The sequence below is a fragment of the Onychostruthus taczanowskii genome, unplaced genomic scaffold (assembly GCF_017590055.1).
Source record: "Onychostruthus taczanowskii isolate IOZ18803 unplaced genomic scaffold, ASM1759005v1 scaffold15, whole genome shotgun sequence".
In the NCBI taxonomy this organism is placed as follows: Eukaryota; Metazoa; Chordata; class Aves; order Passeriformes; family Passeridae; genus Onychostruthus; species Onychostruthus taczanowskii.
In genome coordinates, this window is record NW_024498685.1 from 3,121,042 (window position 1) to 3,193,130 (window position 72,089).

Genomic DNA, 72,089 nt, shown 5'->3' on the forward strand with positions numbered 1-72,089 from the left:
ATCCAAATTTTTAATGAGACATTTTATGACATCGCAACATATTCTGCTTTCAGAAACTTGTTTTACATTTTCAGATTTATGGTTATTACAATAATTTAGTATATTTATAGTCTCATTACTATGCTTATTGTACCATGTAACTTGCCTATATTTCCAATCTTTTATTATTTTCTATTAAAAATACACTAACAATACAGAGACACAATTCAAAGTTCATTAAAGTTTGGAGCAGATTGATTCAACTCCAAGTCTAAATACTTTCTTGCTATTATTACTGAATTCATGAAGGCTCTATTCTCAGCATGAATAAATCTAACACCATTTCCTATCTCTTTTTATTATTCTTTCCTCATCATTTCCTACTTATTTCCTCTTGATGAAAACAGAAAATGTGGCTCTTTCCCCATCTCTGTGCTGGAAGCAGATTTCACCTTGCTCAAGGTAAGCCATAGTCTTTACCTCATCATCTTTGCTCCTGCCTGCAACACTTCCTGCAAAGTCTGCACTTAAAGAAACCAAAGAGTTCAGTGAGTCTCACAGAACTTAATTGCAATGTTTTCATGTGACTTTGAAGTCAAGTATTATATAAGCACATTTTCTTATAACTCCTTCAAAATGGTCATTAGCTATATTCCAAGTAACATTTTACTAAGTTTGAAAAAGTAAAATAAAAAACACTTTGAGCAATTGTAACTTTAAATGCAGATTTGAGGACTAAATCTTTGTGTTTTTTAAGTTATTTGTCAATAGGCTACAAGATTACATAATTTCTGAAAAGGAGTAACACTGTGTAGGGAAAAGTGGCTGACAAGTGCAGTCACAGTCTTCTTCTATGTACAGTAACCAAGAAACAATGTCAGTAATTAAAAATCAGCTTGTGAAGAACACAGAGAAGACTTTATGTTTGACAAATGTAGTTAAGTATAAGCAAAACAGCCCATGTTTGATACATAGACTCTTTATTTTTCTTAATCACTTTTATTTCACACTGAAGCCAATAATATATAGTTATGCTTTATAAGATGGAATACAAATATAAAATTTGTCTTTTTGAGTACTTCTCCTTCTGAAAGAGATAAAAATAAGGATAGAAGGCTCTTAACTACCTGAACAGCATTATTGCCATTTGATGATTAATACAAGAGAAATGGCTCAAAGGACCATTAAATTTATACTTAGAACAAACAAATTGCCAGCAGAAGGGTCAAAGTCCTGGACTGGATCTCAGGATTCAAGACCTGTATGACTTTAGGCAAAGTGAAGTAGGAGATCTCCTGGGGGATTCTACTGTCTCCATTTTCCAACCGGCAAGCTTGGATTTGTCATGCAGCCTTTTGCTGCCCTGTCTGTTAGCCTGACTTACTGAGGTTTCATTTTAAAAGATAGACTCAGAGTGCTCCTGAAGCAGACACAGGCTGTGCCATGGACAAATCCCAGCTCATACAAGGATGCAAGGATCACTCTTTTGTTTTGGTTTTTTTTTCATTCCCCCTTGTCACACCTTGGCTTTTAGAGGAAAGAAGTGTGGCTACATGAAGCCAAACATTATATATAGTGCAACCATGTTATTTTATTTATATAGCCAAATTCCATTATTCTTTTATTTTATAAGGCCAAATTCCCATTAATATGATCAGGACACAAGGCAGAAGCCCAAGACATTTTTGTCCCCCACTTCTATTGCAGACAGCATGAAAAGATACAATGAGTTCTGTACTGATATGGCTTGGGGAATGTGTTGATGGAAAAGGGTCAAACTTCTACTCTGGTTTGGATGAACCATGCATTCCTTGGTCCCACAAACAACCACTGAATGCACAGACCTCTGCTCTTCATGTTGTTAGTTATTTATTCTTGGATTTTTTGTCCATGTGGAATTGCAACTGATTAAAACTCGACATCCCTATGCAGTCCTATTTCATAGCTATGAGTGGACAAGAAATCCAGAGTTTCTTCCTCTCCAGTGAACTCCCCTGGATAGAAGAATGATAGCATTAGTCTGTGCTTGTCTGTGCATTCCTCTGTGTGCTCATACACAAAAAATGAAAAGCCACATCACCCATTACTAATAGACTGCCAAACCCCAGAGCAGAGCACAGCCCAGCACTGAATAGGGGTTCAAAAAGCTCACAGCAGCTTTCACAATGAGGAAGGAGAGGAAGCTGAGGAAAAAAAAAAAACCATCCTGGAAAGCTGATAGAACACAAAGAGACGCATATTTACAGTATTCAATTTTCTTGATTTGAGCTGTTGCCAGGATGTTTTTTCAGAGCTATGGAATGCAGCATAGAAGACAGAGACTTTCTTCAACCATGTCCCTATGATGGAGAAAAGAGGAGCTAAATTACTCAGTCCAGGAGGAAATAAACAAACTGATGGCTCCCAGTAGTGAGAGGAAAGCTAATGGAAAGAAGCTCATGCATGTTTTCCAACTGACTGCAATTCCTACAGACACAAATTTTCATCTTCTTTTCCATCTAAAATGCATAAAATTGGATGTATGCATTTTACATGTATGTTTGCCTATATATTTTTGATGAAACAACTTAATTTCCTTTCCATACTGTGGATTTTTTTTATTTGTGGCATCTTGCAAGAGAGTACAATCTCATCTGGGCCTCTGCACTCTAAGTTATACTGAACTCTTTAGAGAGAGGGAGAAAGGAGAAAAAGGCATAAAGCAGTGACAGGAGAGACCCCCAAGAGAAGTGAGGGGCAGCCTGCAAGAGAGAACAAACCTGTTCAACCTGAGCTGAGCTACTGCCAGAAGATTCGGTGCTGCTCCTTCACCTGCCAACCTCACAGAAAACCAACCCAATAAAACTGAAATTTCTAGTTTTGCAGCAGCTGCAGCTAAGCAAGCCTGGAATCTCACCCTGTGACAAAGCTGCTGCTACACCCACCACAAAGGAAAGAACAAAAGCATTTAATTAGAAGTGCAAAAAAAAAAAAAAAAAAAAAAGTGGAACTTATCATTTTGGCAGCAAACGCTGTGAAAGTTGGCATTGCACAGTACCCTGAGACAGACACCTCCTTAGCAAACCAGAAGTGGCTGTAGGAGCTTCTGCCATGTCCTCTTGATGGGCAAGGGGAAACAAACAGACCTGCAAGGATCAGAGTGGTCAAGAAGGAGATTTATTATAGTTCATCCATTTTAACTGTAAAAATGTCCTAAAACAACTGTGATGCCCTAATTGATTAATTTACATTCTAAATGAAAAAAAGATTTAACAACTGAAGGACTTTGGTGTTCTTTCCTTGTTAAAAAGCCAGTGTTTTGGGAAGAAATTCTGATCTTTCTCTGCACATGATTCCAGGTCTAGTGGGGAAAACTTTCAGCAGGGCTTTCAGAGAGGCTGGAAAGGAACCTGTCAGTAACAGAAGATATCCATAGTGATTTTCCAGTTGAATCACTGGTCACTGTGTATTGTGCAGTCCTTTCTTCCAAATAAGATCTAGACAAAAAAGAAATGTCCTTGTCTGCTTAGACTGCTTTTGAGTTGGATATTCCAGTTTAAATGACCTGTTGAGATAAGGGCTTTTTGCAGCTGTGGGAAATAAATTAGCATCAACAGCATGTCTAGGGATCAATTAATTTTCATCAATGTCAAAAAAAAAGTACAACTTGAACAAGATCAGCCAGACTGGATTCAGATTGTGGAGAGACTGACAGATTCATATTAAAAAAATCTCAAGTGTGTTGCCAAAACCAAATGAAACAGATTCAGTGGAGGCCAAGACAATATTCATCCATGCTGTATCTGCATTACTGACAGTGGCTTCACATTAGGGATGTATTTGGAAGATTTACTTGAGATTTTCAGGAAGCACTTTATCCCATTCTCCCATTTGGAATGATTGCCTGGAGTTGCCAAAGGGGAGTGAAATAGAGTGTCTGCTGGCACAGAGAAGGAAATTCCTAGTTACAGTCTTCATGAATCTAAAAATGAAACAGGATACTACAGAGAGCACAATGGGTCTGCACATATTTCTATAATTTATCTAAAAGATTCCACAAACTGGCAAAAAAAAAAAAAGCAGCAGCATCCAAATCTCCTGCTAATATGAAAATGATAGCTGACTTCAGGAGAAGTAACACATAGCAAGGAACGATTGACTGGCACAGAGAACTTCCACTGTCCAGATTTAACGTCTGGATCAACAGATGGCAGGTGCTGTGATACAGGTAAGTGTACACGAATTTATTATGCAACAGGGGAGCAAAGGGGAGGCATGAGAATGCTCGAGTATATTGATCAAGCCACAATTAGAGAATGTTTGTAAGAACCCCCACCAAGATTTCATCTCGTTTTGCAGATGGCTGGAAGGCCCTTAGTGCCAAATTGTCTGTTTGGCTGATGCTGTCAACTTTGGTTCACGAAAACACATGAAACATTTTGAAGTCTTTGGAACAAAGCAAGCAATTTAAATTTGGAATTCATCCATTGCTTACTCTCTACAGGTTAGAAATATGTTTCTAACAAATATTTTGGTTTGCTCCTTTAGACCTTCACAATTTTAAACTGTGTTTACACACTTGACCTTCATCATTAAAGCTGATGTGTATTTTAAAGCCCCATGGACAACTTGCAAGACCACCAAAACTACAGCAGTGGTTTGATGTCCAACTGCAAATCTCAAACCTCATACAGATGTGTCAGGCAAAATATTTAAAAGCAACTCTCAAAGCAAAGTCTACACATTAGCACTAATCCAGGTCAATATCAGGACAGTTAACCACAGTGACAAACTAAGAAAAAATCCCTTTCAGAGAGTCTGCCAGGACTGGAAATACCATAATAATAGTAGAATTTAATTACTCCTATGTACATTTAAATGTCGCTGTGGTATTTTTAGACACTCTACAGGAATGTTTCATGGATAAGATAGTCAGGCAACACAAGGGGGAGCATCTGGTTTTGTCTCTCTTCCCAGTGACATTTTTGGCTCGTGTCACGATGTTACTATCAAGGACTACCTCTGTAATAACCACTAAAATGTGTTTATATTCAACATTCTTCAAGGAATGTGAAGGTCAAAAAAAAAATCCTCTGCACTAGTGTTTGACTTCAAAATGTCAGTTTAGAAGCAGCCAAAAATGCTAACTGAACATAAAGGAATTACTAGGTGCAGAATAGAAAGAAAATAGGAAAAGAAAGGAAATAATGACTATATCACTGGGTAAGTCCAAGGTGTCTTGGCACCTTAAATACTGTGTGCAGTTCTGGCATCCCATCTTAAAAATTGTAGAGTTGAGCAAGAAAAATGAAGGCTGATAAAGGTGACCTACAATTTGAAACCATTTGCATAGAAAGGGAGATGAAAAAGTTAGAGGACTTTTCAGCCTGGAAAACCAATTTCAGAGGAACATAACAAGAACTGTATAATCAGTAGCACAGACAGGATGAATAAGAAACTCTTATTCCTTTTTTTTTCCTTTCAGAATACCAAAAATAGATTACATCAAATGAAATTATCATCCAGCATTTTGGAAGAACACAAAAGGGAATGTGTTTTCATACCCTGTAATTAAGCTGTATAACCTATTACAGAGGGGCAATAGTCATGCAAAAAGGCATCATTCAAACGAATGGGGGAAAATCATTAAATACAATTAAACACAAAGGTACTGCCTCTGGCTGGAGATATCCCTGAGCTGCACATTGCTGGAAGCTGCAGAAGGATACTCAGGGAGTACTGTTCCACCTTTGTGCTGGTTTTATACCAGACATCCACCGCTGGCCACCATGACAGCATGGCAGGCTTCCTTAGGGTAGACATGGTCCTTGTCCACTCTCTAAACCATGCTGGAAATGCCTAGGATATTAACTTTTTCCTTGTATTATACCCACCACTCATTGTGCTAACAGCAAAACCTAAAAAGAGTTATAAACCTTAAAAAGTTTAGGAAACCAGGCACCTTTTTACTGCAAACCTGTTTGCGTTTATTTTGAGCCAGGATCAGATTGGACTATACTTTTCCTAACCTGACTTACAAAAATGTGTCCATAAAACGTGGATCAACCTGATTGATCCAAAAAATCCACCCCCAAAAAAACCCTTCTTAAACTGTTGGGAAGTCATTGTGTCATGGAGCAGCTCTTGAGAGCAGTCCAGATGGATCTGCTGGGCTTACACACAGATTGCTCATAAACTCTTCTGGCAACTGGAGTCTAAGTGAGATTTTCCTTCCCCAAGAACAGAGGCCAGCCAGCTCTGTGACTGCTTTGTGCAGTCAGGAATTCCAAAATGAACAGGCATGTACACTTCAGTTTCCTCCCAGCTTCATCTCCTGTAAGTTTTAGTGCATTCTGTCATTCTTTCATGGTGACTGGGTAGGATGCATTACCTGGTATTTTGCAGATGAGTGTCTGTTATAACAGATCTTCCATGTGTGCATCCTCAGGCTGTGGATCAACAGAATGATACAGAAATAGTCTCCCATCATGCATCAAATATATTAAAAGCAGATTAGGAAGATATCTGCGCTATTTTAGATACAGTTAATCCTGTTTTACAGCAGAAAATGAGTAGATATACTCCTCAAGCCCCTTTAGCACTGATTTCTTTAACTTAGCTAAATATAATAAGAAAATAAATTAGGTTATTTTAATGAAAATACGAGTTTTCATTTTGCCTGAAGGACAGCTGTTGACAGTTCTTATTTTTAAAAAAATGTTGTTTTATCTCCAAATTTTATAATTTTTTGATGGGGGAAATATGACCAATGGAAACTCTTTTACTAACACTAGGAAACAAAAGTGTTAAATGGTACTCTAATACCTTCCTCAATAACCCCATCTCATACATTTCAAAATTAGGAGACAAAAAATAAGAGATGGTTTTCGGTCTCTGGGATACCACATTTCTTGGGGAAAAACATTTAATTTCTCTATCCCTGCCTTGTATATAAAGATGTCATTTGGATGGTGTTGTTTCCTTGTAGCACTAGGCGAAGCCAAAAAACTCTGATACATGCAGCACTCAATGAAAGAGGGCCTTGGTAAAATTCAGAGCCTCTAGGTGCTACTGCATGCAATAACAGCTCAAACAAACACAAATAAACCCATGCCCTCAGTCTCATAATATTTATACCTCCACCTACGTATACAGCACATTATTTTACTACAGTGACCAAAATGTTAATGCCTGGGAAAGCATCCACACCTGAGAAAACAGAATAAGTGTGTTACCCAAAGCAGTGATTGCAGCTTCCTGGAATTAGCCCCACTTCATTCCTTACATTCCAAGCCCTGCAGACAGTCACACTGCATTGCTGCTCTTTACAGCACAGTATCTGATACCACCATTTGAATGTGTCTTCCCAGATCATTCCTGGCTGTCTTCCCAGCTCCCAGATGACTCAAGAACTGACAGATGCAGGGCATAACCTTTGTTCCAAAAACTGCTTATGTGCATCTCCGAGGCTGAAAAAGGAGAAAGAAAAAGAAAACACACTCTTTTAAAATATTACACTTGATAGTTAAAGTGAGAGTCTAAAAATGATAGGATGAAACAGAGCGCAGGGATTTGGAATGGAAAGAAATGAGGACAAAAGAACAAGTCTTAGGCACAGGCAATTGCTTGAGTCAGCAGGACAACAGTCCAACACATGGACAGTTTTGCCCATATTTCCCTGTTGCTCAGTTTTGTTTGCTTTGCCAGCAAGCCTTGAGCCTGGTGTGATAAACTGGGCAAGAAGAGCACAGTCAGGGGAAAGTTATCCACAAGATGTCCAGTGGCTGGGACAGAAGGGACTTTGTCACCTTTCCCCAGAACTTGCTGACCACCCCACCTCCAGATCACAGCGTGCGGGTGGTCCTGCCAAACACAAAGGATCAGCTGGGAGACAGGAAATTTAGATTAATGCTGTCTCCTCCACTCTTAATCTCTGAAAAATATCTTCCCAATGGAGCTGTGCAGACAGACTGTCCCCTCCCCACAGTGCAGAGGAGCCTACTATCAAGTAAAACATTCCCCAGGATCTATATCTGGGGAAGTTTCACAGGGATTATTCACAGTCAGGCATATTAAAAACTTTGTCTCTGTTCCCTCTGTTCCTGCTGCCTCCTTCACTGTGACAAAACCCTTTTACAGCACCACAGAGGACAGATGTCACTGTACACAAGGGCAGCCACCCTTTCTCTTGGAGGTTGCTCTGCTGTAGCAGAGCACAATCTAACCCCACAACTTGTGCTGGGCACAGCCTTCAAAAACATCCCTTGGTTGAATGCAGCCCAGCAAAGGTCTCTAGCAGACCTCTGGCAGTACCACCCCCTCAGAACTGTCACTGTGTGGCAGTGACACCACACAAAGCTGCTCCTCAGACTGTGGCTCAGGCAGAGGTTTTACCTGAGGGCCTCAGCAGTGGCCAGCACCAGCTGCCCCCTGCTCTAGGTGGGACAGACACCAACACCTCCAGCTGCAGGGAGAAACAAATGAGGCCTGAGCGATCAAATGAATAGGGCTTTCTTAATGAGGGCAGGATGTCCTGCTGCACAATAACAAAGAGAAGCCTGAGGAGCCACTGTTATCTGCAGTCCTTGGCTCTCTTGAGACATAAAGCAAAGCTCAGGGCCATGCAGCAGGTTTGGTATGACATTGCTCAAGTCACAGCTCTGGGCTATGGCCTGGAATTTCAAAACCAGCAGTTCCACACCCACCTCATGGAATTGAGTGAAGGTTTGTGACGTCTCAATGAGAATAATTTTCATAATGTGTATGTGACTGTGGTTTTCCTTTCCTCAGGAAATTTGCTGCTCCCTTGAACTCTGTCTAGGTCAGGGAGAGAGTCTCAATCACAGCCCTTACTTCGTTTATTGCAATATCTCTTACAGTCACAGAACTGCTATCACACTCATTTTACCAATCTAAAAATAGCACTTTTCCTCTAGGTGTCTCAGGGAAAAAAAAATAATTTAAAGTAAATATATATATATATATATATATATATATATATATATATATATATATATATATATATATATTTACTTTAAATTATCCTACAGGACCAAATAGATCATCATCTGCTTCTCTGCTTCCAAAAATTATGCTAGAGTGAAAAAAAAAAAAAAATCTACTGGAAGAAGACACAAACAAAGTTGCAGGACAATAGGGCTGTCGGGTTTGAAAGCCCGCAGTGCGCTCTCCCGTGCGTCCCCAAGGCCCGGCCGTGCCGTTCCAGCGAGGGGACACGCGGTGGCACTGTGGCCTCTCGCTCCTCCGAGGGCTCCTCCTGGCCGGGAGGAGTTCGTTCCCTTTCCCTCGGCGGGATCACGCAAATCCAGCCAGAGAGAAGAGGACACGTGTAGAAAAAAAAAATTCCTGCTCTTCCTGACTAGCCGGCACTTAGACACAACACCTTCAGGCTCGGGATCCGAAACAAAAACGGGGGAAAACCAAACCTTGAGTGAATGGCAATCCGTTTTCTGTGCGGTCCTCGAGATTTACACACATTGTTTCTGGGCATATTGTTTCACATTTAAATGAACACATCAGTGTTCATACTTACACCCGTTTTTCCTGCAGCTGAAAATCATCTGTTTCCAGGGCACAAACCCGGCTGGATCCGTAAGTCCTAATAGAGAGAGAGGGGGACTGGGAAGGAAAGAAAGAGTGAAAAGAAAGAACGAATCACCACAACTTTCATATAAATATCACTTGTGGGAACCTCCTGATGGAGAAAGGTTTTGTGGTTTAGGCCAAGCACATCTATAAGAATAAGAAATATGTCTTATAAAAAAAAAGACGGTTTCCTGATCTGCTTGACTGCATCAGACACTGGGCTAAAAGCAAATGTTTTTGTATGGTGTTTCACATCCTTCAGTCAGCATTTGCATTGTAATTAACTCTCTTTTTCAAAAATCTAATGAGCAAACATGCATCACAATCTTTTAGGAATAATCCCAGCTATGTTGTTTTCCGCCTGCAAATGACACTGCTAAAGTATTTCACTATCAAAAGAATTGGGGCTTTTTTTTAAATTCAGTTGATATAGGAGATTAATCCAAAATAAATCAACTTCAAGGAATTGCTATTGATGGGGCAATCAGTTACATGATGTTTGTTTATCTTCTTCAGTGAAGAAAAAACTTTAATTCATTTCTACTTCAGATCTTGGCTAAGCATTTTCTGAATTGCTGTGCAGGCAAAATTCATTCTTTCTCCTCTCTCCCCCTGCCCCAAACTTTCCAGACAGCACTCCTAGTTACAAGGAGAGAAATCTATCTCAGAAATCTAATTAAAGGTTTTAAAGCCCAGAGCAAACTGCTATTTCTTTTGCCACTGATCTGACAAGCACAAATAAATGTGCATACTTGCTAAATAAAGTTAATAACAATTCAACAGAGGCGATGCCACTGTGCCAAGAGCTTGTAAACCTCTCTGTGGTTCAGTGGCATCTGAGGACACTCTCTGCAAGGGTATTTTCTAAATATTAAATCCATTTCAAGTGCATTAGTTTGTGTTAAACCAAATTGGTTTTGACTATAAAAACTATCTAGAATTCATGTTTGTGCTGGAGTTCAGGAATGGAGAAGAGGGCAGGGAAAAGGAGGAGGGGAGGAAATGTTTCACATTTTTTAGACTATTTCTAATCTCCTCACTCATACTGCCTGAGAATGAAGTATCTATTGTTTACTGGAAATGCTTTTGTGACTGTCTGCATGTCAGCAAAAGGGTCTAACATAGCTTCTGACATAGTTCACATTCCTTTCTAGCTGTGATGTGTCTTCCCCATTGTTTCTCCTACCCTATCCTGTCCATTCTTTCTTTTTTCTACCCTTGCACTTTTCTGTTACAATTATTTCTTGGCCGTCCCAATTCTGCCCATATTCATCAGGAGTGTACGACTGAATGATGACATGAACACAGCTTTATTAACAGGTCAGGGTGCAAGTTAGTCCTGTCCTACTGCACAAAAAAAAAAAGAGCTGTATGCACGAGGAACCACTGTTATCTGCTGTTCTGCCACATTTCCTCCTCTCCACAAATTCCTGCTCCTCTTTCCCAGCTGGTTCCCCCCTCCACCCCACCATCTCCAAACTTTCTGCTCCAATATATAATTTTCTCCCGTTTATAAGGAAAGGAGTGTGTCACCCATTTTCCCTCAACCAGTGAAACTATTCTCATGTATCACTGCCATGACCTCACCTGTGGGTGCCACATTAGAACAAAGGGGAGTGACTTTAATTCAGAAAAGGTCCAGAGCTCCCTCCCCCTTTTAGTGAAAAACCAGAAGAGAGACAAAGAGTAAAAATCAGGGGTAAAAGGATTCTGGACTCGGAAGTGCAGAGCCACTTCTTCCTCCCCATCCTGATTTTTGTGAGAAGGTGCCCAGTTTCTTATGTTGCAGTGTACCCTCAGTCAAAGATCACCCCAGCTCCTCCCCAGCCATGTGTACCCCCACTGCTGTCTGGAATTTGGTAAAAATCAAGCTTCAATAGCTCATTTTGAGTCCCAGCATGTCTCTGAAATAGCAATACATGAAGTTGAAAGCCACATTAGTTATCATTTGCTTTTAAGAATCAGCGGGTTTTATGCTGAAATACCTACATCTAGTTAGATGAAATTTTTGGTGTTTTTTTTTTTGTTTGTTTGTTTTTTGTTTTTTTTTTTTGTTTTGTTTTGTTTTTTTTTGTTTTTTTTTTAATTTTCCAACCCTGGATAGCCTAGTTCTTCTTCTAAAGCCTGCATTTTCCTTTCCCCAAAACTCTGTTGTTCCTCCTCCTTTGAACCCACCGTGAGTAGAGTACTTGAACACTAAATTCAAGCTGTGTTCTGAGATCATATGAGAATATCAGCCTTCCCCCAGCGGTACTTCCGGGGGCAAAACCCACTCATGACAGCAGGGGCAGAGCCAGTTGGGGTTTTTCCAAGCTTTAACTGAGCAATTCCCTCATCACCTCTTTACAACCAAACTGAGAGAAGGCGGCTGTAACTCATCTCTCTGCAATCCCTTGGGGCAGCCTGGAAAAAACCCAGACAGCGGGAAAACCTCCCAAACCAGCAGCCCTATAACCACTCCCGCCTGAAAGTTTGATCTTCGCAGCACGGACCACCGCGCTTACAACATCTTCTATTTCCAGGCTGAAACTTACACACAGAATGTGTAAACATAGAATTACCTTATATATACCGTGATGCCAAGTATCTATGAGGGACGGCACATGAGGACAGCGCATATTTATACGTTTAAAATGGGTTCGTGCGCCTGTTCACGGGGGGGTGTGTGTGCCACGGGAACCCGGTGTCCCGGCGGGTGCGACACAAACACAAACAGAAACACACGCACAAACACACACACACACACACACAGACACAGACACACACACACAGACACACACACACACACACACAGACACACACACAGACACACACACAGACACACACACAGACACAGACACACACAGACACACAAACGCACGATCGCGGCCCCGGGAGCTCATCCCCGGCCGCTCCGGGACTGCCCCTGCGGGAGGACGGGGACAGGCGGCTCTTCCCGGAGGCGGCGGTCGCTTCCCGCTGGCGAGAGCAGGGCTAGGCTGTGCCGGGCTGGGCAGGGCTAGGCCGTGCCGGGCCGTGCCGTGCCGGGCCGGGCCGGGCCGGGCCGTGCCGGGCAACCCCGCCGGACCCTTTCCCCGGGCGGGCAGGGCAGGGGAGCGGGATAGCGGCGAGGGGCCGAGCAGGGGAGGGGAGAACCGGTCCCGGCGGGGCGGGGCGGGGGCCGTGCCTGGCACCTGTGCGGCGGGCGGGGCGCGCTGGGCGCGGCTCGGCCCCGGCGCTGGGGAAGCGGCGGAGCTGCAACAGGTTCGCGGAGCCGAGCCCAGCCCGGCCGTGCCCATGGCCGGCCGCGGGCCCGAGCAGGGCTACATCCGCACCGTGCTGGGCCAGCAGATCTTGGGCGAGCTGGACAGCTCCAGCCTGGCGCTGCCCTCCGAGGACCGGCTGAAGCTGTCGGGAGATCGCGCCGGGGAGGAGAAGGCGCTGCGGATCCACCGGCAGGTCCAGCAGACGCTAGCCAGGAAGAGCCGGGGCTCGCTGTACAATGGTGAGTGCCCGCCCCGCGATGCTCTCCGGAGATGGGATGGGACCCCGGACACGGCTCCGGGAGGGGACCCGGGACACGGCTCTGGGAAGCGACCCCAGCTGGTCCCGTGTCCGCGGCTTCCCGGCCCTGGGGCGTGCGGACTGCTCGGGCAGGAAATCAAACTCGTGGCTCTGTCGCCTCTTCTTTTACTGTTTTCCCACCGCCGCGAGTCAGGAGTTTCTCCCTCCCAAGCCCCGCCGTGACTCGGTGTGTGCCGGGGCCGCTCCAGGCTCCCCGCTGCCCGAGACGGCAACCGAGCTGAAATTCTCCTAATCCAGCAGCCGCTCTGTGTGCTTATTTTAATGCCTTTAGCTTTACCCACTGCTCCTGTTTGCGAAGTAAAATGGGACGAATCGTAGCAAAAGGTTTGCCTTGTTTAACCGTGCAATTAAAAAAAAAAGTTTGGAAAAGTAACTCTAGGAAAGGCATGAATGGGAAGCACAGAAGGATAATGCTATCAGACATTATTTACCCAGTTCTTTGACATGCGTGCTGCAAATTGACGTTAATCATCCCTCGCTTCCCAGATCTTGTAGCCAGAAGGCCAAACCCTTCAGGAAATCTGCAGCCACACCTTGTGCCCCGAGCAGAGCGCGACCACAGCGCCAGGCACCCACAGGGTGACTGCCAGGTGCTGAGGGTTAAAGGCCAAATACTCGAGATGTTTAGTCTTAACCACTCATGAAAACTTTATGTACCGTGGAACTTTAATTTTGTTTTTAAATGGGAAGATATGACTGACCCGCAGGCTCCATGCCCTGTTGCTCCGTTGTCCTTTAAGAAGTTGTCACCTTTCATTTGCTAAAAGCTGTGTGACGAAAGTTTTTGTAACCATACTTCACTCATCTGTCTTAAGAGTCAGGCAGACGAATATTTTCTTGTTCATTGTCTGGCCTCTATTTTAAAAAACAGCCCATGGCAAAAATGGACATATTCTGCTCATAGAAATCAGTTGTACCAATCACATAAACAGGTGTGCAATGTGCAGATAAACATGCAAGTCCTTAGTTTGGTCATTTAAATACAGATTCTAAACACTTTTGGGTTGCTTAATTTCTTTTTCTCTCAGCAAAGAGCCTACAAAAAGCTTTTTAAGGATAGTTTATAAATGATACGGTGTCATGAACCTGAGCTCATGTCTCCAAACCATCCATAAAACACTATGAAAACAGAGTTCCCCTGCTCTCCAGGCATCCTGGCTTCTCTGGAGTACATTAACAGACCTGACATATTTGGGGATAGTTATCTTGGTTTGCTTTGCTTTGCTAAAGGTCAAGTATTTGAAGCCCTTGCATTTCTCAGACACCAAAACTTTTAAACTTCAAAATAAGGGGTGGAAAATGGCATGTCTGTAACATGTCGTGTTCATGCAAAAAATGAACTTTTTTTCTTTCAAACGTATTTTTATGGACAAGTTGCTGTACAATTTTTAGTCCCATTGTAAAACTCAGAAAAAAATAATGAAAACTGAAATGCATTCCATTAATTTATACATGTGTATAATACATGTATATCTGTCTAGATCTTATATATATATAATGTGAATCTTAGCCAGTCTTGCATTTAACATGTTGACTTTCCTGAAAAATATACATAAACTTGCATGTGTGTCCCAATGTGCTTTCTATGTAGACTTGCTCAAATATGGACCATGCTTTCAGAAACAATAGAATTCTGATGTGTAGCGAACTTTTAAAAAATATGCCCTTTTTTACATGCAAAAGCATCCATTTCTGTGAATTACAGCCCTTTTCTGGCTACATTCAAGGTTCTGACATTGTTTGCAGTTTCAAAGGAGGATTACAAAGATTTAGAGGAAGCAGGAGCAAGTCCCCTGTGACATTACTGTCCTGTCTGTAGGAGTATTTCAGACTCTGCTCAACAAGGTACTTAGTGCATACCGAGCCACAGTGTTCACATGCATGCCTAAAATTAGCCAAGCACATAACCACTGGGTGTGAAAAATCAGTGGTAGGAAAAGTTCTTGCCCAGTGTCATCAGTGCACACCCATTTTCTACTGAAACTATATTTTATTTTTTCTACTATACTCCGACTATACTGTACTCTACTGAAACTTTGAAGCCACAAGAACCAATTTGTCAGCCAACATAATTTCTCTCTAGAGTTTCAAATTAGAGGTGTCTGCTTAGCCTTCAGCACTACTTTTATATGGATTTTTTTTTCCTCCTACCCCCATACTGTTTGTTGTTTCATGCCCTTTTCCCCCTTTTGGAAGGCGTGTTTCTTTCTGATAATAGAAATTCAGTAACCTTCAGATTTGAGGATTCCACCTGCTGCCAAAGGAATGAAGTTACATACGTGCTCAACTCTTTTCAAGATGTTGTCAAGCATTGTTAATAGCTTTTCAAGCAGTTCAACAACAGCTGCAGCTTGTCCAGTTTACCCACTGCTGAGCCTTTATAAATTAAAGATTGCGCTGCCCTTAAATGTTTTGAACAACTAAAGCAGTCATATCAAATTTCTGGATGTTATTTAGGACTGGAAATACAATGGTAGGTAGTTTCACCTTATCAAAGTAAAAGTGGCATTTGGAATCAGAAATTTTAATGACTCGTGTTTTGTTGCACATGCTGTTTTTATTTCATGTACATTTTAGGAATCTTTTAAACTTCATTCTGTTTATGAGTCCACTTGCCTCTCCTCTTGTTCCTTTTGGATTTTGATTAGCCCTTTAAGGCATCCTTATCAGATCCTGACTTTAAAAAATGAGGGCAGAATTGAGTAATGTATCACACAAAACCAAATGGCCTGATGAACTGCTGTCTGTGTACTGATTCTTTTTCTAACAAGTTTTATAAACACAGTGTGTTTATTAAGAAAAACCAATCAAACAAAAAGTAAAAGCAGAATTCAATCTTACGTAATTTCCAAATAAACAGCATCAGATATAAGACAATAGAAATCAGAGTCTTATTTATTCCTCACATTTAATAACTTCTAAAATTCATAGTATTTTCTTGTTACAGTTGTTTTTAGGGACTCAGGGCACTTTTTTGTCTTTGGCTTTCTATTTGGCAGAATGTTGACTGTTCTATAGTAATTTTCTATGTTTCTGGGATAAGGAAGTAGAAAACATATCTGTGTTGACTTTCAATTTTTGTTGGTGTTGTTACATGCCTCTGCTTTCTGAGCCAGAAGAAATCTTTTTCTTAAATTTGAACCCTTGTGTAAATGTCCTAACCAACACAAAATGTTAGAAAAACTCCTCTGGGACCAGGCACATGCTGGCAGAGTGATGAAGGAGCACAATCAAAAGGAAGGCTCTTTGATCTGGAGATGAAGGGATTCAGTGATGGTTTTGATATGCCATTATTAAATGTCATCATCTGAGTCCATCCTGAGTGCTGAAGTATAACAGGGGATGGAAGGGTGCCAGCCCAGGAGTGCTGAGGAGTCCCCGAGGGGGAGGTGACCACCCAGGTGCCCTGAGCAGGAGTGGGCAATGAGCGCTGGCCAGGGGAGCACTCCGGGTGTGTGACAGTCCCTCAGGTCCTGTTACACTCATGTGTACAGGTACAGCCACATTGATGACTGCACTGAGAAGTTCAAAGCCAAAATTTGGCTTTCATGGTATCCATTCAAATATGAAAGTGCTGAAGAAGACACATCAGAGAGTTACCCCTGTCCGTGATTTAAGGGGGATTTGACACACCCAGCTCCTTAGTGGAGATAATTGGCTTTTTCATCTACCAGATATCTTAGCGATGCCTCTTGTCATTGTTGTTTCTGAAAGCAAAGCAAACATTAGGGTGGTCTGTCTGCAGCCATAGGCAGTGATTGCTGGGGAGAAATTTCCAAGGCCTTGGGAGGTGTTGGGCTTGTCACCTCCAGGGGAGCAAAGGGGCCTTGAGAAGAGTCTCTCTGGAGACAAATGGGATTTCTACTCAGTCATCTGTACAGCCTGCTGCCTCCTGACACTGGAATTATTTTTTCAGGTCTCAGAATTTTCTTGTAACTGTTGCAATATCAGGTGACTTCTGCACAGCTCTTATTTTAGGCGTGGAGAAGAGCAGAGGGGCTCGGTTTGCCTCCTCCACTGACCATATCCAAGGTGTTCCTCGGCTGTTTTAATTCATACTGACAGCAGAGAGGGAACTGATAAGCAGTTCCACTCAGTTGCCCACACATGGGTGTCTGATGCTGTCTGAGGTGCCTGAGTTGTCCAAAATACCCTTATGGGTTGACAGACATGATGCAGGGCCTGCAGCAAACCCATTTTTTCCTGACTGGCTGCTGGAAATCAAGTGTGGTGTCCTATGGCCTCTCAAATAGTGTTTTTCCCCTGTGGATGAGTAAGTGGATCGTGTGCTTATTTCCTGAGGAGAGAGTTTTTGTGAGACTTAAAACACTGAGAACCACAGTCAGACAGTATTAGTCCTAACAGTAAATAAGAACATAACATAGATTTTAAAAATAATATTTCTTGGCTTTTTAAAATCAAACAACAAAACATGGCACTGGGTGTGTAAGGTTTTTGTAGTACAGTAAAATAGACTGAGGGAAGCCTCACTGGCCAGGCAAATTTTGATGAGGTCATCTATTCTGCATCTGTAACTGTTGGAAAGGCACAGCACTTCAGTTGCCACTTTTTCCTTTACCACACAGACTTTTGGCACAAGTAACCAGCACACAGTAAAAACCATGCCTTTTATGTCTGCCTGATAAATCTACAGGTAAAAGGCCAGCAAAGTAATTTACTGATGTGATAAGAGCAAGCAAGACGTAACTGCAAATGAAATTCCATAGGTTGACAAGTACTGTGTTTGTCTCTGAAAGAGAAAAAATTTTACTGATGGATAATTTGACAAGGTAGAAAAAAGGGAATGATTGAAAGATAACTGCATGGTACAGTTTTTGATTTACTGTATTTTGTTTTTCTAAGAGGGAACTGTTAGATATGTAGTTCATCCTCAGCCACTTAATGGACAGCCTTGTTATTTTTAACTTGTCCTCTTTTTTGTATTTTTATTTTTAATAAAGACAAGCTTAGAGTTATCTAAAATATACAAAAGTTATTTGCTGAAAGGGCTTTTATGCCCTAAGGACATAACTGAGAACATTTTCTCACTAAGTACAGTAAACAGGAAAAAAATACAAACTGTAAAGAAACAGAAATTTATGGGTATTCATATTTCATTATTTATTGTATGAAAGTCCTTCAATATGCAGCAATGAAGAAAGTGAATCTTTAAAAAGCCAGCACTTAGCTGAGATGGACTCTTACTGGGCACCTGAAATAGTACATTGCTGTGGGACTTACATGACACAAATGTGACATCCGTATCAATCTGTAGATTTGGGATGTTGGTGCACATTTCTGTGAAATGTTTGCAGTATAAGAGAACAATTTACTCCTGCCTCTTTCTCATGTGCTCAGGTAACCCTTGGGCTATGGTAACCTTGTAATGTCAGGAAGGAATTATTACAATCCAAATCATGAGTTTGACCAAGCTGCACCATTCCACTCTCATGACACAAAGTAACTGTGAATGTGTCCTAACAAATCACCTCATACATGTTTAAATCTGCCACAATGAGAGAATTGGAAAGTATGATTATACAAGCAAAATAATTGCAACTTATGTTTGAATTAGGCCTCAAATTATCAAATTCTGCCATTATATTTTATTGCATTTTACTGCATTATGGGATCCACAAATTTGATCTTTAGCAGTTTGGGCAAGTCAGCATTCTTTAGATTTCTTCTCTGTAGTATCTCAGGTAATATTTGCTGTTTTGAAAATTGATGGCCAGTTAGCTTCTTTATTGACCAGTATTACCTGTTCAGCCTAGTAGGCCCATTTATGACTGATTTGAGGTCTTGCTTTCAACTTCTATTTCACCTCTTTAAACCTGTGTTAGTTACATTCCTATGTGCAGAATCTTATGGTAACATGGGAATCTCGTAAATAATTATTTCATTAATATCTGTTGATTTAAAAAGTTTCATTAATAGAAGCACTCACTCTTTTAAAATGAAAAGAGTGGAAAAAAAGGAACAGCCCAAAGGTTTTGTGGGCCTGTTTGAGGTTTTACTGGAAGAAATAATCACAATGTGCTGCTCTATTTTCAGAGCTGGGTCATGGGAAAAAAAGAGAGCAGATAACCAAATAAGATGTGGATCTTTGATATTATTTGTAGGATTAGTGTACCTTTCAGGTGCAGATTTGAAGTGCCTGTGCACAACCCAGCTTTACAGCACCATGAGCCATGGAGTTTGTTCACAGACTCTTTGTGCTGCTTGGGTGGAGCACTGAGAAGAATGAAGCATTATTTGCTCCAATACACTGCCATTAAATTAGCACCTGAGGGAGAAGAAAAAGCAGCAGCTGAGGCAGACAGACAGCTGTGAAATAAAGAGTGTGTGCTGAAATACTCAGTGTGTGCTGTTTGTTTACAAACTGTTTACATGGTGAAATCTGCATCTCTAGCGTGCACAGATACGGACACCAACCCGTGTTTCTCAGCTCCAATCTACAGCTGCAATTTTTTCATCTCTTGAGTGCTTTGCATGTCATAGTCAACCAGGGTAAACCATACATTTATATATTTGCATGTACATTCAGAGTGGTTACAGTGAAAAATAAGTGTTCTTAGTTCAGTGATACTGTTTCTCAGCACTTAATCAGTTTGTTATCTGGGATATTTAAAATATCAGCTTGCTTTGTTAAAACAATTTTCATAGCTGCAGGAGTCACTGGACTCCTAAAAGCTAAAAATAACTCTTAAGCAAAGTACATAGGGAACTGGAAAAAAAATGGCTTGTACTCTCAGGAAAATGCAAATATCCCTCCATTATTTCCCTGTTCAATTTTCAGCTTACATAAATGTCAGTGCTGACTGCTACCAGTATTATGTATCATCCTTTATAAGAATGCTACGTTTTGGTACGACCTTACTAATGTTAATCTTTGGTTCCAGGCAGCCTGCACCGTGCATCCAGTGTACCAGAGCGTGTCTATAACATGGGGATCACTGAGAATGATTTTGCACCAAGGTCTCCCTACAGTTTCTCATACTACCAGGCAAACCAGGTGAGGAAAGCAAGACAATGAGTAGAAATAAAAATAGTATCACACACATAGTTTATTCATTTTGTTGCTACAAATAATACAATTTAGATGGTGTTATGAGGTTTGTTTCCTTGTTCATTTTCTTCTTAAAACCTGATTTTTAGAAAATGAGGGTTTTACAATGAAATCTCTTTGTGTTCTCTCTTCCTTTCAATGACTTCAGAGCCCAGTAGCCAAATTCAAGCCAATCATACAGATGGGCTGTTTGCAGTCCTGTTGGGTTTGTGAGAATTGGCATCAGGGTAGAAAAAGAAAAATCATATTTACACTCCACTGAGGCAAAGGCTGTGACAAGTCAGATCTTCATCCCTCCCACCAGACAGCAGCTCAGTCAGCACATCTGTACCTCAGGGTGGCCAGAGGCCAGGCTGCCCAGGCAAACAGAATTAAGCATCCAAAACCAAAGCAAAACAGATTGCTTTAGCTTCACAAATACTTCCGTTTTTACAATGTAGAGTGGTTCCTTATCATTTCAAATACTCCTGTTGTAACCTGTTTTATCATGATAAGAATTCCAGCAGTACAGTCCTTGCAATACAATGGTGTTTCTAAACCATCTAATCATAAATTCTCTTGTTATTTTGACCAGCTTTTCTTGGGGTTATGGCCTGAATGCTGAGATAAATAATTGGTTTTCTGCAGGGTTTTTGACACAGCTCATAATTGGTTTTGGACCTATTTGAAGGACCAACTGGGAAATTAACACAGCTCGATAGCAATGCTCCTGCACAATCTATTTAGTAAACTGAAAGCATTTTGGCTTGAGAACAGAAACATTTATTTGGTAAATAACTGTGCATGAAGGGGGCAATTCTTTCCTAATTTTAGACTACTCGAGAATGGCGCTTTGTCATTAAAAGTAATAGCCCAGCCTTTGAGCAGTCAATGAAGCAGCTCTAGCTCTGTATAGGGAGAGACAGAAGCATTTACCTAAACACATTTCATTCTCTGTTCTCCCATCCTCTATACTCACCAGTCCTGCAGTCCATAATATTTAATCTGAATTCATTCCTTCCAGAAGAGAGCAACAAGAGGAAAAGTGGAGGTGACATAGGAATCACAAGAAAATAATACAGTTTACCATGCAGGGGGTGGGGAGAAAAGAGAAAAAAGCGTAAAAGCTGGGAAAAGCCACAAGGTCTAGTACTTCACAAAAAATGTTAATTATCCCCAAACAACAGGTAAAGATATCCTTGCATAACTTCTGTAGAATAAACAGATATATACAATGATCTTTGCCTGAGCCTGCTGGTTTCTATAATCTTTACTCCTTTTGTGAGTCAACTATCACCCTCAGGATCTCCTCAACAGTGAAATTAAGGGAATTCAGTCTGGCATCTATCTGCTGAGCACTGTTTCTTCACTTAAAAGCTTGTGTAAACTTCTCCGTTTGCCTTAAAAAATGCCTTTAATATGTCTAAACTTTAACACAATGTGGAGATATGGAGCTTTCTTTTATGGTTGTATGCCCCTATGCTTACTGATTTTTTTAAAAATTGCTCCACGACTCCTCTATTTCAAGGCCAGATAGTGTCCCAAGTGGATTTATTTCTGGAAGGTTTTGAATGGAGTATGCAGTCCAGTACAGAGTACAAGAAAAAAGTGTAAGAATCAAGAGGCCTCAAACAGTACCTAAAACTAAGAATCTTGAAGATAGATTCTACAAAGAAAGGTTGACTGCAGTGGATTTGTTTGGTTTAGAAAAGAGAAAATTGTAAAGTCAGATTATGATCTAATGCAGTCTCTCCCCATTAGGTATAGGAAGAAAAAGCAATCTAAAATTGCAACTGTAGAATTGGGGAAGTCATTGAGATGGTGAAATAGTCATTTTCATTTTCTTGGAATGTTATACAGTCTCCTTAATTTTTAAGAGGCTAAACAAACAGAGAAGGGACTATCTCTTTTTACTGGATCCTACCACAAATGAACTCAAGTGCTAAATAACTTTATATGAATAAGGTTATTATCAATATCAAAACACTGAAGTGTAAAATTTTTTATACCTGATTAATTTTCTTCTATTAGACAGCCTTGAATTTAGCTTTAGTAGCAGATGTTGGTGTTAATCCCCAAGGAGTTGCAACAGAAGAATCTCCATTATTAATCATTCTGTTCATTACCTGGCTTAATTGACTTATGCAACTGTTTTGAGTTCTGCTCAGCCTTTGTCTCCTGATGTTTAGACTGTACTTCTTTCTGCCTTCATGAGGGAGGTACCAAGAAGTGTGGCAGAATCCCATTTGATGCACAATTTTGGCAACATGCACGTATTTTTTTGTGATTATGAGAGCAGACTGTAGAATTTGTGCCTTTACTTTGGTTTGGTTTCTCTTGGTTTGGTTTCTCTGCTGCTAATCCTAAGCGCTGTCACCTTACTTTGGCTCCTGTTGTTTCATGCCCCCTGGAGCAGGTTGCCTCCCCATCATCTTACACCAATGGCTGGGGGACAAGGATTGCTTACAGGACGATGGAAGAGAGGGCTCAGAGGCAGCCTCTGAAGAGACTGGAGGTTTCTCCCCAGCGAAATCCGGAAAGGCTGGCGTACGTGTCCAATGATTTTCACTACGACGGAGGGATTTCAGCTGGGTTCTCCATTAGGCACGGAGATGGCCTGAGATCCAGCGGGACTGTGCCGCCAAGATACGCTCGCTCCGAGATCGTTGGGTACACCCTTCGCGACTCCGTGCACAGGGGACGCTCCTTCAAGAGACAGTCGCGCACGGGGGCTGCCAGCGATGCTGTCCTTGATGGTGCCTACCCCAGCCCCGCTGTCCCTCTGTACCACCAGCCTGGCAACAGCCGCAGCATGAGCAACCTCCTGGAGAAGGAAAACTACCTGGCCTCGGAGAGCGCCATGGGACAAGTGAGGTCCCCGACCGCGTCCCGCTTGTCTCAGAACAGGCAGTCTGTGAGGTCCAGCTTCTACCAAACCACCTTCAGAAATACCCAGAGCAGGAGGGAGGTGTCCCAGCCAGCTTCCATAGCCAGTGTCACTGCAGAAACCGATGGGAAGAGGATGCCAGTGACAGCTGCTGTGGCTGCAGCGGGGAGAAATGGTTTCCTGCAGAGCGAGCAAGCGACCCTCAATGGATCTCAGCTGGGGTAAGCACAGTGCAGGACCTGCTTTGGCTCTGGGCTCTCACAGCTGACAAGAACGTGCTTGTTAGAAAGTTAACTGATAGCCTTTGGTTCAGCAGCCAGCACCATGCATGAAATATCAGTGCAGAGAAGGCAGAAAGTAGATTGGCTTTTAAAAAGCCACATCCAGTGCAACGGAGGAAAGGGGAGAAAAAATGTATGTGTATGTACAGTGCAAGATATATACCTCCTGCTGAAGTTTGGGACCCCATTTTGCCAAGAGTTAACTTTATCAGGAGACATGAAACAGTCACTGAGTAATTTACAACCTAAGTCACAATACACAAAATTGTATTGGCAAATTTTGTGCTCACAAAAGCCCATACGATATCAGCACTGGTTCTCACAGGAACAGGTCAGAAAAGTACCCTTGGGACAGCTATTGGCAGATTGACAATTTCCAGTTAAAAATCCTCCATGGTTTCAAGGACACCTCTTAGTTTTTATAAACTTCAGGTAAAACACGGGCAGAAATTTTTCTTAGCTCTGTAGCACCATCCCTCCCTAGAACAAATACAAACTGCTCTGAATCCCAAGACCCCAGAGCTTCCCACTACCATGAAATCCTGCATGCTGTGAGGGAGTTATCTTAATTTGAAACTGTGTTAGGCACATGCCAAAAAGTCCTAAATCTGCCCCCAGACTTCATGAAAATTGTTTAAAATACTGGAAAGGGTTGTTTGGGTTTTTTTCCCCAAAATTACTTCCGCCACAAAAATTCCTTTCCAGACAAGATTTCAGAATGTTTTAAATCTGTTCCATTTTCAAAAGAGAAATTTTATTATTTCTGAATTTCCCCTCAGGCGTGAATATATTTTCATTTTAGAATAATTCTTAGTGTTTCTAGAGCTGTTACTTTTCAGTGGACAGAACAAGCCACTTAGTATACAGGAGAAGGTTGCATGTTTATTCTGGTTTTTGCTGTTGTTTCAGAATTCAAATAAGGATCCTAAAATTTCTGTTTAAGTTAATCATAGTGTAATTTACAACAGTATTATTAAGAAATTGCTTTTTTTCCCATAACTGTGCAGCTGTTAAGTTCATTTTTTCTGAAGACCTATCTTTCTTCTTTTTCTGAATTTCTTGCTTTGTGAGAAAAGGCATCACGTGATATCACTGCTATGTGCAGATCAGGTATTTTTTGTTGTCTACTACATGTTGTGTGTTAAGATTATATTTGCAAACATACATGGTATTATGCTCACTTCTGCTCTCAATAGAAATTTTCATCTCTGGGTGATGCAGGAGTTTGGAGATCTGACATTAATTATGTTGACTTATAAGTATACAGACTTATAAGTAGTAATGGAGTAGTAATACTGAAAATAGGTGCCGGGCTTTGTTTTTCAGTAGGGAGGACTTTGTTTTTCAGTAAGACAATTTACAAACATGTATCCCTTTGATTTAATAATCTGCTAAACTTTTGGCACATTCTAGAATGCATTTCTGAGCCACAACCAACAATTTTTATCTTGAATTACATGTAGGAGCAATTTTGGCTTTTCTTTTGCAGGTGCAGACACTGGAGTCCGGTTGTCTGTCTGTACAAGCATCAACCAAAATATTTTAATACCTTCAGATGTAAAAATCAATCTTGAATCATTGTGGAAGTGGCTTTAATGTGACCATGTTAACTCAGATGGCAGATTTGTGATCTGCTGAAAATCTTTGTGATGGCATAATTCCTTAAGTACCAGTTTTTAGGTTCTATGTTTGCCAGAAGTTCTCTCAGTTCAAGGAATTTGTAGGCACTGTCAGTTTTCTTGTTATTTATCATTCTCTTATTTGAAGGTTGCATTTATCTGACATATTGCTACCTTACTTGTTGCTCCCTTAGTAATGTAAAGGGGAGAAAAAAGATAAGCTTGTTTTGGAGTAAGATAATTTTTCCAGAAACCTGTGCTTTTTTTTTTTTTTTAATGCAGGCCACAATTTAAGTATTTCCAAGTGAATTAAGAGAATGTAAAATGGTTGTGTAAGTTTAAAGCTGTGTACAGCATTTGAAACATATCACAAATGCATTTTCAAACTTCCTGTCAAAGAATTAGCTCATGCTATGAAAGCAAAGTAGAAAAAAATCAAAGTACAGAGATGCTATCTCTGTATCTTCTGGTGAAGTGAATCAGTTAAGAGCATCCTAATGATTAAGAGCTTAGAAAAGAGAGAGGCTCAACCTGAAGCTGTCTGAGAAATGGCTGCTTGCAAAATCTGACCTCTAAATGTGCTGAAAGCTACCACAAAATGTATTTGTCTCAAAACTGGTATACTTTGGCAATTAAGCTGAAGTCAGAATCTGTCAAATCAGGGTTCTGTTGAACAACCTCTGCCTGGCTGGCCATTTGTTTGGTGTCTCTTCATGTGTCAGTCAGCCACAGAGCTAATTATGTTTGCCTGTAAATACTTCAAGGGTGGGAATGGAATCTTTGCATACAATTCTATTTATTTTGACAAGAGTTAGGGTGCTGCAGCTTCATGAATACCATCAAGGGTCAGAGATGGTACTGCATCCCTTATTGCTGCCAGATAAAACATTAGGGAATGTTATTTTTATCCAGTGGAGAGCAATCCAGGTATGGCAGTGCACAACAGGAGAGAAATCCTCTGCCTGCTGCATGAAGGGGAAACTGGGACTGGAGAGCTGCTGTCACTCTCAGGGCAGAGCTACACCCCAGCACCTAGAAATGCACTGTCCGCCTGCCCGTGTGTCCATCTCAGCCTGGCAGTGGCTCCTGGTGGACTTATACTCCTCTGGGACACCAGAGGAGGTTGAGTTCCCACATAAATTCTCTGGTGTGCTTGAGGAATCAGCTCATGCTTGACCTTGGGAAGCCCGTGGTTCTCTTCCCCTTCAGCCACTGGTCAGTGAAATGCCACGATTTAGTACATGGGGGATGTCTGCTGCTCACAGAAGGTGACTGAATTTGGTCACAACGCTCCAAAATTATTGCTGTGTCCAACAGGTAGGCATGGTCACATGTGCAGGTTTGTAACCTGGTCTCAAAACTTTTGCTGATTTAAGACATGTAACTAAAACCAAAGTTTGAAAAAAGGCTGTTTTTCAGTTCCACTACAAAGTAAAAAGAAGGAATATGATCTGGCTAATTTTCCATATTCCACTTTTCTGAGCATTATTAATTATCATTTAATATTTCTCCTTAGTTTAAAGAAAAAAATGTCAAGTTTCAACTTTAGTTAATCTGCTTCACAGATGCTAATTTTAATGTAAAAAGCAGCTGAGTTAAAATGTCTAACTACAGATTCAATTACTGAGATAATTATCAAGTAAACCATTCTGATTCTGGTAGATCTGCAGTAGGGAATTATTGCCAATTACTGCTTGTTTTGCTGTGGGTCACAGTCTGCCTCTCATCCCTTTCTGGCTGGTGGCACATTGCTACTACAAAATGACCAGGATTTAAAAAAAAAAAAAAAAAAAACACGCTCACATTCTTGTCAACTTTTCTCTCCCTATTTTTTTTTATCTGGGTGCAGCATATTTGAAACCAAAAGTAAATAAAAAGTCTGGGGAGCATAACCACCTGTCCTAGAGCTAATGCACCTGATTGAGCCATTAATTGTTTTATGTTCCATTTACTGGGGAAAAAAATGTGTTTGGTCACCTCTCTTTCCATTTTTTATATGGTTATCTAACACAATCACCATTTAAGCAAACATGTTGGAAGCTGGAAGGGAAGTGGTGGCACATATTTTTGATATTCTCTACCATAGAATCTCTACATACTCAGTTTAATGAGTGGTATTCTTATTTTTCCCACCTGAAAAATAACTTTGCCCATCTATTTCAAACAAGAACAACTTTCTTCTTTGAAAAAATGAGGTTCTGAACCCTGCATAGATGTAGTCTGGGAACTAAGACACTGATGAAAGGCATAAGGACAAATTAAAAAAAAAACCAATCCTCCACTATTGAGGAAAACATCAGAGTATCTTCATGGCCAGTAATAGTCACTCTGACATGGTTATGGCCTTCTTTTGATCCTCATCCTCTTCTTCATCCTTCCTTTCACATTCTTCATTCATCCACTGGATGGAAACACTGATACAAACATCTACTGATATTTCCATTTTGTTATTATAACTTATTATAACTTGCTTTCTCCAGAACCACACTTATATTTCTGACTTTCTCTTCCCCCTGAATGTCAGTATCTCTTAAAGCCATTATGATATTTCTGCTACTGGAAAGGGAAAAAAATTTCCAATAAAAGCTAAAGTTACATGAAAAACACAAAAATCCTAGTTTTACAAGACTGATAATTTTTCTGTAGTCTTTCTTCACTAGATCTCTCTGTCTGTACTTTTAAGGAGCCCAGAAGTGGAGATGACCCTGGAGCGTGCAGTGAACATTCTGAAGAGTGAAAATACACAGTCCACCCCCAGGATCCTTGCTGCAGTGACTTTCATACAGCATGAGTGCTTCCAAAAAGCAGATGCCAGGAAAAAAGTAAGCAATTATTATTTTGTCAGTTACAATCAGGCAGAGAAAACAAGATTCTATACTTACTATGTGCCAACATGAAAAGAAAGAAGGCGTGGTGTAAAAGGGCAGATCTACTACAATGAAACAGGTTCATGTGCCTTCAGCATGCTCTATGCACCACTGCCCTCACCATGCATATTCCTGTGTTCCACTCAGCTGGCATTTAGGTGATTGCTGAGTGATTGCAGGGGGAATCAGGATAAAGAAACTGTGCCTTTTGTACAGGTGGATGAGAGGAGAGGCTGCCAGGCTGTGTAGTTTGCTCCATGAAGGACAAAATGCTTTGTTGCATTCCATTTCTTCATGTTGCCAACACCTGCTGGTTGTATTGAATTATTTTTATCATTAAACTCTGGACTGTTTAAGACCCTTGTATCGGATTTCTGAGTCTTTCATGTGCTGTTGATTCTGCACAAGGGTGAGTTTGTCCACAAAACCATATGGCATTTTGAGATGCTGGAGGAGACTGATGACAATGGTACATTAATGTAAGGTACTTTCCATAGCAAATTCATTCCTGAGCCAGCTCAGGCTTGCTTGTGTCATATCACAGTTTGTATGGGATTCTTCATTCACCACAACAAACTATTTGTTTCCATACAGCTACTGTAAAATAACATCTTTTAAGTCCTTCATTCATTTGAGGCCAAAAGCTCATTTTCTGAAGATTTAAACACTGAAAAGCAGTCTGTGCTAAATGTGGGTAGTTCAGTAGATAGCTGGCTAACAATGCTTAATGCTCTACGTTTTGATGCTTGCTTTTACTATTCTTCCTCTGTGTGGCATAGTTAAGAAGTATTAGTTATAATGTATTGGGTGTTAATACACTTTCAATACATGCATTGGGAAGAGCACTGTCTTTTCAGCAGGCTTATTGCTGAGGAAAAAAATAAAATCTGTTTATAAATGTTCCAGAATTAAATCTCAAATATTCATTTCACCAACATGGAAGCTAAAAAGCAGAATGACTAAATGTCTTGTCAGAGAGTACAAATCTGTGGCAAAGCTGGAAGAGATTTAGTATCATTCTCTGATATTAATTATGAAAACATGTTGTCTCTCCTTGTTGTGGATTTTAAGTATTAGTCATACAAAAGCCCAGAGGTTAATAGTCATGTCCAAATGATTAATGATCTGTGCTTCAAGTCTCTCAAACAGGAGCAAATGAAAGGAGTCCCTATAACTATTTACACGTTTGCTGGGGCAGGGGGAAAGGGGACTTTGTCATTTACAGCATCTGACTATTCTCTGCTGTGCTCTCCTCACAGGTTTTCTCACTTGGCGGTATCCCCAAGCTTCTACAGCTGCTTGAGGTTCAGAATGAGGACATTCAGCGGGCAGCGTGTGGTGCTCTGAGAAACTTGGTGTTTGAGGACAATGACAACAAACTGGAGGTGTCAGAGCAGAAAGGGATCCCGCTCCTGCTCCGCCTGCTCCGCCACACCAGGGACGTAGAGACTAAGAAGCAAATCACAGGTAGTGTTTTCTCTGCAGTCAAGCTTGAAGTGCTTTAAGTAGCGCAAAAGCTTTCAGGGAGAGGTACATGATTGTTTAGTGACTAAATACAAAAACCTTGTCACCTACTCTAAGCAATTCCCGGAGGGTAAAATTCCGAGGTCCTTACTCAAAACCAGTCTTTCAGTCAATAACAAGAGATGGGGACTGCAACTTCCCCTCTTAAAGCTTCTTCAGAGATGAAGTGAGTGTGCTTGCAGGAAGCTTTAAATCCTTGATATTCCAGAAAATAAAGTCAGGCTCCCTAGGGGTGCCTGGGACCATAATTATTAATTAATGCCTGCTACTTATACAGCAGCTCAGCCTTCATTTTTTGACTCTGCGCTGACAGCACCTACTGGAAGTTCCTTGTTGAAGCCTGTCACCCAGATCTGTCCTGTGCCAAGGACAGAAAGTGCTTGTTTTATTCCCCACCAAGCCCACTGCCCCAGATTCCTGCTTCAGCCCTTCATCCCTGCAGTCCCGTGTGTCCATAGTCTCTTGGAATTCCACTGCTTGTGACCCACATTCTTTCTAATTAGCATGCAAAGGAAGAGCAGGCTTATATTTTATAAATGGAAATCATGAATAAATGAATGGGGATTTATTACAAGTGAGTTTTAAAGACACCAGGAACAAAATCTATTAAGAGAACAGTACGTGAAAAGGTACTGAAATTGTCAAGCAGCCCTGTCCTGAAGCAAAGATATGTTGAGACTTTCTGTATTTCTGCATTCTTTAAAGTATTTGAAATACTCTGCTCCCTAAGCTTGAGAACAAAGCTTTGTATTGTTGGCTCTTTTTTAGCTCAGTTCTGCAGCTCTGCAACGTTGAAATGTTTTGAAGTTTTTCACACTCATCCGTTGCAGAATTGGGTCACACGGTAATTTACTGTATAGTGCCTTAACTCAGTGCTGTTACACACCAGTGAGGGAGGCAGTAAAAGTGGTGGCACAGTGGCCAGAAAGCCAATGCTCTTTCCTTGCTGGCAGTTCCATAATTTCTGACAAAATTGTTGAATGTGTGAATAATTCACATGTATATTGTGAGTATTACTGTCTTTCCCTTAACCAGTATGGAAATGGATAAAGGAACATCTTCTTTCAGCAATTACTGCTGCCACTGAACGTGAATATTTACTCACAAAACAAAGAAGACACCAAAAAATATTTATGCCAAGCAGGATGATGTAGCTTGTGTAAAGCAAAATATTATTATGTGTTTTCATGCCTATCAGTTGCTAAGGACAGCTTTAAAAATACGTCAAGAGAGAAGTGTTTTTTGCTTTGTTCAAGACCAGATGTGCAGCCAGGAGGAAATGCCCTGGGTACCTTAGTGAAAACTAGGGCATACTTTTTGCCACTGCTTGAACAGTTCTTCCAGCTCCCTAGCAAGCTGCAAGGAGCCTACAAGAGCAAAGGGCAGTCTGGATGAATGAATTTCACCTCTTGCATTCCTTTGACTTCATACAGGACTAGTGGAATATCATATCTATGCATGCAATCTCTCTGAAGTGTGCACTTCCAGGAAAAGATTAATGTGAAAGATTTGGTTTTACACCAGTCAGCACCAGAAGTCCATTTGTCTTTCCTCATCATACGTATTACCTGCTTTGACTGTAAATTAGGGACTTCCAAATGTATGGCATCATATTCAGCTAAATGTCTTTGTCCATAAAGGATTAGTAAAATCATCTTGGTACCTGATAATACCTCACTGAACTGTAGTGAAAAACTCCTAGCCAATGATTGAAAGCATGCAATAGATAATAAAGATGCCTAAGCTCAGCAGAGGGAAGTTTTTTGTTTCTGCTGCTGTGTGGGAAGCATGGTACCAAAGCACTCCACCTGACAAAAGTAAATGAAATGAGGAAGTTGTAGGAGAGAAGGAAATTAAAACTCTGAGATGGAAGTTTTCTGATACTGTACTTCATTACCTGTCAGAAATACAGTACTAGTGCACTTGAGATAAGTAAATCTCAGCTTTAGAAGCTTATCTTTAAAGGTCACTGGTTTATGAGGACCATCAGTATTAATATAGACAAGCACTTGCCTAACATTAATCCATATTTTATCATGTTCTCAAAGAATACTTGGATGACCTGTATTTTCTTCAGGACCCAGGCTTAAGAATACAGAGCCACTGTGCCTTGTATTGTGCTGTGAAAAGACTGAGAGCAACCGAAGTGTGTGGAGATAAATGCTGATTACAGCATGTGCCTCACAGTCTGTGAACACACAAAAACCACCAAACCAATGCCCCACCAAAGCAGCTTTGTGTTGATGACAGGGGTTTGAAAGCTGCTGTGGGCCAGCCTGCCTAATGTCCCCCTGCAGAAAAGAGCTGCCCAGTTTCTCTGCAACTTCTGTGCTCATATGATCTCTTCACAGGGGGAGTCAGACCTGCCCAAGATCACTGAATTTGACTGAATTTGGTAGCTTCACAAAAGCATTGATACAGATAAAGTAAACAGAGGCTCTGTCCTTTCTTTGGCATACAAGCTACTTAGAAATCTCTTAGGAAAGGAGTGAGGTTCCTCCTGAACTGCAGGAGAGGATTTCATTTGCAGCACCTAAGACAGGACTGTAGTTTTGTAGTATTTGGAGAGCATAATGAGAAACAGAAAATATAATGGCTGTGGCATGAAAGAACCAAAAGATATTAGCTTTTAAAGATAAGCCAGATGAGCCTCCAGGAAGTAGCTAACCTCCTGATCTTGTTATCATGCAGCATAAATATAAGAAATGAAAGAAAATTTTTCCTGCGGGTAAGATTACAGCATGAGCAGAACTGTCATTAAAAGAAATGTAAATTTAAAAGCAGACCCCACCCATATTTCCAAATAACCATCTAAGGGAAAACTATGCTCCTAAGAATATAGCATGGGTGCAAGGAAACAATCCACTCCTAAAGACATTTTCTAACGTGCACAAATTCATCCACACCCAGAATACCACTGAGAGAGCCCAGAGAGACAGTGCCTGTGGGTAAAGGTAGGGTTTTTGTTGGGAAATTTACAGTGAGAGCACTATCTCAAATTCCCTTGTGACAATTCTAAGTATCTGCCTGTAATGTCAAATGTGATTTTTTAAAAAATATATTCTGTCCTTGTGCCATTCTCTGCATTTGTGCCCTTCTGTCTTAACCTGCTTTGCTTAGCAATGCCCTTTGGACTGCTTGTCGGTTTTCCTGTAAGCCTCATCTATCCTTCAGAAAAGTACATTCTTCCTTTCATCCCCTGATTCAGAGGCTGAAGAGTTGATCCCAGAAGAAGGAATGGGCTGCTTCTGGCTGGCTTTTGTTTTGATTTTACTCTTGCTCACAATAACTGAAATTAAATTCAAAGTGTAAGGAGATACAAAAGAAACATTTTTTGTTGTTCTTGTTGTGAGCTGATGAAAGGAACATTCACTAATACTCTGCCAGTGTGTGGAGGAGGAGGTCTGTGAAACTCAGAGCAGCGAGCTGGAGGAACAATGAATGTCTTTGTAGTGAAAAGCAGAAATACGTGTTGTTTTCCAAGGGAAGAGGACCTTAAAAAGAATTGTCTGTTGGACTAGAACATAATGGAACCTGTTAAGTTCAACAAGATTATATTAGAAATTAGTCTTGGAGATTGTGAGTAGACGAGGTTTGTAGCATTACTTAATGATTTGTTTAGTGACTTATGTCTGGACAGTAGCAGCCAACCAGTGTTAACAGTTTTCCCTCTTATGAGAAATTTTGCTATCAAGTGTTAGAGAAACTTGGGCATTTCCTGTCTTCCAGCAGATCTCCTGTAAACTCTCTGCACCTCCCACCTATCCCTTTTGTAAGTTTGTTTTCCCTTGGCTTGTGCTGCTTTGCTAAGCAGCACAAGCCAAGGAGAAGGTGATGGACAATGCTGAGCCATGGAAAGCTGCACTTCTTGGCTGGGCATTGGACTCACTGTGTAGAGATTTTATTTTATTCACATGGATAACTGTGCCCCCTTTTTTGCCCTATTCCATATCCCTGGGTCAGAGTTGGTAAGCACTTACCAATCCTTTATGCTTCTCTTCAGATTATCAGTGCCAGGCAGGCTCTTCACTCATTAACATCAAGGGCTGTGAGATTAAGTCTTTCAAAGTGCAGAGGAGTCTTTTTAACACAATCTCCTCTCTGATTTTCTTGTGGCTGTTACAGGTTTGCTGTGGAATCTGTCCTCCAATGACCAGCTGAAGCACCTCTTGGTTAGAGAAGCCCTGCAGACACTGACTGAAGCTGTCCTCATCCCCTACTCAGGCTGGCCAGACAGAGATTACCCAAAATCAAGTGTTCTACCTGACCCTGATATCTTCTACAATGCCACAGGATGCCTGAGGTGAGCACTCTGTCTGCAACTACCCAAAGCAATAGTGATGACAAAACAGGTCTGCTCAGTTATTTTTGGATAAATACACAGAGTCCATCTCACATCATTTCTCATGTAAACAGATGACTTAGAAAGGGGACATGGTACCTACAAGCACATAAACATATTTTGTTTCCAGCTGCTACCAAAGATGCTTATTTAAAGATATCATAATATGTGCCCAAACTGATTAGAAAGTGATTCAACTTAAATTATGGGACAGCCATTTTTTAAACCAGAGTAAGCCCTGTCCAGTCTTTTGCGCAAGTTCAAGCAAGTTGCAGCCATGGGGTGGAGGAATAGATTTGTAGTTGTGTATTTAGTACTGCAATCTGTTAATGGACTCGTGGACACAGTAGCAGTTACTATAGACAAACACCCAAGGCCTCAGTGAACACACCCCTAAGTGGCTGAAGTGTAAAACTCCCATCTTCAATAAAAACACCTTAAACACTCTATAAATTGGGGGCCCTTTGTGAGTTCAAAGTCACTGCACATTAAGTTTACACATTTAAAAATGCACAAAAGGACGCAGTTTGAACTGCCTAAGGAGTAATGTACAATTGCAAAGGCATGACCTGAGGTTTAAACTCCTTCTAGTAGAGTACTAGGAATTAAGTTTGGAATTGTGAGGCTGGAAAGGTGCCCATTGTCCCTCAGCCATACCTGCTATGCTGACATGTCCTATAGCAGAGCAGCTGTATGCATCTGTATCACACAGATACAGATATCTATGTGTATCACAGGTATCTGTGCGATACAGAGTCGCTCTATCACAGGCATTGATTTTCCCTGTGCAACAGCTCTGTATCTGACTCTGTGGTTTCAGAAGACAAATGAATTGTAAGCTATACAAAATACTCAACAACAATACACCTTTTTCTGCAGGAACTCCTGTCAGCCCACTAACTACTAATTAACTTCATCTCTAAGTAATTATTACCTTTTATTTACTCTGACGACTCAAAAACAAAGAAACATTAACCACCCATATAAAACCTCTCTAGCTAACGCTTAGTGCTGTTGTCTAGGAAATTAAGGAGGTTGTCTTTTTTCATATTAACTAGCCCAAGCTGCATTTGTGCAGAAACCAGTCTGGCTCCTCCTCTCTTGGTGCTTGGACTCTGGAATTGTCTCTTCCCTACGAGGCAGCTGATGGGGGCACAGATCATTCTCAGGTTTCGCTTGGTGTTGCTCTTCCCGAGCTTGTTTCAGCAGATTGACAGAACTTGTCATATGACAAATAAGGTACCTGAGTACCTTAGTTCTTTTAAATGAAAGTGGATTCCTCGGTTAATCTTGCTCTGGACACAAAGCCAGTGCTTGGGGCTGCTCCAGCATGGCTGTGAGCCCTCCAGCCTTAATTAAAAGTCTCTAAAACTGCCCTTATGTAGGTGCTTAAGGATACTTTACCTATTTTTAAAATATTATATCCACATTCTAGTCCTCATTTTTATGAGCTTCAACACTGAAAATTAGAAATAGAAAAGAAGGGCTTGAAAACTCCCAGGTGAAGGTGATCTGCAGTACAAAGAAACATTAACCACCCATAATAAAACCTCTCTAGCTAACGCTTAGTGCTGTTGTCTAGGAAATTAAGGAGGTTGTCTTTTTTCATATTAACTAGCCCAAGCTGCATTTGTGCAGAAACCAGTCTGGCTCCTCCTCTCTTGGTGCTTGGACTCTGGAATTGTCTCTTCCCTACGAGGCAGCTGATGGGGGCACAGATCATTCTCAGGTTTCGCTTGGTGTTGCTCTTCCCGAGCTTGTTTCAGCAGATTGACAGAACTTGTCATGTGACAAATAAGGTACCTGAGTACCTTAGTTCTTTTAAATGAAAGTGGATTCCTCGGTTAATCTTGCTCTGGACACAAAGCCAGTGCTTGGGGCTGCTCCAGCATGGCTGTGAGCCCTCCAGCCTTAATTAAAAGTCTCTAAAACTGCCCTTATGTAGGTGCTTAAGGATACTTTACCTATTTTTAAAATATTATATCCACATTCTAGTCCTCATTTTTATGAGCTTCAACACTGAAAATTAGAAATAGAAAAGAAGGGCTTGAAAACTCCCAGGTGAAGGTGATCTGCAGGGTTGCCACATACTTTCTAGCACAGAATAGTTTTCAATGAGGCTTGCCTATTTGTACAGGCTAAATAGCTGAGATCTTTAAGATTAATCAGTTTGCATCTCTTCTCTGGAAATTTACTGAACTCCCAGATTAGGTCACTAAAAGTATTCCTTCCTTATGTATTAGGGAAACAAAAAAATCTCTGCATCAATGAAAAGAAGAGCACAACATGGAGTAATGAAAGTGCACACTGAGGGAATGATGTTACTTATGAATATGTTTAAAGAGTCTACTTATTTGCCAGAATATAAATCTGTAATTAGTCTTCCCTTTTGTGATGCTAACATGTTTGTTGGGCGTGATGATAAAGTCTATAGCCTGCAGCTCCTATTAGAGGGTAAAAATAGTACTTTGAAGTGCAATACATTATGCATAGTACTGTGCTTAGTTACAGGAGAATGCCAGAATTTCTTTTCAAAAATTTCCATACAACTGTTAACTGAAAGGGACAGCCACAGCCCAAACCCATCCCTAGCACTTGGGGGGGTATATGCACTGCACCACGCCATTACCAGATTATAAATTAAAGCTTCCTTCATCCTTTTTGAGAAAACAGCAGCAGGAAAAGTGAATCCACGTCTAGCAGATAATATTGCAGGTACTTCCAAGCCCTGGAATGAGAGCATGACCAGACCAGTCCCCAGCTGTTGCCAGAAGTATTGTGGGGTCCTGAATCTCGGCGCCTGTGCCGGTGCATGCAGTCACTGATAAGGAAGTCTGACGTTAGAAGGATTTGTTAATCCCATTCTCTAGGTCTGCATTTTGTCTTAAGACCCTGTGAGAAGCAGAGCTTTACAGAAACCACAGGTCACAAGCTTTATGTAGTAAAAAGAAGCTGTGTAAACCACGGAATTCTGAATTGGCAGTTAAAATAAGTAATAGTGTTGTTTGGTTGTGAAATATGATAAAATGAACTCTGCTTGGACCCATGGAGTAAGCCAAATCAACAGACTTCACTGGATGCCTGACAATAAGCTGAACAAGTAAAACTGGTGTATTAAACTATCTAGAGGAGTGTTACAGACATTTGTAGACAAGTCCTGTAGGATTTTAAAGGTAATTTCTTGGCCTGAAAGTCTTACACATAAAAGTTCTCCTTCTAGTTCCAATACAAAGGATAAAAATCTTCAAGATATTTCCCCACATTCAGAGGAGTCTGAGAGGATAAGATCTCAGCAGCATGTAGAATGCATGGTTTTGAATATTACCTATATATAGAAGTGAACCTCTGACATGACTTTTCCTCTGCAAGGAAGGCTTAGTGGAAGGCTGTTGGATCACCTTGAAAGACGATAATGAACTGGTGCCACTTTTGTCTTGAAATACCTTTTCCCAGAACTTCTGCAATGCTGAACTTTCCTGAATTTATACACAGTTATCACATTTTCCCCTGCAAAACATTTAATTTAAGTGCTGAAGCTGCTGTACTTCACTACAGAGCCTTCCTTTTTAACTGCCCTGTAACTGAAGCATCCTGTGCCCCTGTGTATTCTAGTTTTTCAAAACTTTCTAGACAACTATTTCCAGTATAGTCAGCTAACCTCTCTCTTCTCACCCAGTAAAATTAAAGTCATCCTTCCTTTTCCATTATTATTTTTCACAGTTTGTCTGTCCCAGCTCCTGTCTGAGCTCCTTGTGAATTACACAGTGACCCACAAGGACAGTGGGAAGCTGTGTTTGGAGGAAATTGTGTCATTGCAACCCAGGAGGCTGCAGAAACATCTGCTTCCATTTACTCTGGAGAGAAGTTAAGCCAAAGCTCTCCCCATGAGTTGAAAAGCTTGGACTCACAGTGGCAGCTTCTAAGAGAGAATGTAAAACAAGTGACTGATGATAATAAGTCTTTGAACCAAGGCCTCTTGCACAGCATTGCCATTCCTTTAAGTTTATTTCCATCCATTCTTATCTCCTCTTGCCTCCTCTTCAGTTTATCTGCTCCCCCAATTCCTGAAAGGAATTTTTTGCTTCCAACAAGCAGCTTGAAGCCTGGCACATCTAGTTATCAACTGGATCCCAGATACCTTTACCTCCTTGGTGAATTTTTGAACTGTGCAAGGCATGAAGGGAATAGAATTTCCCAAAATGCTGTCTGGTAATTGCATTAAATTCATATTACCAGTTTTAGCAGAACGAGTCCCAGGAGCAAAATCCTCCTTCTTATCAGTTACGTGGACAATTCACAGCAGTTCAAGAACCTTTTCCAACAGTCAGTGTATGACTCAGTGTTGGCTCAGAGGGAGTATCCCTTTCATTTGCTGCCATTTATCAACTAATTCAACATTTATTATCATCATTCTGTTTCCTTCAAAGTCACCCTTGGTTTAACTGAGTCGAATGTCTTTGTATTTACCTCACAACTCTGGATCAAAATAACATTTCCCAACAGGAAATTAGCTGATCCTCCCCCCAGGACTGTGGGCAAAGAGCTACTTCGATTACAGACACAGCTGCACCACGCACATGTGCAGGAGGGGACAGGAGCAGCAAATGCAAGATGAGATAAATGAGGTGTGCAGACAGGTCAGCAAATGGCACAGTTTGAGCGTGCCACCAGGATTGGCACAGCCAAGCATGCCCAAAGTCAGGGATTTTTCATGAGTGGGTGCTGCCAAATGGTAAGTTCTGAGTCATTTAGAGGAGAGGATCCCCACAAGTGGCAGTCTCCCTAAGGCTGGGCTCTCCTCACTTCCCAAGCACTGGGTATTTCAGGGCCTCCTGGAACTCCACGACAACAAAGCCCAGCTCCCGAGCTCAGAGGGTGGCATTTCACTTGTCAGGAACCTCAAATCTTAGGAAGCCAAGATGAAGTCAGTTTTTAAATTCACTAAGCAAAATGTCTCCATTGTTTAAAAAAACATATATTTAAATATTTTATATAAATATATATATTTAAATTTACATTTCTCTGACACTTCTCAAATTTTTTTTTTTTTAACAAATCAAATTATATTTTTACCTCCTGGAATTTCTCAAGCTTCAATCAGCAAACAGATTTAAGTTGTCAGCTGAGGTTTTGCTTGAAATGCTCTTGTCTGACCCTGTTTTGAGTGAGGTGGTTACAGCAGTGTTTGGAGGAGTGGGAGAGCAGGAGTTCTTCCCTTCCCAGTCCACAATGTCATGCCAAGGAAACAGGGAAAGGGGGAGAACGGAGTAGCCACGTGCGTACAGGTGTGCACAGGGACACACAGTGATACCTGTCTCTGGATGAGCATCAACTTCTTAATGAAACAGAGCCCAGGAATTCATTTCCCTTGCAGAACAGGACAGTGCCCCTAATTCAGGCTCTTCTCTGCCTCCTGAGCTAGAAAAGCTCTTTACTCTGTTGATGCTGACAGCAAAGTCAGGGCATGGCCTCTCCCTGCATAAGCATTCAGCAGGATCAGTTGTAAAAAGTTTAAGGGATTTTAGAATACGTGGGACAAAACCAAACACTACATCAGCTGAAGTGTCTTTGGCAAGAGAAATTCCACACTTATCTTTAACAGTATTTTTAGTGTGTGTGCCCCAGAAACTATTTTTGCTATGTACCAGGAGGGCTGTAATGTGTACCCTTCTGTCAGCATAAACATAGGAAAGGGTGACATGCCTTGAATGTGACACATATAGGTAAAATTAAATTCCAAAGGGATTTCTATAGCAGGCCATGTTGTGGGATCTGAATATTGATTCTGTGATATATAATTCCATGAGAGAATAAATGAACTCATAAATAGAGGCATCGTTAACATCATGACCTAAAGTAAAATTGTAATTACAATGCTTAGTATGTAACCTGAACATGTACTTCCCAGAGGAAAAAAAAAAGTTATTAGAAATAAAATGACAGTGTATAAAATGCTACATTTATTTTACAATCATAGGCCACAGGAAAGCTTAAACCTGACTGGCTTTGTTGTTAATAAAATTGTAAATATTGTAATTCTTAGTGGGCAAAGTAAGCATGGAAAATAAGCAACCTGAAACTATCTAAAGGAACATGTCCCTCTGTGTTTTGATGGATGCTAAGATTGACATTGGCTAATATTTAATGTTATTTCAAACAAAGAAACTTGAATGTGCAGTCCTTTGTCCAGCAGAGCTGCAGGAGTAAAAAAAAAGTAAGACCTGGATTTATAATTCTAGAATTCCATAATTCAGACTTTGCTGAAATTTGTAAAGATAATTATACCCCAAATGTGTAAGTGTTGTTTCTTCCAAGGAAATCAGTAGCTTGTTTAGAGCCAAGTGTATTCCATAATTCAGACTTTGCTGAGTTGTAAAGATAATTATACCCCAAACGTGTAAGTGTTGTTTCTTCCAAGGAAATCAGTAGCTTGTTTAGAGCCAAGTGGCTTCAAGCATCAAGTATGTGTTTGGTTTTTCAAGATTTTTAAATCAGTTTTGTAATTCACTTGTAAGTTGTACTTGGTTTACTACAAAGTCCAGCAAATGTTACTTGAAAGGCAGGCAAAGGGTGGGTCTTTACATGTGGATGTGGAGATGCTGCTGAAACTCTCAGGCCATGTGTCTGTTGATGGGTCATCTTGGATCAAGAACCAGCCTGGTGTAAGTAAATTCATTCTAAAGGACATCTGTGTGCATGGAAATTTTTACAGGCATCTCTCCTCTGATATTTTCACCATCCTAAATATTAAAATTATAGCTGAAAATGGAATAGGGAAAACAAGTCCAAGTTTTGGTTTTGGGGGTTTTTTGGGGTTTTTTTGGTTTTTTTTTTTGACTGCTTAAAAAGGATTGACTCAACTTTGAAATGAAAATTTGAGTCAGATCTCACCTTACCCATCCAGACACAGTGGTTTGTTTCCCTGGAGTATATGTTTTTCTCTGGGAGTGAAAGTTTTATCTAGAAGAGGCTCAGGTTGTCTTACACCTCTGAAGAAAAGAAGCAGTCAACCTGAACTTCAGTATCTAAGTTTTGGCTGGAAAAGTTTGTCAGAGGAGCACAAGAAAATACCTTTGGCTAAATCTCTTCTCCCCAACATATTCTCTCCTGCACAGAAACATGAGCTCTGCTGGCCCAGAAGGAAGGAAGAAGATGAGAGAATGTGAGGGCTTGATTGATTCTCTTGTGTATTATATCCAAGGAGCTATTGCAGACCATGAGCCCAATGACAAGGTACTCTTTGAGATGAAAAGTGTTTTCCTAGGGGAAATTTTCAAGTGAACATTTTCCTGTTGTTGTTTAGAAACCAATGTCCAGAAACAGCTGTGATGCAATTGCAAAACTTATTTCCAGGGCTTTTAAAACTGCCACCAAAGGTGAAAGTCCAGTAAGAAGCTTTTTGAAGTATTTTTATCCTGCAACCTAAAAGAATAGTATAACTCAGCACTGGGAAAACATTTTTAGAATCTCTAGAGAGAAAGGCAGAACCTTCTGTGGTTTGGTTTTTTTTAAGTGAGATAAAATCACAGTTTTCAGAAATGCTGGAACATGAAAGAGTCAGATGTTGCCTTTTTGGTTGTCTCAGGGTGCTAGCTAGCTAGAAGCTTAAAAAATTAATCTGGTTACTCTCCTGTATATTCATTGCTGCTCTCCTATGTATTTAATGCTACATACCCCTTAGGAAATTAAGAACCTAAATCCCTTTGAGTGGCAGTGTGATTAAGGAGCTTGCATCATTTAGAATAGAACTAATTTTCCTAGGTTTTTTTTAGAAAAAAAAAAAAAAAAACAACAAAGAAAACCAAAAAATACTGCACTTCTTTTCCTTGCTGCCTAAGCCTAAGCCAGTAACTACAAGGACATGGACACCTCCAGGTGCCAGTTTCTCTCACTCTTCCTCCCCCCACTGAGTGCAGGTGAACCCTGAAAACAGATTCTTGGAGCAGAGGCTTGTCTTTCAGCTGGGTGCACTGGGTGGGAAGAGCAGCTGTCACTGACATTAGCTGCAGCCTGTAAGGCACTTCTGGTGGGCCTGCCATAACCTGTGCTGTGCAGTGCTAATTACTGCACATTTATAGCTCTAGGATTAGCTACTTGAGCCTCCCCATCTCCCTGTATCCAGTGCCATTAGCTTCAGGGAGAATCCAGCACATTACACGTGTGCCAGTAGCTCCCTGCTGCATTTTGTCTTAAAACCACTCATTCCTTTGATTTTCAAAAGAGGAGCAACTGGTAACAAAGCTCTTTGCCACTAGACTCATCACTCAGAAATTGCAGACCTGACCTTAGCCACGTTCAGGAAGGAATGTCTTCTTTTAAAAAGCATTCCACCACAGAAAAATGCTTCCTCCTTGGGAAGATAAAAAGCTTTCCTCTTGCTGATGCTATGGTGAGGTGTGTACATGATCATCTTTACTCCTAAGCCCTTAAACATTTCTTGGCACATTTCTGTGTCAAGCAGCGCTTGCCCAAACAATTCCCAGGCACAGTTCAAGAATTCTGAAATCCCAGGACCATTTCCAACAGGCACGGACCCCTCTCCCAATGCAGCCCCATGTGCCAGCTGCCCGCTGGGCTCGGGAACCTCCCAGGGCATGTTTCATTTCTCACTGTAAAGGCAGTGTGGTGGATCACTGGCATGAAGCCCAGCTCTTCCATGAGGCATTAGAAACTCTGCAGTCAGTTACTGAAGATCCAAAAATGAAATCTCTTCCCGTGTCTGTACATGTCCCTTCAACACATGCCAAAGCTTTCAATTTCTATTCTTTTGTTATTTTAGGCCACAGAGAATTGTGTGTGCATTCTTCACAATCTTTCCTACCAGCTAGAGATAGAGCTCCCAGAGAGCTATGCCCAGAGTATATATGTACAAAGAAGAAATATTTCTAACAATGATAAAACACCAGGCTGTTTTGGAACACGGAGCAGAAAAGTAAAAGAGGTAAAGTACATGATTAGTTACATCTCATTTGGTTAATAACTTGTAGCAAACTCTGAAGAATAAGGCTGTAATCTAATTAACAGTCTGTTATTGATCTATCTGGTAGGGTGACACATTCTTGCCCCAAAAATGCAAAGTTATTGATAGTCTTTCTTGACACCAATTCTCTAATTTAGCTGCTGCTGATGGCATGACATAACAAATGTTTTATTAGTTGAGGAATACTCCACTGGATGGACTAGCTACTATCATTAAATTCTGACATTTTGCACATTATTATTTGAGCTCAGAGCTTGACAGTCTCCAAATAACCTGGTCATGCAGAGTTACAAAATGGATAGTTCAGCTTGTGGTGCATTAAGCTATAGAATGACTGTGTCTAAAGGCTTGATGTGTTGACATGTTTAGAAGCAGCAGGACACCCCGCTTCCTGAGGAAAAGAGCAATCCCAAAGGTGTTGAATCACTCTGGCATTCTACACTGATTAGGATATACCTCTCCTTAATAGCAAAGAGTACCAGAAACTACACCCAGGAAGCATCCCTGGGAGCTCTCCAGAACCTCACAGCTGGCACCGGACCAGTAAGTGAGCTTTTTTCCTTTTCTTTTCATTTAGTTCTTTATGTGAATGCATAGAGTTCAGGGCTGCCTGAGCTCAAATAAGCACTGACAAGTCACTGGCTCACTGACATGGTGAAGGAAAATGAGGAACATTGAATGGAAAGTCATAACCAGCAGTGCAGCTTTTCCTTGCTTGGCAGATAATGGGGTCTGCTTCTGCTCCCTCTGTGTACAGCTCCATGGGTGGAGTTTGCTAATTCATCACACTCTGAGGGATGACCAGATGTTAAAAGCACTAAAAAAGTCATTTTGTGGAAGACAGTCCTGTGGAGAGAGGAGGGCTCTGACACAACAGCAGATCACTTTTGTGTTGAAGAAATTAATGATACCTGTCTGAGGAACTAGCCAAAGAGCACCTGGCAGAAAGAGGGCTTGCAACTTCTCTTTTATCACCTCCCTTTCCAGTTGCAACTCATATGTAACTTTGGCTTAAAACTATTTGAAATATGCATAAACTGGTGCAGAGAGCTGGCAGTGTGTGACTTTCTCTGGGGCTCTGCCTTGGGCAGTGACACAGAAGGGCTCTCTCTGCACAGATGCCGTTCGCAGTGGCCCGCACTGTCGTTCAGAAGGCGAACGGGCTCCCGAGCGTCCGCGCCATGCTGCACGTCAGCCACCCCGCGGTGAAGAGGACAGCGGTGTCCCTGCTCAGGAACCTGTCCCGAAACACCTCCCTGCAAAATGACATAGGTGAGCAAACACTGAGAGCTTGCTCTGCTCTCTTCACACCAAACTTTCCTGCTTTGAAAGAAAGACATGCTCGAAAAAGCCCTGATCTGTGAGTTTAGTAGATTTTTCACCAGATACTTGCAGTCACTGTACGGGGCTTAAAATAAAAATTTTTCCTAAACAAACTTTCACTCTATTGGGTATTTCTCTTCAGATACTTTGGTGTTACTTTCAAAAATACATAATTGAAGTAAATTCTACACAGATTTGGAGAGGGAGTTTTTCTTCTGCTCAAAATAGGGTAAAGGAAGGTGATTGCCGAGTTCTGTGCTGCCACAGCTGCATAATGTTTTGCAAGAAATCACAGAACATCTCTAATTCTTCTAGCAAAGATCAGACTCTCTCTTATTAGACACAAAGCTTTAGAAGTTTGCAGCCCACACAGTTTTCCTGCAAATTTTTTTTAATAATGGAAAAAGCTATAAGATGCTATAGGAAAATAGTTAATTCATTTAAATTATCTCATTTCTAAATAAAGCCATTTCTATTCTGAGTATTCTCATTTCAATTTATTGTGTATTTAAGACTTTTTCCTACTGACAGGATAAAATGTGTTCATATAATTTGTTGTCATTTTTTTGTGTTCCCACCAAGGGTGAAAGGGGAAATTCCAGGTATAAAGATAGCTCATGGGACAGATTACCCTCCAGAATTCTGCAGAACATTCTCCTGGGCCTTGTTGAACCTTAGAGAACATTCCCTATCAATGCAAATCTTATAACATGTTGTTGGGCTTATTTCAAAGGGGTAATCCATGTGGTGTTAACAATTACAGGTGGTGAATCCCCCGAAAGAGAAGAAATTAAACTGATAAGAAGTTGGGATGTCATCAGGGAAAAATAATTTATGAGAGTATGGGAAAGACAGAGTAGCACAAAGCTTTGGGGGCAGGTGCTTCATCTTGCACATTCACAATTGTTCCTGTTTTACCCACAATAGAGAGGACTGGGGGAATTTCAGGTGAACCTTTTCTTTGTCAAAAGATTTTCTTTTTGATTGACTGAAAGCATGTGTGAATTCAGGTCAAATTCCAAAAAGAACAACTTTGGCCAAAGGAAAACATTTGAGAGGGCACACTCTTTTCTAGATTATAAGGGACTAAATTTATCAAACAAAATGAACCTACATTTATCCAAATTTATCAAGCAAAATGAACCTCTATATCAAATGGAGATAAATTTAATATAAAACATGTCTAGCAGGAAAGTGGCAGCCTGCAGCTGGCACATGCCTGGTGAGTTCAGTCCAGCACATGAGCTATTAATGGACTGTGTATGAGGCAAGGTACAGGCTGTCCAGTGTAGTGTGGGTGCAGCTTCACCTGGATTGTGGGGATGTAATGCAGGTCGGAAGCCGTGAGTGCGTGGTGGGAGCACACAGCTCCCTGCTGAGGGAGAACAGGAGGAATAAGGTGAACCTGCTCCTGTTAGTAATGGAAGTGCTTGTCTCTCTCCCACCTTGCAGCCAGAGAAGTCCTGCCCGACCTGGTGTCAGTGCTGCCCGAGAGTGTGCCAGGCTCTGAGGTGGCCTGTGAAACCACAGCATCCATCTGCTACACCCTGTTCAACCTGACCCAGGGCAGCTCGCACAACGCCCGGCTGCTCCTCAGCACCCACGGCCTGCCCAAGCTCATTGCCATCAGCATCAATGACAGGTAAGCTGTGGCATTCACATTCTCTGAACTTGAGAGAAGCAGTGAAAGAAGCAGGGAAAAGAATGAACAAAAGGATTCTTGTTTCATTTGCTGCTCTTGTGTTGTGCTAGGGTAGAATGCAACATGGAGATTGCTTACCCAAAGTGATGGTGTTTGGTTTCCCTGGCATATCTGGGCCAAGCACGTGTCCAGACTGTTGGCCAAGAGACAGTCACAAGATTTTATTCAGTTGAGTGCTTGTACAGTTTTACTTTAGATGTAGTGTGATATAGTATAGAATAATACAGTATAATAAAGTAATTAATTAGCATTCTGATATCATGGAGTCCTCTTCATCATTCTTTCTGCTCAGGGGCACCTTGCAAATCCGATAGTAAGGGACTCCACAAGCCTCACTCTGTCCCCAGGTAAAAGAGAAACTGCAGCCTCTGCCTCTCAGGGGGAAAAAACATTTCATCTCAAGGTGCAGGACAGCCCAAACAAGGGATGTGAATAGAATTGCACTGATTGGGAAATACAGAAAGATCTCTTAGCACAGCTCTCCCATCCATAGCTAAACTCACCAGGTTCCAGCATTTTAAATAATTCCTCAGAAGATAACTGCACCACATTACCTGTATTCTGATATATAAGTAGTGACTGATCATCAGATCTCATGTGTACCCAAAATGTCTTTCCTGTTCATTGTAACACAACCCTGATTAATTTTAGCAATAAAGTGCAGGGATACATTTTATGGAACCTATAGATCTGCACTTAAAAATAACATATTGGTGTTTTAGAGAACAGATTCAAAATTTAATCATTCTTTAATATGTAAACAAATGCAATCAATATTTACTCCAAAGATAATTAATGTTTTAAAAATATGAGTAATTATTCCATTTGCCTTGCTCTCTCTCTTTGAAAAATGAAAGAGGAAATCAATCTCAGTAAAGAAGGCCTCATGAGGACCTGAATAATTTAAATCCCATCTAACTAACAAGAGATTTTACCTACTGGAAAGATTCTTATAAATGGTTGTTGTGCTGAGGTTATTTTCCTCAGCTGAGAATGCACAATATGAGAGTTACTGTAAGATGTAGGCTACAGAGCACTTGATTTCTCCCTAAATTTGAAGAATAGGTGGAACAGGGAGTCATGTTTCATGTGTTTCAGTAATAAGGACAGCCTGAAACTTTACAATACCTAAAGGGTGGCAAACCAGCACTTAGAAGTAAAGAGAGATAAAACAAATGCTATGAGATTATGTTTGCTGAGGTCTGTACATGCACCATGATTATGATGTGAGAATTTAAATTTGTTTTATCATTCTTTTTGCAAAATGGCAGCAATATGTTCAGCAAAGCCAGCAGGGCTGCTTCAGTCCTCCTCTACTCCCTGTGGCTACACACCGATCTCCACAGTGCCTACAAAAAGGTAAGCACAAAGAAAAACAATCTTTCCTTCAGACCTAGAACCCTTTCATTTGTCCTCTGGGGCCCTTACCACTCCTGTACATTTAAGAATCAACCTATGATAGGATTCAAGTGGTCCCTGAATTTGGTTTTCTTATTTACTTGTACATAAGCCTGTGTAAGTAATGCATGGCCTCCATTTTTGCTCCCCTGTGTTCACATTCTCTCCCTCTGTGGTTTTACATCCACTGGCAAAGCTGATGAAAGCGTTGTTGCTGCTGCCTGCCAGGAGTGTCAGCGGGTGGGAGGTGACGCAGAGCAGGTGCCCATCCACACTGGCTGAACAGCCTGGCACAGAGAACCACGGTGGCAGCAAAACCAAGGGCAGGGCGAGGCAGCTTCCTGCTCTAAAAGCAGGGCTGCTCTGTTCTCCTTGTTTGCACAGCCTGCCAGCCCAGGAGTCGGGTACAGTCACACAAAACCCAGTCCCTGGGAAAGGTGTTGGCAAACGTTTACTGCCATAGTCAGATCAAACAAAAAATGGCCAGCATGGGTCTGCCACAAACCAGTTTGGTTTTTTTAAAGCTCTGTGCCTGCTTTTTCAACCCTCAGCTGAGTTAACTTCCACCTACCTACCTTCACCCTGCATCTCAATCTGATTTCAATCCTTGTGTGTTTGCTGTTCAGAATTTGTCACTTCAAATTCCCTATAAACTAAAACTGTTCCAAGTTCTCAAGCAAGCTGTTAGCATTTGTTATTCAGCTGTTTCTCTTTGTATTTTTTGGTTGAAATTTGCTCCAAAAAACTTTCTTAGCATAAACTTTAACAGTGTTGCATCACACTTAACAGGTACGGCCCCACAAACCAGACATCTGTGTTCCAGAATAAGGCTATTGTGCCATATAAATTCTTAACTAGTTGTCTCTGGCTTTTTACAACTGCATTCCTGAATTTACCATACAATAAATTTACCATACCATCAGCAATATCCCTGATGGCATGAATTTTATAATTTACTGGTAGTTCAGGAAGGACTATAGGACACATTTGTCAGCATTTTCAAAAATGCTGATTATTTGCTCTTCCTATGCAAATCAGGCCCCCTAGAGACACCAGGTATGACACTGAAAACTTCAGAACCACCTAATGGCCAGACAGTTTTGAAACTTTAGTTTCAGTTTTGAAACTTTAGTCTAATAAGCCATAGAAATCACTTGATCAAATAAAATTGATAAAATCCTGAGTCATTTTGGCATTGCCCTGTGTTTTTTGTTCTGACAGGGTTAATTTCAACTAGGTTAATCTCAGCTAGGTTCATTTCAGCTATTAGTTAGTCACCTAAAAGTTAGGAGTCTGTAGAGCTGAGGAGGAAGAACAGACAGTGGAGGGAGTTCAGCAATTCCAGTTATCCTCCCATCTATCCTGGACTAAACCAGCGCTGCCTGTTCTGTCTCTGTGACTGCTCAAGACCCTTCCTAGACCCCTGCCATGGCTCCTTATCCAGCTTTTAGGCACTGGACCCACCCTTCCCTTGCAGAACCAGCGCTGAAGATAATGAACTGTTCTGTTTCTTCCATTCCACAGGCTGACTTCAAGAAGGCAGATTTCATCAACAGCCGGACCACAAAAGCCTACAACTCACTGAGAGATTGAACCAGAGCATTACACCAGGGAAAACAAGATCATACAGCAGCCAGTGTAACCATCTTCACAGGGCTGGTGTCACCATCATGACCCACAAAGTAACTCAGAAAAAAAGGAGCTGATTTTCTATAAAGACTTGAGTGGCCAGAGAGTAGCTTTTTTGAGTTTTTAATCCTAATCACCTCATTGTCACTGACAACATCAATTCAAGTATATCAACATCAATACAAGTATATTGACAGCAATACCAGTATATCAACCTCAATACAAATGTCAATACAAGAATAATCAAAGACGGATTCTCCAGGATGTCTGATGTCAAGTTTCATCCAGGTTCACCATGAGTCAAAGCTCCAGATGACTGCCTTTGTTCTGTACAGAGAAGTTTGAAATGCTGGTGGGCAGCAAATTCTTTTCAGACTGTTTTATACCAAAAGTTTTCTACAGTAGGTAAGCATCAAGTGCACTGCCCAGAATTTAGTCATTTTTCACTCTTTTGTTTCTTCGCACAGCTGAACAAGAATATCCAGACTCTATCAGTATGCTCAAGAAGCTGTTTCACTACATGAATTATAAAAGCACCAATGAAGTTAAAATTGCTATTTTTGTATTGCTTGTTTTCATGGGCCCACTGGTTCTTAAGCCTCTTTCCTCTGAGATTTCATCAGCAACAGCAGCAAAACTGATTTTACATAGATCTCGCCATCCCTTGCTCTTCTCATCCTCCCTCACATGGCTGTTGTATTTTACAACCGTGACCAGAAAGGAATTTAACTAGAACCACCAGGTTTAAGGCACTGTGTTTCAGACACTTTGGGCTGAACTTAAGCTCATCATTCTTTGCTAGTTGGTGGAGAAATTATTTTTGGGTGTTTCAGTGATTATTTTAAGAAAATGGCAATTTCAAAACAATTCTGTTGATAATCTATATATAATAAAGGGAGTGGAGTCTTGCCTTTATTTTTGAAGTAAGAGACACACACAAGAGGCTGGGCTCTGTGCTGATTCAGGAATTCACCTGATCCTGCTTCATATTCTCTTACTTGAAATGATCATCCTCCCTACAGCAATTACATGCAATGTGATAACTTTGGGACTGTGCCTGCACAAGTGGGAATAGGTAATAGGAGGGAAAAAAATTCCTGAGGACCTGAAGGCTCAGGTTTTCATTATATGATGCTCAAGATGGTAAAGAAGCACTTAAAAAAACCCATCTACTACATTTAGTAAGTCAGTTTTTTCTCAAAAAAACCCACAAACCCGGGGGTTAGACTGTCCATTAAACCAGCAAGAAATTCTTATATAAATACGGGGTTATCAGCAGATGTGAGCTGGCATTATTTCTCTGAAATCAGGGGAAGTGAGCTACCTTTATGGCAATGGATATTTTGCCATGTGTATTTTCAAGCCCTGCTACTCCAACAGAGCCCATCCTGTGCCCTCACTGCTGAACAGCTGCTCTTGTCCAGAAGGAGATGCAAAATCCTTGGAGTAGGGACCTCACAGGGGAGGTCACCAACCCTCTTCATTTCAACATTCCTGGCTAAAAGGTCTGGCTCCTATCAGAAATTTAGAACCAGTGGGTTGTACCACTGCACCGTGTCCAAACATAGTTCTGGATATCTGGGAGCTAAATTCTGCTGGCAGATGCCCACAGTTCTCCAGGAAGTCCCAGAAAGTCCCACACGTGCACACAGGACACAATGTGCCCCAGGGAGGGAAGCAAACAACACTGCTTTCCTGTCACTGATCATTTTCAGAGAGCTGTTAGTCCTCCACATTTGCTTTGAATAACTCAAATCAAATGCACTCCAGTAGGAGGTTTTAAAAATACTATTATTTTTTGTAGGATGTCATATTCAAAATACTGCAGGTCCAAAAACAACACCGGGAAAGGGAACTTACAGCCCCGCATGTTGAGGGAATTGTTTTTATAACTTTTTCAAATATGATAGAAAACAGACAATTAAAATCCAACTTTCTCTTCTCAGTTGTTAACCCAAGTAAGTCTGCTTGTGGCATGAAAGAATGAATACCAGCAGACCTGGACAAGTCTCCTTTTATTGCCCAAAAGAAGTGGTAGGCAAAATTAACACAGAAATAGTAAACCTGAATACAGAGTAGCATAGGAATGAAGAACTGAAATGAAAAAGATCATTTTAGAAATGCTCATGCATTTATTTTTATTAAACTCACATGCTATTTAAGAAACAAAAGAAGCAATAGTGTTGGGTACTTTTAAATATACGTGTACCTCTCAGTAAGATGTCCTTAAAAAGGAAATGCAGAATTTTTGGGTTGTTTCCATTGATGCAGTGATTTTAAAGGTTTTTTTTCAACCAAAATGAATGTATGATAGTGCCCCTTTAAAATCAAAGCAGTGTTCAAAAGTCACAAAGAATTATCTCAGACTTGGCAGCAACACGAGAAACATGAGACACGCCTTATTACAACTGATCTCCTACTTGTATGCAATCAAAAACATTTCAGCAGGACTCCAAAGAAAACAAAGCAGAGAAATAATAAAGTGCTTTCTCTAATGCAAAAAATCTGTCTTTGGTCTTTTTGTTATTAGTGAACCTACTTGGCTGGGATGCAGCAAATGTATTTTTAAGCCTTAGACCTTCCTTCCAGAGGGCAAACTCATTTTTCAATTAAATCTAGGTATGGAGACTGAGACTTTCCTGCAATAGCACAGTGTTACTGAAGGCAAGCTGTGTAATGCTCCTGTTGGCATCAGAGGCCTCCTGAAAATAATTTCTTTGTCCAGTTTTGCTGACCTGTCAAACCACCCACAATCTGCTGTTTTCACTTCTCTTTAATTGGTATTTTCCACTAAACTTCACCATGGGCCACTGGAGACCTAAAAAATAATTAAATCAGCCTCACCATAGTCTTGGACCTGAGAAATAGAACATTCTCACTTGCTCTGTTCCTGAGAGGAGATTGGAAACCTTGAATTTAAACATGCTGAGCAGTGCCCAAAGAGTTTTTGGCTGAACAAGCAACTTACCCCAGGTGCTCTTGTGTTGTGTCCTAACCACAACCCAGTGCTACCACCTTTCACAGAATTGTTTTTGTAGAAAATCTTAAATAGTACAGATAATTTTGGAGTAGATTATAAACATTACCAGAGAATCAGTCATGCCTTTCCTCATTTCATCCTTCTACCTTATTTTCTGCTGTTACTGCTCTTAAACATTAGTGCTTTTTCTTCTCCCTTGCTTCCTAAGTAGAATTAAATTGTGTAAAATAATTGCATTATATTGTGCATGGGCACAGGGTTTGGGTTTTTTTAATGGGGCTTTTTCTTTAGAGAAAGTACATGCTATCTATTAAGAGAGGTTCAACCTGCCCTTCTGGGCCCATAAAAGAACTTCAGGTGAAATGAGCTGGCACCATCAAAAGCCACACACAAGAACCCCAGTGCACCCCTGGCAATCCGTGCTCCAAAGGCAGCCCATGGAAGCTGAGGGCAGTCAGGCTGCCTGTTTGGTTGGTTTTTTGTTTGTTCCCATGCTTAGCCCTTAGGTTCCAGCCTGACAGGAGCATCAACATTTTCCTAGCTTTAGTTTGCAGGGCCAAAAAGCCCAACAGAGGCTATTCAGAGCCCTCCTGGGGGATGCTTCTGGAGCTGGCCTGATGAGCAGTCACACAGTGAATCATGAACAAACCATGCAAAGGGTTGAGAACTGGTGCTTCCCAAGCTATTCCAACTGCAGCAGCTGCTCTTCCATTCCTTTACTTGAAGTGCTGCTGATTAAAACCTCAGTTTGCATTCCTGACTCATGCTCCAGACCTATCCCATGGGGAAGATAAGGTGACCTTAAGGCATGATCTGATAGGAGACAAAGATCTGGAAACAGCAATCAGACTGGAGGAAATGCATATTTGAGCTCAGCATCACAGCACACCAAGGACAAGCCCTGAAACATCAGATACTGGTGCAACCATGTGAGTTATGCCTGGAATATTGGTGTAGATGTTGCACAGCCCACTAGAAACCCAGCAGAGAGATTTGCTCAAATACTCCAAAGACAAAAAGGGCTTCAGTGCAGACACTGTACACAGATCAGGGGTTTGCCTTTCTCTGCAGGCTTACTTTGGATATATTAATAGGTTTGCATATGAAGGGGAAATAAACTAATTTTGTCTTATTTCATGTGTTCAGAGCTAAAAACATCCTAAAATACACATTAGAGGCATTCTAGGCTTATCAGGAATTATAATTTGCCTGCATCCTTACTTCAGCTGTATCTTACAGTGCCATACCTAATGTGACTGTAAATAATTCAAGTTTAGAAACTTAACATGTCTTTAACAATGTTCCATTTATTCAACCTAATCTCCCATTCTCTTATTTGTATCTTCTTTTAGTCCTCTCTCAGACCAGCCTAAACATGCACAGATACAGAAAAGAGGAAGCAGGCATGTTCTTAGCAGCTACAATTTAGAGCCAATACTGCAAATTCCCCCAGGGGATCAGGGGCTTCTGAACAAGCCCATGGCCACAGAGCAGCACAGAGAAACAGGGACACACTGCAAATCCAGTGCTCACCATCAGGCATTTTTTTCCAGTGCTGACCACATATTCCCTCCAAATCTGCACAAGGCCCTCTCTTACCTATGCCTGTGTTTTGTACACTCTAATTTGTTATCAGCTGTAGTTTGACCATGAATCAAACTATCACCACTCACACCTTGAAAGGAGCTGGGTCCCCAAAATCCCCACCCTGCTCTTCTTTACACCACTACTACCTTGGCTGTACTTAAACATCTGGGTCCTCCTGCAACTTCAGTAAGAGACTTAAGGTCTTGAGAAATTTTAAGGCATTTTTTGGCCCTCAAAAATACTCCTTACTGTGTTTTCATCAGAAAGGGAAATAGCCATGTCTGAGCCACAGAAAAATAATAGTGATAGGCAAAGAAGGATAAAATCTTTCAAAAAGTTCAGAAACTTTCTGAAGGCCATGAAGGCCATAAGAAAATGGGTTGCAGGCAGAATATCTGTGTTTGGAATAACAACAAAATAAATCAGTAATGTTGTAGTATCAGTGTTGAACTCTGCCTGGAAAGCATGTTGTGCCATAGGATACATGAGCAGGCTTGAGTTTTTACTCAAAACTCTGGACATTGGGCTTAGCCTCATTACAAACTGTGTATGAGTTTAAACCCTGCACAGCTCCTAAAGGCTGGAGAAGCTCAGCAACCTTTGCACTGCGGTTACAACACAGCAGCACACAGGATACTGCAGTGAGAGCTGGGGAGGTATTATGTCTTTCTGAAAATTAAAATAGGGATTCTTAAGGAGTTTTTTCTTTCCAGATGCTGGGAAAAAGAAGTGCTCTAAACATATGATACACTTAGCCTTGAAATATTCTTTATATAATAGGATAATATTTGTTATTTTAAAAGCATATGGACAAAAGGTAGGAGTTTTTAACATGAAGGGAGGCTGGTATGAGAAGCTCAGGTCTGATGACATATATACATGGTGATAAAGAGGAGAATCTACAAATCAATATTTGCAACAGCATTGTAGTCGGTTTTTGTGTTTTGTTTTGTTTTAGTGGTACTACTATTTGACCTGAAATTACGTAAAACCTGGAAGTCAAAAACTGGTGTCTTGGATAGCAGTAATGTTCTTGCAGAAGTGTTATTGGAGAAGATTTGGCACAGTTGAAATGACACAAAGAGATGGAGGGAAGATTGTCTTCTGGTATGAAAGACTGGAGCAGAGGCTTTTGAAAGAATTCCTCCTGAGTACACAGCATGAATTACCCATCCTCCAAGGACAGATTTCCTGATCACATCACTTATTTTCTGCTGTTTGCAGAGAAGTGGACAAATTCACCATTACCTCAGGGCTGTAATTAACTTATTGTGAGGATTATTATGGATAATAAATAGGCCACAATGAATTCTACAGTCTATAATATGCTCACCTACAAAAGAGGAGCTATTTAGTTTATCCGAAAGACACTAAAATGGCACTTCATAAAACCTGTGTTTTACAAAGCAACCTCATGTTCTTCACATCCACTGTAGTGGCTACAGATATAGATTTGTTAAATAGGCATTAAAAAAAAAGAGAGAGAAAAGCCATTAAAGTGAGCAAACAGCAGTGAGCTGATTGCCAACAGGAAAGAAAACCAAGGTAATGAAGGTGTAGCCCTGGACAGTGGTCCCTGATCTCTCATGTGCTCAAACCAACCACCTCTGGTAGACACATATTTTGCTCTGTCACTGTTTCCAGTCCTGCACTCAGGCAGTAAGATCTTGGATAGAATTTTTTTTTTCTCAGTAGACACAAAGTAAAAATAAAATTAAAAACCAGTGTAACATCTCAAGCCTGAAAAATATTTTACCAAAATTCTAGTAAAACATGAAATTCTTGTTAAATGCTCATGACCCTGTGGTTTGGGCAAGAAGACACCCTCCTGACTGCTGACAGCATCACCAAAAGGACAGGAAATAGCCCATAGTTTACACTGGCTTATGCTGTTGTCCTTTAAGCAGAGTCCCCTTTTTGGAAGGGGACAGTTTAATTTTTCCATGCATGCCATTTAACGATTGCTTTCTCAGGGTAAGAAGGAGGAAAAGAAGAGGAGAGTTTCTGTGAAGATCTTGCCAACATTCTTTCTGGGCTGTAACAATAACTCTCCACCTAAACTAAGAAAAATACAATTCTTCCCCAGCCTCTTCCAAGATAAATCAGTTACTGTTTTTTTGGGATGCCCTGTGTACAAGAGGCATGCTGAAACGTGCATGCATGCTACAAAATACAAACTGGTTTTGCTCTGCCTTAGGAGACAGCCTCTGAAGGTGACAAAGCTGAGACCAGAAATAATCCAGCAGTCCCCTCTCTGCTCCCACATCAAAGTCAGTTCCATCTCCTGTACATTTAGCAGTGAAGTCAGAGTAACACTTTGCTTACCTCCATAAAACCCAAAACCTCAGACACAGGAAATTCCCAACAGGGTTGAGGGAAAGGAAGGTCTCAAAACAAAAGATGTTTCAGGTGTGGCTTGAGGATTTTCTTTCCAAAACAAAGTCATATACATCACTTTGAGTCCTTCATTTCAACAGTAGCTGTGCTGATAGAGTGGCGGCTTCCAGGGCTGCACAGGATTCATCAGGAGATTCAGCCTTGCTCACTGGAACTTCATTCACATGGAAAGTAAGTTCTGAAGGGAAAAGAGAGCCATGCCTAAGGTCTTGTGCTCATTTATTATTCATTATTCCCTAAAGAGCTTTGATGGGAAGCATCTTCAGTAATATTATTCCAGTTGTTGGAGCCCTCTAAGTGCCCACACATATTTCTCAGAAACTGTAGCCCAATGGTTGGTGGAAACAGCCCAGCTCCAGCATTTCTGAGTAAATTGGTATTTGACAGCCCTGCACTCTTCTGTTTCTTCCTGACAACAGGTCACTCACCTGCACTCGCTGTCACCCATGGCTGAATTTAGCAGACTGTTCCCAGACTGCATCATTTGCCATCTGCTCCTTCCTGCTATGACTGTTTCAAACCTTCAAAATCTCTGACCCTTGTAATTTACAGATAAGGAGACAGATAAGCTTTCTCACACCTGTGCTGTGCAGTTCTTTGCATTTGTCTGGTTACTGTGTGCACTACAAAGTCTGTTTGGAGTATTTCTTTTTAAGTCTGCTGATATGAGACATCTGTCCCCATAAACGGCTCCCTTACTCTAAGGGCTTTTGATGGTGAGGAGGATGATTTGGTGATGAGCAAGATGCATATTTTCTGTGAAAGCTGAGCTTGTAGTTTGGTATAAACAATGATGTGGTAAAACTTCAAGCTGTAAAAAAGAAATATTAAATCACAACACCTTGGATTTTCCAATTCTGTTAAAGGATTTCCATGACTGAAGCTATAACTCATATTCTTCCCCAGAAATAAAGCAGCACAAGCATTTAGACTCTTTTAAAATTTTTCATGCTCATTGGACTGTACTTTTAAAGTAACCTACAAATACTTGCATCTAAGCCCCAGAGATCACAGAACCAAATTTATTCCACTATGGTGAAGCAAGGGGCAACAGGGCAACAGCACCATGCTGAGGTGTGGGAGATCAGGTTTGGCATCAGGAAAAAACTTCTTACCAGCACAGTGATGCCATGCTAGAAACAGCAATGCAGAGAGGTCAGAGATGCTCCATTCCTACCACTTTGGAAGACTTGGCAAGAAAAAAGCAGCCTGGCAACTCAATATTTCCTATTCTGTGCACAGTGCAAGTGGCTACAGCTCCAGTTGCTCCCCTTTAGTACAATTTCTTTAGGGTTTTAAAACTTCTTGTCTTAAAGTGAAACCAGTTTAGGCTTATGGGGATAGAAAAAAAAATCTTTGAGGTAACTTTAACTGGGACTGGTAAATATTTTCCCCTTGAAAGCAAACTCATCCCCTGGTGGGGAATTCAAAGTCTAAGTGGCCCTGCCCAGCTACATGAAGCAGGCAGGGCAACATTAGTTCCAGCTAAAATTAGCATTAACTGGGATTGGCCAGTGACACCAGAACAAAATGTTCGCTTCATCCCTTTCTCATTCCCCAGCACAAAGCTCAGTTTCACAGCAAAGCAGATAAATTTTTCACAAGTTTTGAATGCTTCTGTACTTCTATGCTGTTGCTGTTCTAATCAAGCCATCAGTTCTGCCTCCAAAAAATTTCATATAACCCATACCTGAAATGAAAAACACAAGTTTGAGAGACAAACCAGCTGCTTAGAGACTTTTTTGAAGTGTGTCTTAAAATCACCACTCTAAGAGAGCTTCCCCACATCTCTTTTCAGAATTTGCTGTACTTTTGGTTGAGCTTTGATTTTTAATAATGGTGACAGCTTCCTTCACCGTACTTTTTATCATTTTATGCTCTCCTTTCAGTAGAGCTCTCACATAACAGCTGGAATAGTCACCATCAGCCAGAGCAGGCCAGCCCTGGAAATTCCTTTAATCAGCTCCCTGATCAGGAGTTTATATGTGAGCCCCATAAAGCAGCAGTCACACCCACCTTCAGAGATGACTTAAAGGATGTTGGGTCTTGCCCAGCTGATGAGTGGGCAACCCAGTCAGCTGTGAAAAAAGTCTCAGACACAAGGAGGAAACTTGACCTTGTTTTTTAGCTGTTTTCACCAGCTATAATCCAGATAAATTCAAATCTTGGTCCACCAGTGCAAATATTTACATAATGTGGAACTCATTTTTCTCATTAAAGTTGCCACGTTAGTTTTAATGAGCATTTTGAGTGTAAATATTAGAAGTTATCATTAAAGTCTCAAATTACAGATTCATTTTCGTATATGGGTCTCCATTTTTTTTTTTCTTTTCTTTTCTTAAAGAGACACTAAAATTAGGGGTAAAGTGGAGAAGAATAAAAAAGTACTGTTTGAAATTTTGGAGCTTCTTTTGTAATAAATATGATAACTTAGAAATAGGTTTTATACTACTGAATTTATTTTTTTCAACAGCCCGAGTTAGAGGTCCTAGTTCACCTGGGAACCTAGATAAAAACAAGCAATGTGTTAAAGTGCCCAGGGAGACTGAGAGCATATTTTTAAAGCTATTTAGAGCATATTTTTAAACCTGGTTCCTACTTAAGTAAGGAGAATGGAGAAAGACCTGGGACACACCAGTGGAGAGCAGTTAATGGATGGGTGAAGTTAGTACTGTATCTGTCATTTAGTAAATGCTGAACAAAGAGAAAGGAAAAGACATCATAACTTAGGAGGGAAGAGCCCAAAATCGCATGAAAGAACTTCATACTGAAATAATTTACTTGTTATGCCTCCAAGGCAGAATGCTGCAGCAATCTGCTATTCTAACAGCAGCAATAAAGTTGGAGAGGGTTTGTTCACAAGATAAATCCTGCACTTCCTCCTTAGTTGATGTAAAAATGAAGGGTTATCTGCTAAAATCCCCAGGTCTCAGCAACTCTGCTGTACTGACCAGCCTCAGCTGAAGTTCTTTAAAATATATATAAATTAATCAGCAGTAATTACTACTAGAGGAGTTAGTCCTGTCCTTACAAACCCGAGATGCAAGCTGCCCTGAGAGCCCAGGGACTGAGTCCAGACACAAGGCACTGAGTAAGCTGAATTAAGTAGTTTAGAAACCATCAAAAACCTTGTCATAAGAGAAAACTTAAGCATGGATTCTTCCTTTCAGGATGTCTGAAGCCTTAAGAAGCCTAGTTGCCATCACGAGTTGCATATAAAAATTTGAATTTTTATTCCTAAAGCATGCAAGCACTTTAAGAAAAAAGTTTACAATGCCACTTATGTGCAGAACTCCCGTTTAATATTGCACATCTGAGCCTCTGCTTACAAAGTACAAAAGTAAAAGGAAATATCAGCCTGAACAGAGTGCTTAAACTTCATTCTCTGTATAAGTGCTATGGTTCAGAATGTACTGCAGGGAAAGAACAACAAGTTTTACCTGTTCTTGAGGAGTTTACTACATTCCCACACCCAAAGGTATTCTGCTGATTGTTGCTCACCTGTCAGATCAATAAAAGCCTCTGGGCATCAGTGAAATCTCTATGAGCAGGGTGCCCTTCAAAACAAGCAGTTTGCTCTGGCATCAGCTACAAGGGCTGAGCTAACCTCACCTTTTCCACCTCACACACATAGGGACACAGCTCCATTCCTTCAAATATCCACCTCAGATCATTTTCCAGGGACAATCCAAGCCACTTCCTCAGCAAAGCATTGATGTGGTAGTTTGTTGCTTGTTGTTGTTGTTAATGTTGCTTTTTATTTTGTGTATATATATATATATATATATATATATATATATATATATATAGAGACATTAATTGAGAGCACCTGGTTTTTTTTTTTTTTGTGTATATATATATATATATATATATATATATATATATATATATATAGTGACATTAATTGAAAGCACCTGTTTCAGATAAAGTGTTTTATTTTGCTGCTTTCTGGTAAATTGCTTTTGATAGCTGTTGAACAAATTTGATATCAGAAAGCATGAATGCTCTGAGCAGAACCAGCAGCATTCACAAGCATTCAGACTGCAATAACAGCAGGTTCAGGAGTTGGTTGGGTGTTACTTCACCTTCAAGATTCAATAACTAAAAAGATTTTTTTTTTCTTTTTTGAGATTTATTGTTTCTGACAGACAAATGTAGATTAAATATATTCATCAACTCCCACATATATTTATTTTAGGAGCTTCCTTGTACAAATATGATACCTCAAGGGCATTCTTTTGCCAAGAGAGATTTCATATCATTTAGGTTGTTTCTGGAAAGATGTGGAATCTACTCAAGCACATCAAATTCTAGTGTGTCTCTCAACACACCTGCGTGTTTGAGTGTATCTGTACCAGTTTGTGCACAAGGGTTATAATAAGAATGTCCTTGAGAATGAGGGGGAAAAAAAAGCCAAGTGCTGAAAGTTAAGAAGGACCAACAGAAAAATTACATTTTTAAGTCAGTCCTCTCATGTTTCCAGCAGATGCTCTGCTTTGGAGCAGAGAGAAAGGGTCTGATCTCCAAATGAAATTACAGTCTCAATGTCAGTCTAATGTCTACATCCAGAAGAAGTCACATTACTTCAAAAGTAACTCAGCTTGCACTGGCAGCAGCAACTTTTGACCCAGCCTTAGTGCTCACAAAGACTTCATCTGGCTGAAATGCTCAGATGCCCTCAGATGCCAGCTGCACATTGGCAACAAAGGGTAGCTCTAAAAATTAGTGCACCTTTTTTCTCTTCTCAGAAGTATTAAAAACCACAAAAGATAATTATAACAGTTCTGCAACCCAGGCAGAACGCTGAACCTGCCTGAGCCATTCTCTCACTTGAAAGTGACACACCAATTACAAGTTTCATTTGGCTGGGGGCTTTAATTTACTAAGTTCAGCATTCTGCTGAAGCTGTAGCTTTGTTTCCCCCTGCACAGGCCCATCCCATGCCAGGAGAGGGCCAGATGCAGAGATAACGCTGAGCAGAATTTATTTGGCAGCTCACCCCCACAATCCTGGAAGGAGGTGTTCAGGTGCCAAGTTTAGACAGAAGCTTCTGCTGCATTTTGGCTGTTGCCTTTAAAGCACGTCTGCAGCGCATTTAGGAGCACAAAGTGAGACTCCACGCCAAGAACTAACTGTAGAAAAGGGAGAAAGTGGTGTATTTACAATATTAATTTTAAATGCACTCTGCATGGACAAGAGCAGCAATGATTGATCTGTCAGGGGTCTCTGCAAATTCACCCAGCACCTAAAAGAATACAGAAAATGCAGAAAAGCAACTGTTTCTCCCTCACATTGCAAAGGCGAATCAGAAGGGCAAATAGCTCAGGTAAACTAGAACAGCTGGTTTTTCTAGCCCAGTTCAGGCAAGGAACACCTTGGTAGAAACAATCCCTTCATATTTCAGAGTACCCTTCTCATAATGTTAATAATAAAAGCACAGTCTTCCAAAACATTTCTGCCAGAATCAGAAAAAAAAAAAAAGAACACATGGCCCAGGAAGGTCTGCCTGCCAGGGAGGACAGGACCCAACAGCTCTTTTTAAGAGCTGTTTGAAGATCCTGACTGCAAACTGTCAGCTCATACTCACAATTTATTAAGGCTTGTGCAAATGTAGTTCCTTTAATGACACTACTAAAACCATCTTCTAAGCATTAAAAAAATATACATATCTAGCTTGGCCAAAATGGAAGAAGACAGCTTAATTAGAACAACCAGGTTTTCAGACAGAGCATAACATTTGGTATTTCAGCTCTGTAGTTTTATAGCTCTGCAGAAATTACCTTGCAGAAGCTGAGATCTGCTCAGATTTCTCCCTAAGTTAATATGCTTCCTTTCACAGGGAATGCTCACCTCATGTTTATGCTAATCAAATTATTCCTCATTATTTTGCCTGTGTTGTATATTCTCTTCCATTTCTAAACTACAAAGACCAACAGAAAAAATTATTCCAGCAAGGCCTGTAGCATGTCCAGCTAAGAAACCATCAAGAGAAGTTAGAACTGTGCTAATTTCAGTGGCTGAACTGCTTTCTTGTTAATCTTGTACAGCATCAGAATTGGCCAAGTCAAAAGCATGAGACCGTTTCCAACTTCTCCCATAGGCTCAGTGCTCTAAGAGGATGAAAAATCCTACATGAATGATCTCACTTGGATAAAGGAGATGGATGAAACAAGACAGATTGGATGGAAAATAAATTAATCACTAATCTAATAAAATATATATTGCAGTTCTTAGGGTTTGGTAGAACACATTCTAGAATGTGCAAATTGCCATGATCTCTGGAAATGACCAATTATCTCTAGCAGGAGGTTCCAAAGTGCCATAGGATGGTAAGCACAGGACTTACCATTAGAGAGGCTAAAAAGCAGGACAGCAATTTAGAGATCAGTGAAACCAACTCGATCTCTGGGATGATATATTAATCTCCATTCCAACAACAAATAACATCAGTCTGAAAGTGTCTCATTCATTGCCTGCTAAAGATTTACTAAGTGTCACCCAGATTTGAAAAATGCTTCTCCCGTTGAAATTCAGCAATGGTGCACAAGTAGATTTCCTGGTTCACCCTCACCACTGAATCTTCTCACAAACTCAACAAAAGATTCCCATCAAGCAGAAAGATGGCCGGTGAATTAAGGTGAGATTTAATTGACTTTGAACTGAACTGAAAGAGAAAAAAAAAATGAATGAAACTAAAGAGTGATAGCCTCAAGGTGTTAGGAACCACCAGCTAATTGCACTTAGAACACCTTTGTAAAGAACACCTTTCCAGTCTGATACCCCTAATGACTAGTTTTCAAGTAGCTGCTAATGGCCAGTACTTGCAATGCTTCTCTATTAAGGTTCATCAACACAGGATCATTCAGCAGCTTTGTGGAGCTTAAGAAGCTTAAAATCTTGCAGGTTAGAAGCTCAAATCTTGCAGGTTTGTGGAGCACTTAGAAGCTCAAATCTTGCTAGAAGGTATTCACTGTGGAAAGTAAAGGCAGGCAGCCATCACAGCTGCCTTCATCATACAGGACACAGAACCCTTATTGTTCAATCTGGATGTCACTGCTGGCCCAGAGTGTGGTTTTGTATCAGTTTAAACCAACTTAAATGGTTGCTTTTCCTCCCTCATGACTATACTTTCCCTCTGCCTAGCCTTGCATCAGTTCTGGCATTTATTTGACTCCTCCTTCTGTATTTTCCACCTTGGCTGAGGCTCCTTTGAGCCTGTAGTTCTACAGCCAGTTCACCTGGGTACCAGGTGTGTGTGGCATTCACCAGGGCAGGCACACAGGCCAGGGACAGGCTGAGGCTCTGCCTGCAGACACCCCTGCACATTTTGCTTGGGCATGTCACCAGCCTTGGCCATGACTCTGATACGCATGCCCTGATGGGCACCTTACTCTTCAGAGGAGAGAGACATTGCTGCCATCCTCAGGAGAAATCAAGGCCACAAGGACAGTAACTGGATCTCTTAGATATCCTCTTTCTTGCTATTATTTCATGCAGTTGATTGATATCAAATGCCTTCTGGTCAGGTGTCGAGTCCCATCACAGGTCTCCAGGCAGTCAGATCATTGTGATGCCACACCTTCAGGTCAGGGCTCTCAAGGAATGATAGAGTGAGCCAGATCCCCTGAAACCTGGTGTTACTGATCAGAAGAGAAGCACTCCAGGAATAAAAGTCTCCAGTGTTTGCATGGTTGCTCACCACACCAGGCTGTCGTGCTCTGTTCATGCCCTGAGCCAGGAGAGTGGGTCTCAACATTTTATGTTAGTCTGGACAGGGCTTCTCCCTTCCTCTTTCCTTCAGAGCACAAGAGTCATCCTTTCCAAGTCTTCTCTTGCTCAAAGCCATTTGACTCAGGTCCCAGACCTGCAGCTCCTCTCTAGGCAGATGAGAAAAACCAGAAGCTTTGTTGCTCACATTGCTTCATGATCATGGATGATGCTAATTGCCCCCAAAGCAATTAATTTCAGGAAGCATTCTCTTGCCCACTGAGTCAGGAACACAACCACTAAACAAGACATAAAGATGCACATCACAGCACATTATTTCACAAATCTCAGAAGAGCTGCACTAGCATGTCTTACGTGTGACTCACAAACGCACATTGTTTGGATTCTACCTGGTAACTTAAAGTCTTGAAATGCTGTCCTGGGTTTCTTTTCTGGATTAGCTGAGGACTTGCATCCTGGAAAGTTGCAGCTTCAGACCTCCAAGGGGGTTCAGCATCTCAGCCAGTGATAGTCCCAAGTCAGAGCAGTCAGCCCACAAGAGGCAGCAGATTTAGGGAAGGTGCTGACTGACTGTAATGAGGCTTGGGCAAAGTGGAGATGCCCAGGTAAAAAGCTGAGCTTGTAAAGGAGAGACCTCATTAGCAACTGACAGGACTCACGGCTAGTTTCTGTGGAGAAAACATGGAACAATGCATGGACCATTAACAAAAGGAAGTGTTCTGTGTCAGGTTGCTTTCCCCTCACCTCCACCTGCCAGCCAGGAGAAAAGCTGGAATTCTGCTGCTCAAACTGCCACTAAATAGTGCTACCACACCTCCCTGCTGCTCCTCTGTCTTCCTGAACAAGCCTTAGAGGAAGGAAACAGAAAAAGCATCCAAGTAGGAGTGTGCCCCAGCTGTGCAGGTTTCAGCTGCTCCAGATGTGGGATGGGAATAGGACTGTAGGTCTCCAGGTGCCACTCTCAGGAAGGTGCTCTCCTTGGTCCAAGGCTGCTGAGTGCACAGGAGGTAAAAGCTCAGGGTGGGGTCATGTTGACACATTTGGCCTGTGCCATGTGTGCTCAGCCAGGAGCTGACTGACTGGGTTTCACTCCCTGGGTCTTTTTTCTATGGCTGTGATTGCTGCAAACCACAGCTGGCCAACTGAACTCCAGTCTGGAAAGGCACACCCATCCTTAATTTTGCTTTAAATGGATTACTCCTTTTTTCACAGGTAATTTCCACTGAAAGTCTCTCCAGTGTATTACTGCAGCCACAGAGAAATCAATGCATTCCAGTGAATTCCCAGCTGTAGAGGAAACAGAGGGGAGTGTTGCCCACTCCTGCCAGCCCCAGCCCCAGCCCCATCCCAACCCCAGCCCCAGCCCCAGCCCTTTCCTGCTGCTGGGACCAACCCATGATGTTTGCTGGAAGCCAGCCCAGAGCAGCAGCAAAGGGAAGGCGTTGGCCTCTGACTGGGAAGTGCCAGCACAGCCCCTCTGGTGACTCACCTGGCACTGCCACACCGGGCAGGGGAGGGTTTATAAAGTGGGAAATGATCTCCAGTGGAGTCACTGATGCCAGGATCCAGCCTCGCTGCAGGGACCTTGCACTGCTGCCACCTCAGCACGGCAGGATGGCTGCAGCAAAGCCGGGTGCAAGGGCTGAGTGTGGGAACAGCAACATGGGGCACATCTAAGCCTCCTGCTCTGCTGTGCCCTGATTCCCCAGCAGCCAGGTTGCAGAGGAGGCACAGCTTCAGAAACCCTGAAAAAGTTCCAATTAGGATTTATAAGAAAAGAGGAACCATCTCTTTTAAGGAGGGGAAAAAAAGGCATTTTGAACATACTGAACATAGTATTTCCTACTTCTAAATTTTACTTATTCTTTTGTGAAAAGGGAAGTAGAGGACACAAATAAATATAATATAATAAATATAATGCACCAGAGACACACAGAAGTCTCCAGTGACCTCAGAGACAGCTCAGCTCAAAGGTGAGAGATCCCCAGCAAACCCTGTGGCTCTCACCTACCCAAAGAACTCACGGACCACACACCAGCGTGTCCCCTCCCTAGGACCTGCCAATCTCTCTTTCACAGATGGTGCCACAAATATTTAGGCCCAAGGTAAGCAAAACACACTTCCAAAGAACTGGTAGGAAGGATCAGGCAGTCCAGGTCCTGTTCCTGTGAACTTCTTCCATGAAGGTGTAACATAACTCTTCCAGGAGCAATTTGCCAGGAGCCATCACTCAGAATTCCTGTACTGGTGAATAGCAAATTTCCAGAGATAACTGCTTCCTCCCTATGCCTCATCCCAGGAAAAACTCAAGGCCAGGTTGCATGGGGCTCACAGCAATCTGGTCTAGATGAAGAATCTGCTTATTGCAGTGGGATCAGTCTGCATTGCCTTTGAAAGGTCCTTTTCAACCCAAACCATTCTGTGAGTCTCATTAAATCTTTTTGGTTAAAAACATTCTAATAACCCCACCATTTCTAGTAAATCCTAAGGGTGGACTCGTGTGCTTTCCTAATCACCAACATATTAATCACTTTTCCAGAAATTTTGCAAGAGGAGACTTTGCAACATAAAGCAGATTTAGTTAACATAAGCTGGAGCCAAGAGCATTTTGACATCAAGGTTAGCAGCCTTGACATAACGGAATTAAACTATTAAACTATTAAAAGCATTTAGGGTGTGGATGTAACTTGAAGCAAATTTAGGAAATCAAACCCGACAGGCTACCACATAACAAGGTAAGAGCATTGTTTTGGAATCTTGTAGGGCCCCTGATTCTGATAAGAAGGCATCCAAGTAAAACAAGAAGAATTATGAGAGTAAAATCAATGGCTGGCTATCCATCAAAGGTTAAGAACTATTGCCTGCAGTTTCATGTGTAAGCACTCCTATTCCAGCTGTGAAAAGAATAATTAATTTTTTTTTTTTTAAGCCTGATGGGGTAAACACACTTTCAACCAAATACTCTTATTCCTTTTCATCATACACCACCTTTGATAGGTGAAATTCCTCCATGACGGGACTATTGAATGGTGCTCAGCAACTGAGACTCTGTGGGGAAAAAGATTTTGGGGCCAGAGAAGCTGCTGTTGGAACATGCTGTATTTTCCTACAAAAGAAGCATGCACAAGTGACAAGAGGAAGGAATCAAGCCAGAAAAAGTCACTTTTGACCCAGTTGCTCTATTTAACTTAATATTACTGCTGACCTGTCGGTTTCTCTGGGTCTGGATTGAAGGCACTTGAGACAGTAGTTCATGTTCAGACTCAAGTGTTTATTATTTCTTATCAGTAAAACAGTCTCACTACTGTGAGTCCGCAGCTTTTCATTAGAAGGCACAAAAGGGCTAACAATCTCTTGTTACAAGCTCTTTTAAGACTAAACTATCCAATTAAGAACTGACACCTAGATTACTTCCCTTTTAACCAAATAACTGATCCCAAAGAGCCCAGTGTGGACTTTTCTGCCCAATTACAAAATGCCACCCAAACCCAAGAAGAAGAGGGAAGAAGAAACCCAGGACAATGCCCTGTGCCCTCCATCTTGCTTCCATCCACAACATACTAAAAATCCCAAAACCTACATTCTTCACCAAGTGACACACCCACACTACTCTCTATAATCTATTTCACACTTTTGTGGATTCTAATCTATCTTGAAGTCTAGGAAACTTTCTCCATGAATGAGAGTCAAAGTCAGTGCTCCCCTGGGGGTCAGGGCACCTCAGAGCAGACAGAGAAATATTCCCTGTGCCCTGGGTTTCCACGCTGAAGAAGTAAAAGCAGTTTAACTACGAACTGTATGCATGCCAGCAACTGGGCTTTTGAAGGCATGATTGCAGTGCCTTGTACAGTTCTCTGAGAGACCCCTTGTAGTCACCCTGTATTGGGAAACCGGCGCAGACAAGTGCTCAAACCATGGAAAAGGGGTAGCCAAAGAGTTACTGGGAAGGGCATCACTCCCAGCACAAGTGCTGTAATGTCTTCTGAGAGAGAAGATAAATAAATCACATTTCAGATTACAGGAATGCTGTAAAAAACAAACCAATAAAAAACAAGAAAAACAAACAAACAAAAAACAAGTAAACAAACATCAGGTAACCATGGAAGGCTAATTAGGGAGGTGCCTGATTAGCACTCCACAAGTGTGAGAGGAGAGCTTGAGGCTGGGCCCTTCAGCAGCAGTCCTGAGGCAATGCATTTCTGGTGCTTAAAGGATAATACTCCTGGGGGTCACCCAGACAGGAGACCTGGGAAGAAGCGAAGTGCTAAAATGAAAACCTCACATTCCACTAAGAAACCTGCCTCTGCAGTTGCTCCCTCTGTGCCTCAGACTGAACTGCATTTCTGTATTTTTACCAAGTAGCTTTACCTGTATCATATATCTTTGGGTTGAGCCAGACAAAGGGGAAGTAATAAATTGGAGCATATAGAACAAGATAATAAAATGCAGAAGTTTTATACTGCTGTCCCATCAGCCTGAGAAAATATATAGATCTTGGCTCAAGCAATGATCAAGAAACACGTTAAGCAGCATTAATTCCTCTCAAGTGCTTTCATTAAAAACAGTTTCTCTTATCTTAGCCCGAAAGTTACCTCTGTCCCTTGCAAATGTCTGCCTTAATCCCAGCAGAAGGATGGCTATGATTTCAGTAGTAAAAAATTATTTGCAGAGATAACAAACCTATTGTAACTGAAATGACTGATGGACCCACTAATCTCAAAGGGAGGAAATTCACAGAACTTAAATTTCCCCTTTTATTCAGTTTTTTGCATCTCTTCATCAGTTCAGCCCACATTAGCAGTGACAGTGGGGTCACAACAAGTTCAAGGCACACTTACACCATTACCTGAACAAGGTTTTTTGTGCTGTGAAATCTATTTCCTATCTGGGTGACAGGAGGAAACATGACCTGTGCTTCTAAAACTGGTTTTATATGGAGCCAAATAAATGATTTATCTATCTTTGACTTAATCAAAAAGTTATTTCCACTAAGGGCTAGCCTCTGCCTCTTCTGGTTGAAACATCTGGGCTATAACATCCTGCAAGGAACTCTTGAAATCACAGCCAAAATTTCAGCCAAACAGGCACAAGGAGGCGTTGAGTGAGAGTCATGGGTGTGATTTGTGTCAGGGGAGTGTCACTGTCAGTGCCAGAGCTGACCTGAAGGAAGCTGAAGTTCTGCCCTGCCAACATGAACCAGCTGAGAAACTAAGCTGGCTCTGCCCCCCCTGGCACACTTTAGCTCCTCAAGGCCCAGCACAAGGACTATGGAAGCCCAGAAAGAGCAGCATTAGGCTTTTTACAATGCAGCGTGCACATACAGCCAGTCCTGAACACCTCTCCACAGAAAAAGAGCAAGCCCTGCTCAGGCAGGGGCAACCCATCGGCTCTGTTGGTTCCCCTCAGTTGTTCCCAAAACTGGGCTCCGTTTACTGCAAGGAGCTGGCTGGCAGGTCAGGGCTTCCAGGGCAGATTCTGCCATCCTGCAAAAATCACATTCCTACACAGCTCAGACAAGGAGATCTATGGTTTTAATACCATAAAACGAAAATTCCAGTTTTCACTCTCTCAAGGCCTGTGTGAAACCAAGCGGGCAGTAAAAAGACTGTTTGCATGGGGCACTGTACACACTTAAAAGCTAACTGTATTGTCAATATTGGAAATTGATATAGATTTAATTTGCCTTTTTTGATGTACTTGAGAAACAGTAATGGGACACCCCCCAGGGCTAATTTAATATACTTTTGTGAACAAAGCATCTGCTTCACATCTCCAAGCAAATGAGTTTGAAGTCTTGTACAGAGTGGATTGCATTAACCTTTCTAATTATTTTTCTCCTGAGAAAGCACTTTCAGATTTCTCCTGGCAAAACATATTTCACTCCTGAAGTGTATTTACTGCCAATAATTAAAACAAAAAGAGAGCTAACGCACACACGCTCTCATAAAACAGGCAGCCCAACAGCAGAACCACAAATGCTAAAGAGCCTTACAGCTTCACAAAGCCTTGGAGCAGCCTGTAAACACAGCTGATAACAAATTCCACCCAGCACAAAATGCATGCCAGCCACAAATTAAATAGCCAAACCCCTGAAAGTTAAGGTCTGACACTAGGAGTCTGTTTAGGTGTGTTTAGTCCTCTCATTTTAAAAGTCCTATGTTTGTGTTAAATGCAGAGGCTTGACATGCTGCAGCAGAACATGTCTGTGCATTCCAGCACGGCAACGAATCAGTGTTTAACATCAAAAGAACCCCAGGAACATCCACGGGGTCTTTAAATGACAGCCAGCAGAACGTGTGTCCTCCCTTTCTCTCCCTACCCCAAGTTGTGCACAGCTCTGTGTGATGCTGCTCCACAGGGCAGCTGAGGCACTGGATGGTGCCTCCCTGTGATAAATAGGCACATTTATTGGGAACTCAGCACATTCATAAAAATGAAATGAACGGAAGCAAAAGTGCAGTGAATCACCAGTGGCTGGTTCCTTTGCAGGGAAATGGAATTTGGAGATGGCACACTAGAAAGGATAACCTTTCCTCTGCCTCTGTCAATGCCATTTACACGCCACTTGCATTTTTAGCTCAAATCTGCAAAGGAAAAAATTCTTTCATAATGCCTGCATTGAGCTGATAAACAATGGAAAATTGCTGATTTGATTCTATTTAAAAGAAGCACTGAATTACTTTGGACTAGGCACAGTAGCACTGAGTTCTGTTTTAACTTGGTATAATTACAACTGGCCATTCATATGCTGAACTGACATCAAAGAACAATTTATTTTGAGTAGTAGCCCATAACTCACCCTAACATATGTAATTAGAAATGAAATTTAATATATGCCTAGGCTATTGAGAGAGAAGAGGAAGTGCAGACTTTTGAATTCATACTGTGTAGGAACTGCTTAATAACATGACAGCTAAAGATTAATCACCCCTCACAGTGCAAAAGATCAGGTAATATTAAACAACCAAACAAAAATCAAGCTGCTGAGCACAAAGGAAACACATTATAAACACTGTGGAAATTATACATGCCAAAGCTAAATTAATTTCTGGTATAACTCAACTATTATGGGAAGAAAAAAATAAAGAAAAAATATTAAAAAGGGACTTGGGGCTTCGGTTTGTGCAGCGTGTGGCAGTCCCAAAGACAGGCTGAGGCTCTGCCTGGTCAGAAATGGCCATCCAGCCTCCCAGGACTGCAGCCTGGAGTAGGAGCCTCCCACCAGGGTGGGAAGGAGCAGCGTGGCCCCATCCCAGCACCACTGAGCAGCTGCCCGGCTGCAGGAGCCTCCAGCGAGTCCTGAGGAGCCTCAGCTGAAGCAGGGGCAGTGCTTGGGCTACACTCATCCCCTGGGGAGACTCTCCAGGGCTCCTGGACCTGTCCTGCTGCTGCTTTTCACATGTCATGGCTCACCCCGTGACACAACATCTTAATTTCTCCAGCCAAACCCTCTCTCCCAGGTCTCTTCCCCTGCCAGTATTTGCACATAAGGGTCATAGTCCTTAGGTAAGCACTAAAGGACCATACCATAATGTACCAGGCAGGCAACAAAAATAACAAATAATCCGAAAATGCTGACATGGAGACCTCTATGTATACAGGAAACGGTGAGTGGAGTACAAATGTGCAAAAAGGCTTTCAGCTGTTAAATTGCTCTTTTATTTAAAAACCTGCTGCCTGTGAAATACAGTGAGTTATCTACTTCAAATAAAATAAATTAAGTAGAAAAGTCACTGTGATAAAACATCTATATCATGTAACACATGGGGAACAGGTACAACTCATGACTAATGACTCCCCACCTTTCTAAGCACTTTGTCTCTGTAGCTGCTGCACATTTTCTTGAGCTGGTGTCTCACTGAAGCTTTTGTAACTTATTGATAGTCTAATAATTCTGATTGCATTTAATGGATTTACTACTTATCTTTGAATGGCTGCATTTAAATATTTTTTATTCTGACCACTTCTCAATGCATTCTGTGATTCTGCCTTGCTATCCATCCCTCACATCACTTTGCTATCCACCCCCTGAGACAAAAATGCTATTTTACTGAGGCATTCAGGCCAGGGAGTACAATGAACAGGAAGATTTCCCTTTGGGTTTAAATGTCTGAGGGTTTTTTATTTGGCTCTTCTGCACTCTTTCCCATTCTCCAGCTCTGAACTTGTTGGTCCCCAGGACTTGTCACCAGCTCAAGCTGAAACAACACCTTTGTGGAGGGCACGTGGCTCTTGACATGTCCATTTCTTGCAGTTGGGAAGAGAGAGCTTTTCTGAGGCTTTGTGACAGGAGATATGGGGTGGAAAGCTCCAAAGAACCAAACACAGTAAGTCACAAAAGGTAAACAGGAAGACTTATAATGTTTCTCAGTCCCTAGTAATTATCTCAATATATTTTGGAGGTAACCAGCAGTTGCTCTGCATTACTGAGCTTTCTGTAGCACTCTAAGTACCACCAGAAAAACTACCAAAGCTGCTTGGGCTGACTGTAGGGACCACAATTCTAGGTCTTTTGGTTTGGCTTATTTTAAAAGTTGGCTTCTGAAGTTACCTCTGCTCTTCCTCTTTACTCAAATGCATTTGACCAAACAAATGTCAGCAGGCAAAAATCCAGTTCTGTGGAAGACAGAGAGCAAGCGCCAGCTGCATTGGTTTTAGCCAGCTGGGAA

General features: G+C 41.3%; 2 protein-coding genes and 1 long non-coding RNA gene across 4 annotated transcripts in view; 2 read left to right on the forward strand and 1 right to left on the reverse strand.

Annotated features, from left to right (window-relative positions):
* Positions 1-7,199: 7,199 nt before the first annotated feature.
* Positions 7,200-12,455, reverse strand: LOC121332883. Its single transcript, XR_005952216.1, has 3 exons — positions 12,126-12,455; positions 9,512-9,597; positions 7,200-7,427 (listed from the first exon to the last, which is right to left on the reverse strand). It is a non-coding gene; the product is annotated as an uncharacterized LOC121332883 (long non-coding RNA).
* A 296-nt stretch (positions 12,456-12,751) lies between these two features.
* Positions 12,752-51,232, forward strand: PKP2 (plakophilin 2). Of its 2 annotated transcripts, none has more exons than XM_041398768.1 (13): positions 12,752-13,048; positions 20,031-20,143; positions 22,593-23,284; positions 27,647-27,785; positions 29,090-29,297; positions 33,480-33,657; positions 40,812-40,929; positions 42,476-42,637; positions 43,046-43,219; positions 43,795-43,948; positions 45,452-45,641; positions 46,973-47,060; positions 48,624-51,232. In XM_041398768.1, the coding sequence occupies exons 1-13, from the start codon at positions 12,841-12,843 to the stop codon at positions 48,690-48,692; spliced, it is 2,493 nt and encodes an 830-aa protein (XP_041254702.1). In that variant the 5' UTR covers positions 12,752-12,840; the 3' UTR covers positions 48,693-51,232. The 2 variants fall into 2 exon arrangements, with proteins under 2 accessions (XP_041254702.1, XP_041254704.1); XM_041398770.1 differs by having other exon boundaries at positions 12,927-13,048; positions 20,035-20,143.
* A 19,759-nt stretch (positions 51,233-70,991) lies between these two features.
* The window catches only part of YARS2 (tyrosyl-tRNA synthetase 2), a 14,689-nt gene continuing 13,591 nt past the window's right edge, over positions 70,992-72,089 (forward strand). The window contains exon 1 of the mRNA XM_041398861.1: positions 70,992-71,027. Within this exon, the coding sequence (XP_041254795.1) occupies positions 70,992-71,027 (36 nt within the window). The remainder of the gene's footprint in view (positions 71,028-72,089) is intronic.

Bases quoted from the DNA above. Each gene is read 5' to 3' on its own strand.
- PKP2 (XM_041398768.1), top strand. From the start codon at position 12,841: ATGGCCGGCCGCGGGCCCGAGCAGGGCTACATCCGCACCGTGCTGGGC. The intron at 42,638-43,045 runs GTAAAGTACATG...TGACATGTTTAG, and splicing joins GGAGCAGAAAAGTAAAAGAG to AAGCAGCAGGACACCCCGCT. The intron at 43,949-45,451 runs GTGAGCAAACAC...CCCACCTTGCAG, and splicing joins CTCCCTGCAAAATGACATAG to CCAGAGAAGTCCTGCCCGAC.